Source organism: Muscardinus avellanarius, assembly GCF_963383645.1.
Source record: "Muscardinus avellanarius genome assembly, chromosome: 3".
Classification (NCBI taxonomy): Eukaryota; Metazoa; Chordata; class Mammalia; order Rodentia; family Gliridae; genus Muscardinus; species Muscardinus avellanarius.
In genome coordinates this window covers 8,923,975-8,992,738 of record NC_137788.1, presented here as the reverse complement: position 1 = coordinate 8,992,738, position 68,764 = coordinate 8,923,975, and the positions used below count along the sequence as shown (strand labels likewise).

General features: G+C 56.7%; 4 protein-coding genes across 6 annotated transcripts; 2 read left to right on the top strand and 2 right to left on the bottom strand.

Annotated features, from left to right (window-relative positions):
* Positions 1-17,973: 17,973 nt before the first annotated feature.
* MAD2L2 (mitotic arrest deficient 2 like 2) lies at positions 17,974-21,981 on the top strand (the record flags this gene model as incomplete). Its single annotated transcript, XM_080690723.1, has 8 exons — positions 17,974-18,013; positions 18,092-18,210; positions 19,466-19,537; positions 19,944-20,044; positions 20,919-21,013; positions 21,188-21,261; positions 21,644-21,736; positions 21,940-21,981. The coding sequence occupies 8 exons, from the start codon at positions 17,974-17,976 to the stop codon at positions 21,979-21,981; spliced, it is 636 nt and encodes a 211-aa protein (XP_080546849.1).
* A 557-nt stretch (positions 21,982-22,538) lies between these two features.
* LOC308259945 (F-box only protein 6-like) lies at positions 22,539-27,460 on the bottom strand (the record flags this gene model as incomplete). Its single annotated transcript, XM_080691285.1, has 5 exons — positions 27,192-27,460; positions 24,255-24,381; positions 23,779-23,874; positions 22,861-22,996; positions 22,539-22,775 (listed from the first exon to the last, which is right to left on the bottom strand). The coding sequence occupies exons 1-5, from the start codon at positions 27,454-27,456 to the stop codon at positions 22,539-22,541; spliced, it is 861 nt and encodes a 286-aa protein (XP_080547411.1). The 5' UTR covers positions 27,457-27,460.
* A 6,267-nt stretch (positions 27,461-33,727) lies between these two features.
* Positions 33,728-37,829, bottom strand: LOC308259445 (F-box only protein 44; the record flags this gene model as incomplete). Of its 3 annotated transcripts, none has more annotated exons than XM_080690458.1 (5): positions 33,728-33,903; positions 35,332-35,467; positions 35,574-35,669; positions 35,827-35,924; positions 37,550-37,814. In XM_080690458.1, 5 exons carry the CDS (start codon positions 37,812-37,814, stop codon positions 33,728-33,730), a joined length of 771 nt encoding a protein of 256 aa, XP_080546584.1. The 3 variants fall into 3 exon arrangements, with proteins under 3 accessions (XP_080546584.1, XP_080546585.1, XP_080546586.1); XM_080690460.1 differs by having other exon boundaries at positions 33,760-33,903; positions 35,798-35,924; positions 37,550-37,829; XM_080690459.1 differs by lacking the exon at positions 35,574-35,669.
* Positions 37,830-39,202: 1,373 nt separating this feature from the next.
* FBXO2 (F-box protein 2) lies at positions 39,203-44,386 on the top strand (the record flags this gene model as incomplete). Its single annotated transcript, XM_080691284.1, has 9 exons — positions 39,203-39,382; positions 39,947-40,043; positions 40,716-40,789; positions 41,230-41,305; positions 42,691-43,161; positions 43,421-43,550; positions 43,646-43,741; positions 44,022-44,163; positions 44,252-44,386. The coding sequence occupies 9 exons, from the start codon at positions 39,203-39,205 to the stop codon at positions 44,384-44,386; spliced, it is 1,401 nt and encodes a 466-aa protein (XP_080547410.1).
* Positions 44,387-68,764: the final 24,378 nt, after the last annotated feature.

Genomic DNA, 68,764 nt, shown 5'->3' with positions numbered 1-68,764 from the left:
TATAAATTACATTATTTTATATCCTTGAAAACAGCCTCTCCCCCACATCTCACGAATATGTTTTTAAAGTCAGGAGTATTGTAAGGGGGATGTCGTGAGGTGGGCATACTGACGGCTGCACAGAACTTATGCAGGACAGGCGGAAGAGTGTAAGTTGTTTTCATTTATTTAATTTTTTAAAATTTATTTTGGTGGTGGATACTGGGGATGGAACCCAGGGGCATTCGACCTCCGAGCTACATCCCCTGCCCTATTTTTTATTCTTTTAAATTTCAAACAGGGTCTCACTAAGTTGAGGAGGGCCTCACTAAGTAGATGAGGCTGGCCATGAACCGCGATCCTCCAGTCTCAGCCTCCCGAATGCTGGGATTACAAGTATGCGCCCCCACACCCGGCTGTTTTTATTTTATTTATTTATTTGTTTGTTTGTTTTGCAGTACTACTGGGGATTGAACTCAGGGGCTTTCTACTTCCGAGCTACACCCCAGCCTTATTTTTTTATTCTTTATTTTGAAACAGGGTCTCACTAAGTTGCGGAGGGCCTCACCAAGCAGCTGAGGCTGGCCGCCAACCTGTGATCCTCTTGTCTCAGCCTCTCGAGTACTGGGATTACAAGTGCGTGTCGCCACGCCCGGCTGAAGAGCATGAGTCGGAACGGATATAAGGCTTAGAGTTGTGTCAACATAAACAAGAGGATGCTTTGACTCAGTGAAAGGCAGCTACGTGGCTCCTAAGATCGCACTTAGCCGTTTCCCATACAGTACTGGGATTATGGGTTAAATTTCACTTGGGAAAAGTTTTACGCAGCTCAAACACGTTTCCTGGTGGAAGGGAGGGGAGGGGACCCTGGACCTTGGGTTAGACAATCTCAACGGCCCTGTCTGCCAGGGAGCCTGGGAATCCGTCATCCGTGGTGACAAGGCTCCTCCATCTGTCTGTCCAACTGCCAGCCCCCTATGGGGAGGGTTGGCAGATCATGTGTCCCAGGATGGGGGTGAGCCGGGGGGGGCACACGTTGAGCCAGCGTGGGCTCAGAAGACATGAGTGTGAATATTAATACAAACCACAACATGGCCATCGCGACAACCCGCCGTGGGCCAGCCTCCCCCCCCCCCCCGCCCTGCACTGGCCCCTGGGGAGCCCCGCCTTGCTCTGTTGTCCACGGCCCTTGGGCACAGAAAACTTTTACCAACTTGGCTGCCGCGACGGGCATCCCGAGACCTGCATAAGGCCTCTTTTTTGTTATTGTTTTGGTTTTGTTTCTGGTACTGGCGATTGAGCCCAGGGGCATTCTATCTCTCAGCTAGACCCTTAGCACTATTTTATTTTATTTCATTTACTTTAATTTTTTGCAGTACTGGGGATGGAACCCAGGGGCATTCTACCTCCAAGCTATACTCCCAGCCCTATTTATTTATTTATTTATTTATTATTATTATTATTATTTATTTATTTATTTATTTTGGTGGTACTGGGGTTCCTGGAAACCCTTCTACCTCTGGGCTACACTCCCAGACACCTATTTTTTTTATATTTTTATTTGGAAACAGGGCTTCTTAAGTCAGCGAGGCTAGCTTCGAACCTGCGTGATCCTCCTCTCTCTGCCTCCCAAGCCCGGGGATTACAAGCGTGCGCCACCACTCCCGGCTATTTTTTATTTTGAAACACGGTCTCACTGAGTTGCAAAGGGCCTCACTAAGTAGCTGAGGCTGTCCGTGAACTGTGATCCTCCTGTCACAGCCTCCCAATTGCTGGGATTAAAAGCATACACTACAACTCCCGGCTTGTTTTTTTATTCTTTATTTTGAAACAAGCGCTCACTAAGTTACAGAGGGCCTCACTAAGTAGCTAAGGCTGTCCGTGAACCTGCAATCCTCCTGTCTCAGCCTCCCAAGTACCAGAATTACAAGCGTGCCACCACACACGGTTCCTATTTTATTTTTTATTTTTTTGTGGTACTGGGGATGGAACCCAGGGGCATCCTACCTCTGAGCTACACCCACCAGCCCTATTTTTTATTATTTATCTTGAAACAGGGTCTCACTGATTTGCAAAGGGCGTCACTAAGTAGCTGAGGCTGTCCGCGAACCGCGATCCTCCTGTCTCAGCCTCCCAAGTCCTGGTATCACAAGCGTGCGCCGCCATGCACAGTTCCTATTTTATTTTATTATTTATCATTATTATTAATTTTTTTGGTGCTACTGGGTGGAACCCAAAGGCTTTCTACCCCTAGGCTATACTCTCAGACCTATTTTATATTTTATTTGGAAACAAGGTCTCACTAAGTTGCTGAGAGCCTCACTAAGTAGCTGAGGCTGGCTTCGAACCCGTGCGATCCTCCTGTCTCAGCCTCCCAAGCGTGGGGATTACAAGCGTGCGCCACCATGCCGGGCACCTATTTTATTTATTTATTTATTTATTTATTTATTTATTTATTTATTTTTTGTGGTACTGGGGATGGAACCCAGGGGCATTCTACCTCTGAGATACACTACCATCCCTATTTTTTTTTTTTTTTTTGGTGGTGCTGGGGTTCCTGGAAGCCCTTCTACCTCCGGGCTACACTCCCAGACCTATTTTAACATTTTTTATTTGGAAACAGGGTCTCCTAAGCCGCGCGCGCGGCTGGCTTCGAACCTGCGCGATCCTCCTGTCTCTGCCTCCCAAGCGCGGGGATTACAAGTGTGCGCCACCACGCCCGGCTACCATCCCTATTTTTTATTACTTATTTTGAAACCGGGTCTCACTGAGTTGCAGAGGGCCTCACTATATAGTAGCTGAGTCTGTCCGCGAACCGCAATCCTCCTTCTCAGCCTTCCAAATGCTGGGATTACAAGCATGCGCCACCACGCTCGGCTTCCTATTTTATTTTTTATTTTCTCACAGGGTCTCACTAAGTTGTGGAAGGCCTCACTAAGTAGCTGAGGCTGGCTGTGAACCTAGATCCTCCTGTCTCAGCTTCCCAAGTACTGAGATTACAGGCGTGGGCCACCACATGTGGCTCCTGTTTTATTTCTTATTTTCTAACATGGTCTTGCTAAGTTGCAGAGGGCCTGGCTATGTTACATAGCTGAGCCTGCCCTCAAACCTCTCAAGTACTCGGATTACAGGTATGTGCCACCACGCCCTGCTGGTACGGGGTCTGTTTAGGGGAGCCCGCCATCTTTCAGGGACTCCTTAGAAAAGAATACAGGTTGGTGGGGATGGGGCTGGACAGGGAAGGGTCCTAATTCTGCCTGCTCCCCGGCGACAGTTCCAGTGCTGAAATACCCCTCCTGGTGGAAACACTCGAATCTTCCTCTGCTCTTAAGAAATTTGCAGGCAGCCACACTTTGCTGGATCTGGGCAGGAAGGGACCTCTAAGAAATAATCCGATTAGATCTTGTTCTGAGAGCAGGTTCTAATTGGATATACTTTCCCAATATCTATTGCCCAGCTAGGGAAAAACGTCAAACTCATCCCAACATCCCACCTCCCTTTGGGCTCTCTAGGAGGCTAGAGATTCCGGTGATGAGCTCACCCTGCTCTTGGGAAATTTGTCTGGGGTTTCTAGACCCCGCAGGCCATAGCTGAGCACCCCACAACTTTCCCTACAGGGTCCTGGGACTGAGGGCTGGGTTGCGTCCTCAGATCAGCCTCAGCCAGGCAAGAGGGGCCTCTGTGCTGTGTAAGCCGGTCAAGAATCTTGCCACCAGCCAGGCGTGGTGGCGCACACCTGTGATCCCAGGACTTGGGAGGCGGAGACAGGAGGATGGCGGGTTTGTGGCCAGCCTCGGCTACTGAGGGAGACCCTGTTTCCAAATCAGAAATAAAACAGGGCTGGGGGTGTAGCTCATATCAGGTCAGCACACCGGCCTTCTTCTGCCTAGCCCACGATTTCCACTAAAATATTCTCTACCGTCTTACACTCCCAGCCTGGGATGTGGGAGGGGGCCTGAGGGAGGCAGAGGTCATGTCCCAGACCCAGGACGCGGGGTACTCAGGGTAGATTTTGTTAGATGCGAGGAATCATCTCTGATTTTGTGTTTCCACACTTCTGTGGAGATCCTAAGACTGCATTTATTTATTTATTATTTATTTATTTAGTGTGGTATTGGGGATGGAAATCAGGGGCCTTCTACCTCTGGACTACACCCCTGACCTATTTTATTTTGTTTGGAAACAGGGTCTCACTAAGTTGCTGAGAGCCTCACGAAGTTGCTGAAACTGGCTTCGAACCTGCGCGATCCTCCTGCCTCAGCCTCCCAAGGACTGGGATTACGAGCGCGGCCCTCAAGTTCCACTTTCTCATAAGAAAGGGACTCCCAGCTCCCCCTGGGGACAGGGCCAGGGTCCCAAGGGAGGGAGCCTGTTTCTTGCCTGCCGTGGCCGTGGCCGGCTTACGGGAGCACACAGCCCCGGCCCTCTGTGATAGGTGGAATCCAGCGTGTGGTTTGGGGGATTCTGAGACTGAGTGGGGCGCAGCTCTGGGGTCTAGAGGGCGCTCCTAGTCTGAGCAGGACGAGGCAGCCCGTGCCTGAGGAAGCCTCCAGTCGAATGGGGAGGCACAGTGCCAACCTCAGGGCGTCCCCGGTCTGACAGAGCCTCTGGCCTTGGGAACCTCTCAGAAAATGGAGCTTGTAAGCTGCTATCACAGGACATATCCCTGCTGTGGTGTCCCACTAGCAGGGAGACACAGTCTCAGCTGAGAGGCCCCAGGTCCGAGGAGAGGGAGAGGAACAAGTGTCACTTAAACCCGTGAAGCTGAGCCGTGGGTAAACCCGGCTGGGCACAGTGGAAGACGCTGTGTGTCTTGGGCAAGTCTCTTTGAAAGGTTGAACGCAGGTCTCAGTTCCTGCTGGCCCACAGGTACTTGCCATCCTCACCTTCTAAGTCACTGGGGGAGGGGGCAGCCCCAGCCCCTGTGGGCCTCGTGGTACTTTTAGGAGTAAGAGGATAAGGTAAATATGGAGTGGGACACACAGCAAGGGTTTGATAAACAGCGGCTGCCGCTCCTCTGGGAAGGGGAAAGAGAGGGAGTAAGCTGGCCAGGGATGGGGCGGGGTGGGGGCTGGGAGGTTCCTGGAAGCAATTGTGCCTGAGTGCGGGCGACAGGCAGGCGCAGGTGGCCTGGTCCTCTGTCCTCGGTAGGGTGATCGATGGCCGGGCACTACAGGCTTGGGCCAGTCTGGAGGGGACTATTGTCTTGGCAAAAGAGGTTTAGCTTCCCTGCAGGGGCGGCTCCATCTGCTTTTATTATCCCCAAGGCATCCTTGGGACCCTGCCCACCCCCCACCAAGGCCTCACACCTCAGAAAACCAGTATGGGAGTGCTGGGGACTCCCCAGAGGCCTCACTGGCCCAGAGGCTTCCAGCTGTGCGCCCCCTCCCCCAGGGTTAGCTCCAGCTGGTCTACAGGTAGCCGCCCCTCCCCCACCTCCTTTCTAAGCAATTTCTTAGGTAAAGGGCGAGGGAGCAAACCCCAGCCTCCTTACTCCTCAAACTTCATTCTGGTGGGTGCCTGGATAGCTGAACGACATTTGCCATTTGGCCAGAGCTGGGACTTAATCAATGATCAAAACACCTGCTGGGGGGTCTGGCAGAGGTGGCTGGTGTAGGATGCTGGAGTCGGACCAGTTCCCCCTCCAGGCGTGGCTCCTGGCTCCCGTGCTTAAGAGTCCCGGTGACCCTGGGCAAGCCCAGTAACCTCTCCGGGTTTCAGGTCCCCGTCTGAACAATGAATGCGTTCATTTGGGTATCGGTCATTAGACATCTCCCATTAGGAGCAATACTGAATGTAGTCCTCTGAAGTGGATCGTATCTTCTGTGTAGTAAGAGCCAAAAAATGGCTAAGGGGAGAGGGCAGAACGAAGGCGTGGGGGACGAGCCAAGGTCACACAGGAGCAGAGCTCAGATCCGGCTCGTCTGACCTTGATCGCTCCTGAAACCGTTCAGCAACCGAGCCCAGAGTAGCTGTGACCCGCAGGTACTGGTGATGTGTGCATGGGTCTAACCCAGAGCCTGGCACAGAGAGGACCCTAAAACCACAGGTCCTACAGGCAGCCCATCCCACCTGTCTGGAGTCCAGCGGGAGCCCCGTTTGCATAGCCCCTCCATCCCCCCCACCAGGATGCGATGTGTACTGTGGGCAATGCCAGGTACTGAGGTGTGGGGGGCCACCAAAGCTGGGGTAAAGGAATGCAGCATTCAGCCAGCATCCCTTGCTCTCCCTGGGGAGGGCCTGCTGTCCCCCTGTACAAGAGGGTCCCCAGCCCCAGCGATCGGACAAGCAGAGAACGCAAGAGGGAGACAGGTCCCAGCCCAATGGACCAGAATGGGGACGCTCCTCTGACCGGCCCCCGGGGAGCACGCCGGTCCTCCTCGGGAGGGAGCCTCCGCTCCTTCTAAGCGTCGGAGTCAGGGATGCGCATCCCTGGCCAGAGACCAGGGACAGCCCTCTCTCCAGGTCAAACAGCCGGGCGACCCGCTGGGACGCAAACCCGGGCACTATGGTGAGCTACTGCCCCCTGAGTCTCATTCTTCTCTCGATCATCAGGCCCAGAGAGCATCATCGTCTTCCAGAATCTGCACAGTCCCAGAACAAAAAAGATTTTTCGATAGCTTGCTCCCCACAGCCTGCCCAGCCAGAGAGAGTCCTTTGCTTCTGGCCCAGCCAGGAGGACCCAGGGAGGAGCTGTGGCTGGCGATTTGTTACTCTTGCCCTGACCAAGGATGCTATCCAGTGTGTACAGGGCACCGACTGTGTGCCAGGCACTGGGACCACACGGGAGAAGACTCTGTCCCCACCCAGGGAAGAGCAGACAGCTCCCAGAGACGGATCCAGGAAACGGGATGCGAAGTGAGAGGCAGGCCAGGGGTACAGCTGGGCCAGTAGTGGTTTCTGCAGCTAATTTAGTGGTCACAGGGAGCCATGAGGGGGTCCGGGGCATGGAGAGGAGGTGGACTGGTGGGGCAGGAGGGCAGAGGGGGTGCCGCAGTTTGCATGTGGGTGAGGGGCGCAGAGGTCTGCTTCGTGAGCTCCTTTGGGGTGCGGGGGCTGCCCAGGCTTTCCTGAGCAAGGCTGCGGCCTGACAAGGCAGAGGGCAGAGAGGCCCAGGGTCGCCAAAGCTGGGTCTGGGTGCCAGGCAAGATGCTGAGCAGGAGTCTGAATGGAGTGCGTGGACGCGTGCGCGGGTGGGTTTCCCTAGCCCTATTCTCGCTTCTCCAAAAGGAAAAGCTCCCTTTGCTACCCCGGCTGAGGCTGAAACAAAAAACTCAGGGCAGCCTGGAATCTGCCAGGAGGGAGAGAGTTCTCTCTGGCCCCAGACCTCCTGCAATGGACCATTTTCCCACATCACCGCTGGACTCCTGGGTGGGGCATCACCTGTTCTGACCACAGGGATGCTGGCTCAGGGGTCTGAGGGATTACCCCGCAGGTCCAGGATGCAGCAAGACAATTCCACCCCTCCCCACCCCCAGGAAAGGAAGTGGTCCCTGAGCTAGCAGAATCATGGACGGCCGAGTGCACTCCCAGCTGCTGGGAACCCCCGGGGCAGCCAAGCAAACTTCGTTTAGAAAGAAGAGAGTCCTTTGATGCTGATTTTTGAACTCTGATTTTAGGATAAGTACGGAGGACAGAGACAAGAAAGGGTGCTGCTGAGTTCAGGGTTTCTCCGAAGAGTCTCGAAATTTGTGATCGCTGATCGGAGCCTGGTCTCTGCCCCACCCAGGCACTGTCGCTGCCTTCTCCCCTCCCCCACGGCACCATGTGGGTGCCCGCAGGCTTTTCTCAGCTTTGCACACGACCCCATAGATAGGCCCTATTATCCCCCCCCCTCCCCGCTTTATGATGGGGACACTGAGGCCCAGAGGGAGAGAGAGAGACATTCCTTTGTCCAAGATCACTCCCAGAACTCCTGACTGCCAAATCCCACAGGGGTGGAACTGGTGGTCCTGAACCAGTTCCAGACCCCTTGGTGGTGCCAGGCTGGGAGGCGGGCAGCCAGCGCAGAGGACTTGGTGGGTAAGAGCGACCACCCAGGGAGGCGAAGGCACGGGCACCCAGCGCAGGTGGGACGGGAAGACTTAGCCCCAGGTGCGCCTCCGGGGGCTAGCTGGCAGTGGGCAGGTGGCGCCACCCGGCCAGCCCGGAGGAGGCGGCCCCGCGCCGTCGGGGTTACTAGGGCGCAGCACTGGCGGGGTAGGAGGGCTCGGGGACCCCCAAGCAAGGCTGAGGCGGACTCGCTCAGCGCCGGGGCCACGCACCCCAGTTCCCCAGGCGGCACTCCTACCAGCTCTGCCCGAGCTTGGGAGTTTTTCGAGCTCTCATCCCAAGGCACTGGTGGGGTCCCGAGCCCAGAGGTGCCACAGAGCATCCAGAGATGCAGAGACAGAGAGACAAAGAGACGCTGGGTCCCAGAGGGAGGACCCGCGCCGAAGGGGCGGCGGGCGAGACCCCGGCCCGAGAGGGCGGCGAGGGCCCGCGAAGCAGCGTGCGGGCGCGCAGAGGTGGGTCCGGGGCAGGAGTGAGCGCGGGGCGCGGGCGCGGGCCGAGGGCAGGGGCGGCGGGTCCGGGCGGAGGGGGAGCAGCCCACCTTTGTCCCTCCGCCCCAGGCGCCGGGGAGGCGGGGCCGGGCGGGGCCGAGCCTTACCTGTCCAGCCGGCCGGAGGGCCGAGCGCCTGCGGGAGCCGAGCGCAGCCCCGGCCGAGCCGCGGAGCCGAGAGGTGGCGGCGGGCTGCGGGCGGGCGCCCGGCGAGCGGGCTGCCGGGGGCGGGGCGGGGGAGGGGAGGGGAGGGGAGGGGAGGGGAGGAGGGAGGGAGGGGAGAGGGGGAGGGCCGCCGCCCCCCGGCCGGGCACCGCGCGCTCCCGCGGCGCGCCCTCGCAGCTGGCCGGGCTCCCGGGCGCCCTCCCCGAGGCCTGGCCGCCGCCGCCCGGCGCGGGGCGGACAAAGGCGCAGACAAAGGCGGCGGCCGCGGGCGTGCGGGCCGCTCCTCCGGTGCGTAGCAGCCGCCGGGCGGCGGGGCGCGGGGCGCATTGGGGCGGGGGGCCCTGCGCACCCCCAACAATAGCCGGAGGCCGCGCGGGGCCGGCGGGGACCCCAGAAGGATGATTCCGCCCCGGCTGTCCAATGGGACGGAAGAAATGCCCGCGGCGGGACGCGGGGCGGCCGGGCCTGGGTACCGGCGGAAAGTGCGCGGCGCGGGGCGCGGGGGAGCCGCCCCCCAGGTGGGCGCGCGGGGTCCACGGCGCACCTGCGGCTCCAGCCCGCCCGCGGGGTAGGAGAGGAGAGACACCCCAGCACACACGCGCACACACACACGTGCACACACACACGCGCGCACACGCGCACACACACGTGCACACACGCGCGCACACACACGTGCACACACGCGCACGCACACATGCACACACGCACGCACGCGCACACGCGCGCACAGACACACGCACGTGCACACACGCGCGCACACACGCGCGCACACACATGCACACACGCGCGTGCACACACACGCATGCACACGCGCACACACATGCACACACGCGCACGCACACACGCGCACACACGTGCACACACACGCGCGCGCGCACACGCATGCACACGCGCACGCACACATGCACACACGCACGCACACATGCACACACGCGCGCACAGACACGCACGTGCACACACACACGCACACACTCTGCCTTGCTCGACCCAAGCGGGACAAAGCCCCCGGCCCATCCCTCACGGCGCGGGCTCGAGCCCCGACGGCCCGGGAGTCGGGGATGCTGGCGGACGGTCCTGCGGCCCCAGAACTCACACTCGGGTCAGGGGCCGCCGGCACCGCCGGGGTCAGCGCCCTGGGGCGCCCGGGCGCGTGGAAACCGGAGGTGTGGGCGCCCAGAGCTCCCCGGACGCTTCCTCTTTCTTTCTTTCTTTCTTTCTTTCTTTCTTTCTTTCTTTCTTTCTTTCTTTCTTTCTTTCTTTCTTTCTTTCTTTCTTTTTTGGTGGTACTGGGGTTCCTGGAAGCCCTTCTACCTCCGGGATACACTCCCAGACCTATTTTTTAACTTTTTTATTTGGAAACAGGGTCTCTTAAGCCAGTGCAGGTGTCTCCGAACCTGGGCCATCCTCCTGTCTCCGCCTCCCAAGCGCGGGGATGACAAGCGTGCCCACCACGCCCGGCGGACGCTTCCATCTCTGATTTCTTCTTTCTCCAGCGTGATCAGTAACTACTTAGAGGTTTAAGAGGTTTGAGAGCACCGCTCCGCCTGGTCCCGGAGAGTTGCCCGACTGGCCTGAGCTCCGCATTTCCCCAACTCTGAAGGTTCAGGATCTAGGGTAGTGTTGTGCAGAGAAGACAAGGCCAGAGAAAGGAACTGCCATTGTAATACGGCCAGAGTGAGACTGGGCTATGGATTCGCCGGAGGATTTGAATCGCCCTTTCCAAGCCAGGCGGTGGCGCAGGCTTGTAATCCCAGTACTTGGGAGGCTGAGACAGGAGGATGGCAGGTTCTCGGCCAGCCTCAGCTACTTAGTGAGGCCCTCTGCAACTTAGTGAGACCCTGTTTCAAGATAAAGAATAAAAAATAGGGCTGAGGGGTGTGGCTCAGAGGTAGAATGCCCCTGAGTTCTATCCCCAGTTCTGCCAAAAAAAAAAAAAATCACTCATTCCATAAACACCAATTGAACACCTACTATGTGTTGGCGACTCCAGGTGCCCTAGTAAACAACAGAGACAAGAATTCTTGCTCTTTGGAGCTTAAGTTCTAGTGAAGGAGACAGAAGGTAACACCTAAATGTAAGTAGTAATTAGTCCTGTGAAGGAAACGCACTTGTGTGTGTGCGTGTGTGCGTGTGTGTGCGTGCATGCACGCGCGTGTGTGTGGTGCTGGGGAAGGAACCCAGGGGCATTCTACCTCCAAGCTACATCTCCTATTTTGTTTGTTTGTTTGTTTGTTTGTTTATTTATTTAGGTGGTACTGGAGGCGGAATCCAGGGGCTTTTCTACCTCCGGGCTATACTCCCAGACCTATTTTATATTTTATTTGGAAACAGGGTCTCACTAAGCTGCTGAGAGCCTCACTAACTAAGTAGCTGGCTTCGAACCTGTGCGATCCTCCTGTCTCAGGCTCCCAAGTGCTGAGATTACAGGCGTGTGCCACCACACCTGGCTGTAAAGAAAACGCATCCAGAGAGACAGCAGGAAGTCCTGGGAAGGGGTGCTTGTCAAGAGAGGACTCTTTGGTGAGGCAGGGTTAGTTTTGTTTCTGTTTTGCAGAAAAAATGGTGGTATGAGTCATGTAGCTGTGGGGAGAAGAATGATAGAGCTAACGGAAGCGCCTGTGCAAAGGTCCTGAGGCGGGAGTGTGCTTGGTCTGTTTGAGGGAGGAACAGAGGACCATCAGTTCCAAGAGCTGGCAAAGGATCACACGAGCCTGCAAAGACCACAGCCAGGGCTTTGGCCTTCCAGTGTGAATTACGGGGTTTTGTGACTCTGTATTCTGCGTAGAGTGATACGGTGAGAAATGGTGCATGTTAGGAGAAGCCTAGACTCCTGTCGCTTCCACGTTATGGTGACTTTAGGCCTCAGGTTCCCCATCTGTAAGCTGGAGTGATTGATTGGCCAAAGTGGATCTAAAGATCCATCAGGTGATGAGAGGAGAAACAAGATGTGGTGTGTTTTATTCTTTTATTATTATTCTTTTATTTATTTATTATTTATTTATGGTGGTACTGGGGTTCCCGGAAACCCTTCTACCTCTGGGCTACACACCCAGACCTATTTTTTTTTTTTTTTTTTTTTGCGGGTCTGGGGATGGAACCCAGGGGCATTTGACCTCAAAGCTACACCCCCTGCCCTACTTTTTATTCTTTATTTTGAAACAGGGTCTCACTGAGTTGCAGAGGGCCTCACTAAGTAGCTGAGGCTGTCCGCGAACCACGATCCTCTGGCCTCAGCCTCCCGAATGCTGGGATTACAAGCGTGTGCCACCAGACCCATTTTTATTTTTTTATTTGGAAACAAGTCTCTTAAGCCAGAGAGGCTGGCTTTGAACCTGTCAGATCCTCCCATCTCTGCCTCCCTAGCTCGGGGATTACAAGCGTGCGCCACCAAGCCCGGCTTTATTCTTTTATTTTGAAACAGGGTCTCACTGAGTTGCAAAGGGCCTCACTAAGTAGCAGCGGCTGGCCATGAACCTGTGATCCTCCTGCCTCAGCCTCCCAAGTACTGGGATCCCAAGCCTGTACCATCACGCCCGGTTCGAAGTTTTTTTTTTTAAAAAGTAGCAGTTGTGTTGGCAGCGAGGTCTTTGGGGTCCAGAATGGCTTCAGAGGATTCAGAAGCTCTGGAAACTGTGGAGGTCACTTAGTGTCCCTGGGAGTTTATTTCTCTGGGCAGAGGTCAGAGTCTAAGGAGAGGTGAGGATCGCCAAGGTCCCCTGACCCCTGACTGGGGAAGGGTCAGCGATCCTGGAGGTCAGCAGAGCCCCAGGAGGGAATGATGTGTGTGGGCTTCAGCCTGGCTGAAGTGCTGGAAGCTTCTCACGGGCCGTGGGTCTGCAGTCAGCTGCGGACCCCAGGATCTGGGGCGATGGTGAAGGCCCCACCTCATGGCAGAAGGTCAGGGGAGGGAGGAGAGGAGCTGTCTGGCCCCCACTTCCTTCCTCTCTAGGTCTCCTGCTCTGAGGTGCGAGTGCCTCCTCCCTAGGCCATGTGGGGCTGCCCCTTGCCTTGGGAGCTGGACATGGGGAAGGGGCTACAGCTCAGGAGGGTTTTTGGGATTCTGTAAAGCCTGCTGGCTTGTCCAGGGTTGTTGCTTTGGGCTTTGGCAGTGTATGGGGATCTAAAGATCACAGTCATAAAGGCCATTTGTTGACTATTTACATGCTAGGTGTTAGATGCTGTATGTTTTCATAAAGACACGCTTGTAATCCCCGCTCTTGGGAGGCGGAGACAAGAGGATCGTGCGGGTTCGAAGCCAGCCGTGCTGGCTTAAGAGACCCTGTTTCGGGGCGTGGTGGCACACGCTTGTAATCCCCGCGCTTGGGAGGCAGAGACAGGAGGATCGCGCAGATTCGAAGCCAGCCGCGCGCGTTGGCTTAGGAGACCCTGTTTCCAAATAAAAATGTAAAAAAATAGGTCTGGGAGTGTAGCCCGGAGATAGAAGGGCTTCCAGGAACCCCAGTACCACCAAAAAAAAAAAAAAAAAGAGAGACCCTGTTTCCAAATAAAATATAAAATGGGTCTGGGAGTGTAGCCCGGAGGTAGAAGGGTTCCGTCCCAGTACCACCACCAAAAAAAAAAAAAAAGAGTCTCATTTAAAAAAAGACTGGACCCATCACCCCATTTTTCAGATGTGAGAAACTGAGGTTCAAAGACAGAAGGAACTTCGAGCTGATTAAGAGGCAGTGCTAGGGAGAGACAAAGGCCTGTTGGATCTGGGGTCACCAGGTCTGGGGGGCACCGGGAGGAACATTCCATGGCCCTCTCTTCTTGTGTGGAAACAGCTCCTCTCTCCGGAGCGCCGCCTACAGGCCGGATACGGAAGTAAGAAGTCCTGGTTTATCCAGACCCAGCTGGGACTCAGACCAGGCTAATGGCTCAGAGCCGGGTGGTCAGCATTCTGAGCCCTGTCTTCCTTCAGTCCCTCATTTAACTCACACTGACTGAGCGCCCGAGTTTGGCCAGGTACTGGGTGAGATGTTAAACTGAAAGAATGTATGTGGGTCAGGCATAACGTCCCACAACTGTAATCCCAGCACTTGGGAGGCTGAGACAGGTTATTGTTTTTGTTTTTGTGGGGTTTTTTTTTGCAGTACTGGGGATGGAACCCAGGGTCATTCTACCTCCAAGCTACACCCCCAGCCCTATTTTTTGTTCCTTATTTTGAAACAGGGTCTCACTAAGTTGCAGAGGGCCTCACTAAGTAGTAGCTGAGGCTGGCTGCGAACCTGTGTGATCCTCCTGTCTCAGCCTCCCAAATGCTGGGATTACAAGCATGTGCTATCATGCCTGGCTCAAGATCTTGTTTTAAAATTATAAAATTAAGCTGGGTGTGGTGACATACACCTGTAATCTCATTACTTGGGAGGCTGAGACTGGAGGATCGCAGGTTCAAGGCCAGTCTTGGCAACTTAGCGAAACCCTCAGAAACTTAATAAGACCTTGTTTCAACAATAAAAATAAAAATGGTGAAGGTGTAATTCAAAGACAGGTGAATTGAGTTCGATCCCCAGTAACACACACACACACACACACACACACACACACACACACACAGAAAGATAAGTAAAAAGGGCTGGGAGTATAGCTTCAAGGTAGAATGCTCCTGGTCTCCCTCTATCCCCAGTACCCCCAAATTAAAGTTAAAAAAAATATATATATATATATAATAAAAGGCCTGGGCCAGGCATGGTGGTGCACACTTGTAATTCCAGCATTTGGGAGGCTGAGAGAGGCGGATTGCAGTTCACAGACAGCCTCAGCTACTTAGTGAGGCCCTTTGCAACTCAGTGAGACCCTGTTTCTAAATAAAGAATAAAAAATAGGGCTAGGCCTGTAGCTTGGAGGTAGAATGCTCCTGGGTTTCATCCCCAGTACCGCAAAAAAAAAAAAAAAAAAAAAAAAGAAAGAAAGAAAGAAAAAAGAAAAAAGAAAAAAGGTTTGGAGTGTAACTCAGAGGTAAGATGCCCCTGGATTTAATTTCCAATACAAAAAAAGAAAAAAGAAAGAAAGAAAAAGAAAAAAAAGAGAGAATGGATGAGGTCAGGCCAGTTGGACCGCGCTCCACCCCCCACATCCGGTATCAGTGGGCTTATCACCAGGATCCGTATGGCTCAGACCCTCCGTCTGCCCCCTTCCTCTGTCCCCGTGTGTTTGGGCCCTGGGGTCCTTAGGCAGGTGGGACAGAGGATTCTCCATCCTGTGATCGGCCTGAAGGGCTGGGAGGGAGCCTGGGAAGAACCCTAGGGGCCTCCACTGCTGGTTTTACCCCGTTCGCTCGTGGCGTGTGGGTTCGGCACACCCAGGACTCCTCTGTCACCTGCGCAGGCCTTGGTCTCTTCTGGTCTCTTCGGGGCCGGCAGCTCCACTTCTGTTTCCACGGACGTGTCTCTTGGGAGTGCATTTCCCCTCTGTCCCCACTGCAGGCCCGAGGGACCTGCTCCAGTCGGCAAATAAGCTCTCTCTCCTCCTTATCATCCATCCTCGCCTCCCAGCCACCCTCCTGCGTGTCGCCAGTCCAGCGCAAAACACGCAAATACATTTGAAAAACAGTTTCCCGGCAGACGGGCATTCCAAATGTAATAAATTAAGGCCCTAATATAATCTGGGTCCTGCGCCATCCATCAGGCTGATGAGATTAAGATGGGAACAGCCAGATGGCCACAGAAGCCCAGGCGAGTTCCCCTGGTGGCCCCAGGCTGGCTTGGCCCTCTGCCCTTGCTCCCACCCCGCCCCCCAGGAATTGTCCCTCTAAGATTGTCATGGCCTGTCATGAATGGAGAAGATACCTGGGCAGCTCCCAGAACCAGCAAGGAAGGACCCTCACGCTCCCCAAGTAACGAAACATTTACGACACTAACATATTAAAGAGCCCGGGTCTGCCAGCCGCTGAGCCACGAGGCTGGCTCTGCGTGGAAATGGCCCTCTTTCGCATGGCACAGTGTGGGCAGGATCCCCCAGTGCTCTAAGTAGGGCCGCTGAGTCCAGAATGTGCCGCCGAGTGCATCGATTCCGGAAACAAAGCCGTTCTTTCCTTTGGGTTAAACATCGAGATTTTACAAAATGCAGACAAATGATGGTAGCAATTTCCCACACTTTCTTGGGCATCCAGGCCCCTGGGGAGCTTGTTAAAGGGCCAGTGCCCTGCTGTGTGCCCTGATCTGGGAGGTGAGGGTGGTAGACAGACAGCTTTAGGTTTAATAGGTTCCCTGGAGGGGGGAGGGTAGGCTGACACAGAGGGTAGGTAGGGCAGCATTTTGAGAGATGCTGGGCCTGTCATTTCTGGCTTAATCGGCCAGGTGACTTAATCCCCTCTCTAGAAGTGTGTATAATGCAGTTGGTTGGAGGCATGGGGGGGGAGGGAAGGGGTTCTCTAGTAATGAGCTGTCTCCGTCACATTCCTGGCCAGGTCTGTGTACAGATGGCGGGGACTCTTCACCAGCTCTGGCACCCCTGGAGGTCAGAGACAAAGTCCTCCTGGGTCCTGCCCCTGGCGTCGCCCATAACTCCACAGCCCGTTCTCTGACCTTAGGCTTCCCGTGTGAACACCAGGGGGGCTGTAAATTAGCTAGTGTCCTACAGTGTCTGAACACCTTCCTGTTCCAGCTGGCCACTTGGCTGAAGGGGGCGCATCTCGGCGCCTGTTGACCATCTACAAAGGGCGGTTGTAAGGCAGATACTTCGATTCTAGGGTGAATGAAAAATTAGGGAAATCAGAGTTTTGGCATATACTAAGTGTTCCGTTCAGGGCAGCAATTATTTTAATATTACGATTATGCCTCAGGGGCCTACCCACTCCTCCAGACGGAGTGCCTGCCCCTGGGGAACCTCAGAGCTGTAACGAGCAATGGCAGGCGTGGCAGGCGGCGCCGCCGCGCGTCTTTGCCCCCAGCTGTGTGACAGACAGGTTTCTTTTCACCCCTCTGGGCCTCTTTTGGCTCGTGTGCAGAAAAGGGACAATCGTAGCAACCGCCGCAGTTCTTCGGAGGGTGCAGTGAGAGGACGCAGGGCGCACACTCACCGCAGCACCCACACTGGGCTGGAGAGCTGGGAAGGCTGGCTGTTACTACAGTGGGGACATCTGAATCCCTTGGGCGGCCCAGCCGGGCTGCACTGAGGACAGGGGCGGGGCGTCACGGATATACCCCTGTTCCTCCCTTGTCCCGCCCCCAAGCCGTTCTCTCGCTTTCGGTTGGGCAGCAGACCCCGGAGCTTGCAGCAGATGTCACTGTCCTTTTTCTTTTTTTTGGGGGGGGGAGGGGGGTCCGGGGATGAAACCCAGGGGCATTTGACCTCCGAGCTACACCTCCTGCCCTATTTTGTGTGTATGTGTGTGTGTGTGTGTGTGTGTGTGTGTGTGTGTGTATATATATATATACAGGTCTCACTAATTTGCAAAGGGCCTCACTAAGTAGCTGAGGCTGTCCGCGAACCGTGATCCTCTGGTCTCAGCCTCTCGAATGCTGGGATCCGATGGCCTCCTTCCAGTGCCGCCTAAAGCGAGACGCGCCTTGGAGGGGAATATACGTAGCGATCCGTGGCGGCTTTTGCAGCGCCCGCCTGAGGCCGCAGGGAGGGCTGCGCTCACTTCCCGGGTCTTAAGATGCCCTCGGCCCAGACCGGGCCACGCCCCTCCGGCGCCGAAGCCACGCCCCCATGCCCAGGCCGGGCCACGCCCTTCAGGCGCCGAAAGCCACGCCCCTAGACCACGCCCCTAGCCCGGATCCGCCCAGCGAGGCTCTGATTGGGCAGCGCGGGGAGTGGGTGTGGCCAACGGCGGCGCTAGGGCCCGCCGGAGCGCCGCAGACGTCACCCGGCGGCGCCGAGGCCGCGGGCTGAGCGGGAGGCGCGAGTGGCCGGCCGGCGACTCCAGGCGCCGGAGCCCGGACCGAGTCGGGGCGAGAACCGAGGCCGCAGCCGGCACCGGTAGCGGGGCAGGGGGCGGGGCTCCGCGGGGCGGGGCCCGGCGGGCGGGGGCGGGGCTTCGTTTTGTCTGGCTCCGCTTTCCGCGTGTCGGGCTTTCTGCCCCCGGCCCTGCGCTCCACCTGTTTTCTTCTGCGTCCGCCAACCTTGCCCTTTTTTCCCGGGCACTGCTCTGGTCTTTATCGCCCCCCACCCAGCGGGGCGAGGGTCGTGGGCGGCCAGCGGGCAGAGGCTGACCCGGGCGAAGGGGGTGTCCTGCCCCAGCTTCCCGCCCCCGGGGGTCAGGGGGCTCGGGGGAGACGCACCCCGCGGCTCTTGGTTCTTTGGAAATACCTTCTCACCGTCTCCCGCAGGTAGCGGGGAGGATGACCACGCTCACGCGGCAGGACCTCAACTTCGGCCAAGGTAGGGGGCTGCCCGCGGTGGGGGCGGAGCTCGGGGCCGCAGGGCTTCCCGAGACCACCGGTCGTGTCCCCTTCACAGTGGTGGCCGACGTGCTCTGCGAGTTCCTGGAGGTGGCGGTGCATCTAATCCTCTACGTGCGTGAGGTCTACCCCGTGGGCATCTTCCAGAAGCGCAAGAAGTACAATGTGCCGGTCCAGGTGAGCCCCCCCTCCCCCGTCTCCGGGCTACACCCCCAACCTTCCTTTAATTTTTTTTTTTTTTTTTTTTTTTTTTTTTTTTTTTTTTTTTTGCTGAGGCTGGCCCGGAGCCTGCCATCCTCCTGTCTCAGCCTTCCAAGTACTGAGATTACAGGCATGTACCATCATGTCTAGTTCCTAGTGCTTAACTTTTGAATTGTGGTTAAATTTCTGGACCCTGTCTCTGGAAAAATGGCCCATGTCCATAAATAAAGCTTTTTGCACAATTTTAGAGACTTTTTCAGACCGACTTTTCAGGCTGAAAATGTGATCCTACATTAGGGGACACACACACACACACACACACACACACACACACACATTTTTGTAATGCTGGGGATTGAACTCAGGAAAATACTACCTCCGAGCTACATCCTGAAGCTTATTTTATTTTTTATTTGGAAATAGGATCTGGCTGAGTTATTGAGAGCTTTGCTAAATTGCTGAGACTGGCTCCAACTTGAAATTCTGTCTCAGCCTCGCACGTCCTGGGATTACAGGCATGTGCCACTGTAGTGTGTGTGTGTGTGTGTGTGTGTGTGTGTGACTTGGGAGTGAACCCAGGACATTCTACCTTCAGAGCTACACCCCAGCCCTATTTTTAAAAATTATTATTTATTTCTTTTTCTTTTTCTTTTTTTGTGGTATTGGGGAGGGAACCCAGGGGCCTTCTACCTCTGAGCTACACCCCTAGCCTTATTTTATATTCTTTATTTTGAAACAGGGTCTCACTGAGTTGCAGAGGGCCTCACTAAGTAGTAGCTGAGGCTGGCCACAAACCCAGATCCTCCTGTCTCAGCCTCCCGAATGCTGGGATTACAAGTGTGTGCCACCATGCCTAGCTATTCTTTATTTTTGAAATATGGTCTTGCTAAGTTGCGGAGGGCCTCCTGAGTAGCTGAGGCTGGCGTGAACCTGTGATCCTCCTGTCTCAGCCTCCCAAATGCTGGGATTACAGATGTGTGCCACCACGACTAGCTGTAATGGTATATTTAATGCTAGTGTTGAGACTTAATTCTTGTCTTTGAATTCTCTTCACCTTGGATAAATTGGCAGCTCTTAGCCCCATGATAGGAGGTCAGGTCTATCGGGCTGGGAGCCCTTGGGAGCCGCTGGGCTTCTACCCAAAGGCCAACAGTGGTGTTGGTGGTAAGGGGTGTTAGTGGGATCCCCATCTGAGCCTCGGGCCTCAACAGCTGCGTGGGGTTGTATGCAGATGTCCTGCCATCCGGAGCTGAATCAGTACATCCAGGACACGCTGCACTGCGTCAAGCCCCTCCTGGAGAAGGTGAGGGTGCCAGGCCCTTCCACCCCTCACCCCCAACCTGTTCCTTCATGCTTATGGGCCCATCTCTGGAATGGGGTGACGCTGAGATTATGTGGGGTCCTGATACCTAGAAACCTTTGACTCCAGAGACCACCCCCAGCCAGTTGGTGACGCGCCCCAGGGCATGTGGGCCACACCTGGGGAGCCCCGTGGTGGGCCTGGGAGTCTGGGTTAGTGGGGCTGGGTGCCAAGTTCTCCCCATGTTTGCGGCACCCGGGTAGTACAGCACCTCTCCTCCCAGCCTGTCCTAGCGCCAACTGAGCTTCTCAAACCCACTTTCTGGGCTCTCAGTCTGCCTGGGGCAGGCAGCTGAGGAGGGCGGGGCTGGCCCTCTCCTACCTGCCCTGGGGAATTCCTGTCCTTGCAGAATGATGTGGAGAAGGTGGTGGTGGTGATTTTGGATAAAGAGCACCGCCCGGTGGAGAAGTTTGTCTTTGAGATCACTCAGCCCCCGCTTCTGTCCATCAGGTGAGCTGCTGTCCCTGTGTCCACTGGCTGGCCAGCTGCCTTCAGCAGTAACCCCTGTCTGTCCTTAAGGCAGCCCCCGACCACCTTGGTAAAGGCCTGAGGGGAGTCGGGCCTAGTAGCACATACCTGTAACCCAGTTACTTGGGCGGCTGAGACAGGGAGGATTGCAGGTTCTCCACAACTTTGTGAGACTCCCAGTAACTTGGTGAGACCGTTTCATGGCCAGCCTCTGCTACTTAGTGAGGCCTTCCCCAGCTTAGTGAGACCCTTTTTCACAAAAGAATAAAAAATAGGGCTGAAGGCGTAACTTGGAGGTAGGATGCCCCTGTTTCAATCCCCAGCACTGCAAAATAATAAAATAAGGCTGGGGGTGTAGCTCAGAGGTGGAATGCTCCTGGGTTCACTCCCCAGTACACACAGTAAATAAATAAAGGCAGGCCAGGGTGGGGGTGGGGGGAGGCAAGAGGTGCCATTAGTGGCCCAGATGTGGCCACTTGTCTATGAGGAGACATGGTTACCCTCCCATGTCACACATGGGAAATCCTAGCATTGGTGAATGCCTGCTGCTTTATGGGGGAAGCTTCCCCGGTGGTAGAGCCCAGGACAAGGGTCTAGTCCGTAGTGAACTGGCACTGGGCTGTGGCAAACCCAGGAGCTGGCCAGCTGTGTGCTTTCTGTGGTGAGGCACCAACCCCCCCCCCCTAGCTGTATGGCCTCCGGCAGCCCTTTCCCCACTGGCTAGTGTCCTGGTAGGCCATGAAGAGGAAATCCGGGTTCCCCTGGCTGGCTGGCTGCACAGGTCCTGTGCCCTATCCCCCTGGGTGCCTGGGCCAGGGCTCTGGGCCTCAGCTGGATGCAACCTCCTTGTTCCCAGCTCAGACTCCCTGCTGTCTCATGTGGAGCAGCTGCTCCGAGCCTTCATCCTGAAGATCAGCGTGTGCGACGCCGTCCTGGACCACAACCCCCCAGGTGCGCGCACCCCTGGGCGTCCTCAGTTCCGGTCTTCAGAGCCCCTGGGCCCACCTCCTCCGCAGCTTCCCTGGTGGACTCCACCTGGCCTCGAGGCTGCCTTTTCCTGGCTGGGCTCCCACTGCACTGGGTGGACAGGGAGCGGCCTGGCCTTGACCACTCTCGCCCCTGCAGGCTGCACCTTCACGGTCCTGGTGCACACGAGGGAAGCCGCCACTCGCAACATGGAGAAGATCCAGGTCATCAAGGTGCGTGGGCTGGGGGTGCGGGGCGCAGCCGGGGCTCTGAAAACACGCTGTGCGGTTCTGGGTGGCCGAGGGGGCTGCTCGTGGCAGTGCCAGGCACCCGGCAGGTTCTCCTGTCTGAGCTGCACGGCCACCTGGCCACCACTCCACTGGGGCCCCAGAGCCGAGAGGAGCCCTGACGGAGCCCCTGCCTTCACTGAAGTGGGCCTCTCAGTTTCCGATTTGATGCTCAGAGTTTGTAAATCCCTGGTGGGGGGGCCTGGGAATCTTCATTGCTAACGGCTCCCTCGGGATTGCGAGGACCCCAACTCTGGAGGGGAGGGGCGCCAAGTGAAGGCGGGCCAGGGTGCAGCCCCCCAAACTCCCGCTGTGGCCCCCTTCCTAGGACTTTCCCTGGATCCTGGCGGACGAGCAGGATGTCCACATGCACGACCCCCGGCTGATACCCCTGAAAACCATGACATCGGACATTCTAAAGGTGAGCCGCGGGGGAAGGCTTTATTTAAGGTACGCTGAGGAGGCAAGGTGCGGGCCGGCTGGCCGAGGGGCAGGCAGGCCTGGTGTGAGGCCCCGCCCTCCCCAGTCCACCTCTGGCAGGGCTCTGCCTGCCCAGGCTCGGGAGCGCTGTGGAGTAGGCACCGGTGGTCCATCTCAGCAGCGCCGTCTGTCTCTTTCTATTAGATGCAGCTCTATGTGGAAGAACGCGCTCATAAGAGCAGCTGACGGTGCCCCCCCTCGGATGCCGCAGCCATCAGACTGGGCCCCAGCGGGGACACACTGCAGGGCCACCCTGACTCTAAGTGCTCTTACTGCCTCTGTGTACGGACACCCGCCTCCGGCCTGGCCGCCTCTGAAGGATGAGGGATGCCGGGACTTATATTTCTCAGCCTCCTGCGGTCTGGCTGCCGTCACTGTCTGTCTCAAATGCTGTGCTGTGAGTTAGTCCAATAAAGGGGCCCCACGGGCTGCCTGGGCCGTCACTGGCCAGGGCGGGAGGGACAGGGGCAGCAGGGGGGCCTGGGCGAGGGGCTGCTTCTCCGACACCCTCCCACACGCCTGTAAGCCCAACCCCAGGCTGGTTTTGCTGAAAAATTTATTACAAGATCCCAGAGCTAGGTGACAGTGTCAAGCTGGTAGGTCTGTCCAAGGTTGGACTGGGGACGGAGCTCCTGGAGCAGCCTCGCTCGGCTGCCTGCCGCCGCTCCACTCTTGCCTGGAGGAACTCTGGCTGGCGCGGGCAGAGGGTGGATGGACGGATGGCTGCAGAGGATGGCCGGGCATCAGCGCCTGTGGAGAGGGATCCGGGTGGGGTGCGGCGAGGCGTCCTGCCCCGGCGGTGGCCTCTCGGGCAGAGCCGCGGCGGAGGCTGGCCTTCTGGTTGACCTGGGGCTGATGACGATGCTGCTGTTGGTAACGCGGGGCCCGTACCAGCCGGCCCAGTACTGGGTGTCCTTGCCCCCGTGCTGGAAGAGGATGTGGCGCACCCCCGGAGGGTAGTCGGAGAAGGTGTGAGAGACCTGGGGAGACGAGCAAGTGATCACAGCGCTGGATGGGGCTGACCGGCGGGGGTGGGCTCCGCAGGAGGTGGGGAGGAGGCCTCACCTCCGTCCACGCGGCATCGCTCCACTGCTCGAAGGTGACGGGTGGGGGCTCGAAGGAGGCCAGGACGATGTAGTCTGCCGAGGTCAGCTGTACTCGGATGTGGTAGGTGCTGCCGCAGTCCCTTCTGGGTGCGCACCTGCGGAGGTAGGGTTGAGCGCGTGACCCCGAGCCTGAGGCTGCCCTTGCCCTGGCTCCTTCCTGCCCACTGCCGTGCCCATGCGGCCCGCCGGCCTCAGCACCCCCATCTGCCCTGCCCCTGGGCGAGCGGCCCGCCCACATGGGGCTCAGGTACTCTGTCTAGATAAGGGGCTACCTGCTGAGTTTCTACCGCAGATCTGACCTGAGAAAACAAAACAGGCCTCTGTAGAGACCAGTCCCCGGTCCAGGCCTGTCTCCTGTGCTTCAGAGTGGCTGGGACAGTCAGGTGAGGCTGGCACGCAGCTCACGCCTGCTCAGCTCAGCACCCCTCAGGCACTGGCCCTTTGCCCTCAGAATGGAGCTGCCTTGCTCTGACAGTTCTGTGCAAAGCAGGAGCTCAGGAAAAGGTGGGGACCCGAGTGCAGCCTAGCACCAGAGATGAGAGTGTGCTCGAGGCTCGGGACCCACCCCCAGCATCCAAAGTATTAATCCAAAGAGTTGTGAGGTGGCAGAGGGGGGAGGCCAGGGGAGGCCCCTGGGTAGGAAGGCGTGGGAGTCTCCCGGAAGTGGAGGGCTGGGGTCCTGTGTTGCTCCCGGACCTTAGTTGCGTGGCAGGGGGCCAGGAAGTGCTGCTGGGCGGGCAGGTGGAGCCAGGCCTGCGTGGTCTAGGGCCAGCTGGGCAGTGAGGGCACTTGCTATGGATTCTCTGACCCTGTGACCTTGGCAGGAGGTGGGGAGAAAAGGAGCAGGATGTGGGGGCACAGGCACGGCCCTACTCACCAGTCCTTGACGGTGATGTCAGGCCGGTAGGTGTCCAGTAGCTCCTCCCAGTAGCCCTCGGCCTTCAGGTCCACCAGCTGAGACTTGAGGCACATGCTGGGAAGCAGAGGGCGAGGCCTTGGCTCCAGGTGCGCCCAGGCGGTGGGGCCTGGCCACCATCGGGCGGGCCCTCTCCTGCCCTCCCCAGCCCCACCCGCGTGCAGAACCGGGATTCATGTGGGCTGCCTGGCCCTCTACGTGTCTGTCCAGAGCCCCTCATCCCGGGGCCCTCTGTAGCTCCTTTGTAGCCTGGGGCCACTTGGAAATGCCTGACGCCTACTTCCCAGTGGGCTTCTGGTGGCCGGAAACTGATGTCCCCGCTGCCACCAAGTTCGCTGGCTCCAGGAAGCCGCGGACTGTGTGTCCGAGACCCGCCTCCCTCGCGTTTCTAGGGGCCCTCACCAAGGCCCGACCTTTGGCAAGGTCCAGTGTCTTACCTGTAGGACGTGACAAAGTACTTCTTGACTTGGGGGTCAGGAAAGTTCTCGCCGTGCGCTCCAGGGAGGCTCTCCACCCTCCACTCGTCCCCCCCGTTGGTGTCGATGTGCCACGACCGCATGTCCTCTAGGAGAAACGAGAGGAGCTGAAGTCCCCGTAAGCTGAGTGCGGTCCTTCCCGGCCCAGGGAGGATGGGTAGCTAGCGTCCTCTCAGGAGGCAGGGCTTCCTGCACTCAGCTTGCTGGGGCAGAGGACGCCCCAAGGGTCGCTCAGCTTGCTCCTCCTCAGGGGCACTGTGCAGCCAGGGTTAGCACCCCAACTACAAGGCCCCCCTCTTCCAACACATCCCCATCTGTCCCCTCCTTATCGGCTCTGACCTGGGACTCCCTCCTTGCCTTCCACTCAGCCCCAAACTGGCTTGGCTCCAAAGGCACCATCAGAAATTCTGAACCAGACCTTTCCTGCTCCATGTTGCCCCAGGGCTCCAACACCCAAGCTTCAGGTTCTGTTTTGTTTTAGTACTGGGGACTGAAGCCAGGGGCATTCGCCATCTGAGCTATACTCCCACCATCTGAGCTATACTTCCGTCCTTTTTATTTTGAAACAGGTTCTCGCTAGGTTGCTAAGGCTGGCCTTGAAGCCGAGATCTTCCTGCCCTGACCTCCCATCTGCTGAGATTACAGGTGTGCACTGCTACTCCAGGCTCAAGTTTCAAGTCTTTTTTTTTTTTTTTTTTTTTTTGGTGTGTGTAGTACTGGGGATGGAACCCAGGGGCATACGACCTCCAAGCTACACCCCCTGCCCTATTTTGTATTCTTTATTTTTTTACTTTTATTTTTTTGTATGTGGTACTGGGGATGAGACCCAGGGCATTCTACCTCTGAGCTACACCCCCAGTCCTATTTTTTATTCTTTATTTGGAAACAGGGTCTCACTGAGTTGCAGAGGGTCTAATTAGTAGCTGAGGCTGGCCACGAACCCGGATCCTCCTGTCTCAGCCTCCCAAATGCTGGGATGACAAGTGTGAGCCACCACGCCCGGCTCTGTATTTTTTATTTTGAAACAGGGTCTCACTAAGTTGTGGAGGGTCTCACTAAGTAGCTGAAGCTATCCGTGAACTGTGACCCTCTGGTCTCAGCCTCCCAAATGCTGGGATTACAAGCGCGCGCCACCATGCCCGGCTAAGTTTCAGGTCTTGAAAAATTCAGTTACGAAGGGGCAGTGATGGCACTGATCCTGAGTGCTGACATGAGTTCCTCTGTGAATGCCCGTCTCCCATGGGGTCCAGGAGGGAGAAGACCCCCCAGCCACTCTGCACCCATGATTTGAGGCGCCGAGAGAACTGACTTGGGGTGGTCCAGACATAGTGGGACATTGTTCCCATGATTCCGATGATCTGGGTTTATAGTGAGGGGGTGTCTGGGCTGGTGGCTGCTGGAAAGGGGAGTTGGGCCGAGCAGGTCAGAGCGTCTCCCCTTCGGGCTGATCTTAGACCTTGCAAGGCAGTAGTGCTCCCCTGCCCAGGCTGACCACAAGAGACACGGGAGCCCTTCCAAATGACCTGCTTGCCCCTCCGCTGACGCTGCGCCTGCTCCCCAGTGTTCTGGGGCCTCCCCAGTGGAGTCAGGCTTCACTGCAGAACCCCGGGGACCGGGATGGTGCCGAGCTAGGCCAGGGAGACGGGAGCGAGCCGGCTGACCCCACAGGCCACGGCTGTGGGCTGGCTCCGAGGCTTCTGAACAGAAACTGGGGCAGGTGGGGAGATTAGGTGTCTGTGGCTGGGCGTTGTCTGCGAGGCCTGAGCCTTCATTGGCAGGACCCGGCTGCTCTAGATCTCTGGGCAAGTCGCTCATCTTGGGGCCCGAGCACCCCGTCGAGCAAACGGGGCTACCCTAACTGGGTCACTCCCAGGGTCCTAGCAAGGACGAAGGGTTCTTAAGAGCCCAGACTGGGCCTCTTCCTCGCTGCGGTCACCTGCCAGAGCACGAGCACGTGCTCTGTGTGTGCTGAATGAACGAAAGAGAAAAAATCCCTCCAGGAAGAGGAGTAGTAGAGAGAAGGGGCCTCAGACTACGGGCGGGTCACCACTAAATCCTCACGTTAGCCAGGTATGCGGCGCGTGCCTCTAATCCCAGTACTTGCAAGGCTGACAGAGGAGGATCCCAGGGCTGAGGCCAGTGTGTGGTAACTCAGCAAGACCCTGTCTCAAAATAAAAAATAAGCTCCGGGCGTGGTGGCGCACACTTGTGATCCCAGCATTCGGGAGGCTGAGAGAGGAGGATCGTGGTTCACAGACAGCCTCAGCTACTTAGCGAGGCCCTTTGCAACTCAGTGAGATCCTGTTTCGAAATAAAGAATAAAAAATAGGGCTAGGGGTGTAGCTCGGAGGTAGGATGCCCCTGGGTTCCATTCCCAGTACTAAAAAATTAAAAAATAAAAAGGGCTGGGACGTAGCTCAGCAGTAGAGTGCCGGGTTCACTCCCCAGTGCCACGCGCACACCCTTCCTTCCTTATCTGCGCGGTGGGGGTGAGGGGTCGTTCTGTCGCTCGGATGAGTGCCCGACATGGGTGAGGCCCTTGATAATGTCAGGCAGCTTGGACAGAGCTAAGGGGACAGGTGGGTCTGCAGCGTGTTCGTTCACAAAAGTTTGCCAAGCAGCTGCCAAGAAAAGGCATCACTGTGGACCCGACAGAGTAACGCAGGATCCATTCAGACCCTGGACTGTGAAGTCTGCAGCAGAGGGGAAGGACAATAAGTAAGGTAGCTGGAGCCCAGAAAAATCAGCACGCGGCAGCGTACGGCCCAGGTGATGGCCGGGGGGTGGGGGGCACTGTTTAGATGGGGAGGGTGGCTCTGAACTGAGACCCGCAGGAGAGGAGGAACCAGGAAGAAGGACCCAGGGCCGAGGCGGCCCTGCCAGCTCCACCCCACCCACCTTCCGCACACGGGTTCCGCAGGAGGTTCCTGCGGAGGCTGCACAGGAAGTAGAAGATCTTCCAGTCGGCCACGGGCTGGTCCCAGTCCTCCGTGATGAAGCCCTCGCGCAGGCACTTCCGCTTCCAGAGGCTCACCAGGTCGATGAGGTCCCTCCAGAGGCTGCACACGGGCCGGCAGCGCAGCAGCAGCTGGCGGGCGGGCACGTGCGTGAACAGCTCCAGCAGGATGTTCTCCGGCAGCTCGTTGATGCTGACCATGGCCATGGCGGTGGGCGGCGCACAGCCTGCGGGGGACAGTGGAGGCCATCCTCAGAACCCAGGGACTGGCTCTTTGACTCCTGTTTCCTCTTTTGTGAAAAAGAGGAGTGAGGGAGCATCCCTGGGGGTCCCTCCGTGACACAGGCGTCCCATGCTACACATGTTTGGAAGGGTGTAATAAAGTCTTAGCCAGGCATGGTGGCACACGCTTGTAATCCCAGTACTTGGAAGGCTGAGACAGGAGGATCCCAAGTTAGACGACAGCCTTGGCAAGGTAGTGAAATTCTCACAACCTAGTGAGACCCTGTTTCAAAACAAAAAATAAAGCTGGGCGGGTTGGCGCACACCTGTAATCCCAGTGCTTGAGAGCCTGAGACAGGAGGATCACGGGTTTGCTACCAACCTCAGTAACTTCCTGAGGCCCTCCACAACTTAGCAAGATCTTATTTCAGAGATGAAAAGAAGCCGGGTGTGGTGGCGCAGGCTTGTAATCCCAATACTTGGGAGGCTTTGCACACAGGAGGATCAATAGGTTTGAAGCCAGCCTCAGCTACTTAGGCTCTCAGAAGCTTAGTGAGACCCTGTTTCCAAATAATAAAATATAAGATAGGTCTGGGAGTGCAGCCTGGAGGTAGAAAGCCCCTGGGTTCCATCCCCAGTACCAAAAAAAATTAAAAAAAAAAAAGGTCAGAAGTGGTGGCACACACTTGTAATCCTAGCATTCGAGAGGCAGAGACCAGAGGATCACAACTCGTGGACAGCCTTAGCTGTCCTTCACAACTCAGTGAGACCCTGTCTCAAAAAATAAAAATGCTAGTGCCGGGCATGGTGGCGCACGCTTGTAATCCCCGCGCTTGGGAGGCGGAGGCAGGAGGATCGCGCAGGTTTGAAGCCAGCCTTGCTGGATTAAGAGACCCTGTTTCCAAATAAATATATTTAAAAAAATAGGTCTGGGAGTGTAGCTCAGAGGTAGAAGGGTTTCCAGGAACCCCAGTACCACCAAAAACAAAAAAACTAAAAAATAGGGCTGGGGGTGTAGCTTAGAAGTACAATGCCCCTGGGTTCCATCCCCAGTACCACACAGATAGATAGATAAATAAATAAATAAATAGGGCTGGGGTGTAGCTTAGAAGTACAATGCCCCTGGGTTCCATCCCCAGTACCACACAAATAAATAAATAAATAAATAAATAAATAAATAAATAAATAAATAGGGCTGCGCCGGGCGTGGTGGCGCAAGCTTGTAATCCCCGCGCTTGGGAGGCGGAGACAGGAGGATCGCGCTGGTTCGAAGCCAGCCTCTCTGGCTTAAGAGACTCTTGTTTCCATATAAAAATGTTAAAAAAAATAGGTCTGGGAGTGTAGCCCGTGGGAGTGTATCCCGGAGGTAGAAGGGCTTCCAGGAACCCCAGTACCACCAAAAAATAATAATAATAATAAAAAAATAAATAAATAAATAGGGCTGGGGCTGTAGCTCAGAGGTAGAATGTTCCTGGATTCAATCCCCAGTAACCCCCCCCCAAAAAAAAAAAGTCTTTAGGGACAGTCCCAGATGCAGCCACATAAAACTGCCAAGCCCAGCTACTTGGGAGACTGAGGCAAGCCGATGGCTCTGAGCTCAGGAGTTTAAGGAAAACCTGGTCCACACAGCAAGACTAAAAACAAACAGGAAAGGTCTTTAGGGACAAAATGTTAAAGTCCCTCCCCTCATTAAAAGGTAATTGCTTTTTTTTTTTTTTTTTTTTTTAGTACTATGGTGTTGAACCCAGGGGCATTCTACCTCTGGGCTATACCCCAGCTGTTTTATTTTTGGCCCTGGGGATTGAATCTAGAGGCATTCTACCTCCAAGCTATACCCCCTGCCTGAATTTTTATTTCTTTATTTGGAAATAAAGAAATAAAATTTCTCAGAGTCTTGCTACACCGCGAGGCTGGCTCTGAACCCGCGATCCTCCTGAGGTCAGCTTCCCAAGTACTGGGATTACAAGCCTGTGCCACCACACCCGGTTTATTTATTTTGAAATAGGGTGCTAATTGCTTAATTTTTAAGCCAGTTGGCTAGGTGACCTCTAAGATTGTTATTTGTTTGTTCCGTGAGGGTTTCTGTGGCCGTTCTGTAAACGCCGCGGATTCTCTGCCAGAATATAAAATCTGGTTTACACCCCCAGACTCATTCATGTTTGTTCTGGGCCTCAGCTGTGGAACCACCTCCGGCCCCCAAGCTGGGCGCCCTGGCCTGGCCTGGCGGCGGGGGCTGCCTGGGGTGTCCGCAGGCCGAGTGAAGACCAGTTGCTCAGGCTGTCCCCATTCCCAAGGCCACAGGCATTTGTCCCGTGGGTGGGGACAGGCCGGCCAGGCTTTTCTCTAGCACCCTGCTGGGAAGGGCCTTATCTGCTTACACCTGGGGGAAAGAATGTTCTTCACTCTCGGGGCAGGGAGCTTGCTGGCCTCCAGGGATTTTCCATGGAATGAAGGCCAAATAGGTTCCCCTTCTAGGGAACAGGAAGCTCGGTGGGTCAAACTGGCTCCTGGCCAGGGAAGGGCATTTTAGCACTGCAGAGGAAAAGACTATCAGCAGGTAAATAAGATGCCTAAGCCTGGTGAAAAGTGCTCAGATGGGGCACATCCGTGCCACTACCAGTGTGGCCAGGTCTTCCAGCTGTTAAGTTTAAAAATAGGAACTCAAGCCAGGCACAAGGGTGCAAGCCTATAATCCCCGTACTTGGGAGGATGAGACAGGAGAATTGCAGGTTAGAGGCCAGCATTCAGTATAGCTAGGCCGTAATTTTTTAAGATAAAAGAGAGGGCTAGGGGATGTAGCTCAAAGGTAGAAAGCCCCTAGGCTTAATCCCCAGTACCTAAAAAAAAAAAAAAAAGTCTGCTGAGCCTGGAGGCAGGGGCAGGAAGGTCGTGAATTGTAGGCCAGCCTGGGCACTTTACTGAGACTTGTCTCAAAAAACACAAAGGGCTGGAGCAGGAGCAGGCTGGGGTGCAACCGCTGTACCGGGGGAGGGGCTGGGGTGTGGGGGAATCTGCGCATTCAGCTGCTGACGACTAGTAGGGTGTGGGAGTCCACGCCTATAATCCCAGTACCGGGGAGACTGAGGGTCACAAGTTCAGGGCCAGCCTCAGCATCTTATTCAGACCCTCAACAACTTAGTGAGACCCTGTTTCCAAATAATAAAATAAAGCTTGGCAGGAGGCGAAGCCCTGAAGTAGAATGCTCCTGGGTTCAACGCTCCAGTTCCAGCCCCAAGCAGCACCGCTGGGCTCGGCTCGCGGTCTCGGGGAGCCGGTTCCCACCGCGGCGTCCACGGCCGGCCCTGGCTTTTGTGGGGGGGGCGCCCGAGGGCGGCGGCCAGCGAGCTGGCGACCCCCGGCCTCGCCCCGACCCCGGCTCCGGCCCCTCCGGGGGACGCCCAGCTCCGGCCTGAGCCCCAGCCCGGGACGCCCAGCTCCGGCAGGGGGCGGGCTCCGCGCCGCGGCCCCGGCCAGGTCCTTGGGCCCGGTGGCCGCCGCGCCCCCCGCCCCGCGCCCTCCCGCGCGCCGCCCCCGGCCCGCTGGGCCGCGACCTGGGCGGGGGCCGAGCCCCGCTGGCAGCACCGACGGCCCGGCCTGCGCCCCGCCCGTCCGTCCGTCCGTCCGCCCGCGTCACGCGCCGCGCACGCCCCGCCCCGAGCCGGGCCCCGCCGCGAGCCCGCCCCGCCCCTCCTCGGGCCCCGCCCCGCCCCTCCTCGGGCCACGCCCCGCCCCCTCCTCGGGCCACGCCCCCCGCCGCCGCTTCAGCCCCGTCGCGCGGCCGCCCCGCCCCTCCTCGGGCCACGCCCCCTCCTCGGGCCCCGCCCCCGCCGCCGCTTCAGCCCCGTCGCGCGGCCGCCGGCACCACCCCTTCCCGCTTCCTCCTCCGCAAGTGAGGCCCTGCCGGGAACCGCTGCCCATCCCGCTCCCGCCGGGGTCACGGGCCACGCCTCAGGCCTCAGTTTCCCTGTTTCCCGGCAGAGCGAGGTAGAGCCGGTTCTCCACCCCAAACTCAGGGGCCTCTCCCTGCAGGGGCAGAGCCGACTGTGGGTGTGAGCTGTGCTGTCCCAGGCCTTGGTTGACTCACAAAAATTCTCTTGGAAACACACACACACACACACACACACACACACACACACACACCATATATATATATATATATATACACACACACACACATACATACATATATACACATATATATACACACACATGTATATATTATATATACTATAAAAACATAATTTATGGAGCTGGGTGGTGGTGCACGCTTGTAATCCCAGTACTTGGTACCTGAGATGGGAGAAGGTCCAGCCTCAGCTGCTTAGTGGGGCCCTCTCCAACTTAGTGAGGCCCTGTTTCAAAATAAAGTATAAAATAGGTCTGGGAGTATAGCCCTGAAGTAGAAAAGCCTCCAGGTTCCACCTCTAGTATCACCAAAATAAATAAATAAATAAAATTTAAAAATAGGGCTGGATGTAGCTCGGGTATGTATATATACTATATAATACATATATATCCTTTCTGGGGCCAAAATTTTTCTTTTCTCCCACAGAGATTTGCCCCGCACCTATGTCAACCAGCAAAGGCTGTGTAGGCCCCACAGTGCACAGGGAGTGTGCCCCATCAGGCAGGCTGGTGCCAGCCGGGGCTGGAGCTTCTGTATGGAATGACACCTTTCCAGTTTGCTGCCAGGCTGGTGGGTGGCAGTCCCCACCCACTTTGGCCAGATGGTTATGTAGCTCACTGTTGAGATAATTTAATAATAATAATTACTATTATTATATTATTATTACTGGCAGTACTGGGGATGGGGCATTCTACCTCAGAATTATACCCCCTGCCCTATTTTTTTTTTTTTTTTGAAACAGGGTCTCACTGAGTTTGCGCAGGGCCTAAGTAGAGGCTGGCCGTGAGCCGCGATCCTCCTGTCTCAGCCTCCCGAATGCTGGGATTACAAGCGTGCGCCATCACACTCAGCAGATAATAAAATCTAACAAGTATGTATGGTGTACCTCCTGTGTGCCACGCACCACTCTCAAAGCTTCAGCCTCAACCCCTGTCACTAAAGCTCTTCACTGAGCGACGGCAGGAAGCCCTGTTGGGTGGCACCATCCACCTAGCAGTGGGCTGAGGGTTGCCCAGAGAAACCCAGAGCCCTGGGCCAGCCTTGCAGATGGGCCTGGGAGGGGGCTGGCTGATGGGGGCGCAGCTCATCTTGGGGTCTGCCCTGTGTCTTGGGTACTGTCTGGCTCCTGAACCCTTTCTTCCTTGGCCAGAAGCCACCGCACTGCTCCCCTGAGGTCCACATAGGCGGCCGGCTACGCCTTTCCCTCCAGAAGCCACAGGACACGGTTGGGCCAGGAACACCTTTTATTTGCCGCATGCAAGTGGCACAGTCGGAAGGACACTGCTGCCCTCCAGCAGGAGGGGGGGGGCGGAAGCCTGGTCAGGTGGGCAGGACACTCCTGGGATGGGGTCTTAAGGGGGCAGGAATCCTCTCCAAGCCATAGGGGGGCCTGGCCAGGGCTGGGAGGTGGTCAGGCGGTCGGTCCTTAAAGTCTCCCTGACCTACTCATCCCGGGCTCACACACCCTAGTTTGCAGAATCAGGGCCTGATCCTATCCCCTGCCCATCCTGGGTCACCTGTGCAGGACTTCCTGAGTCCTCTGGGGAGCCTTGCCCCCACCTGGTATCCATGTGGCCCCAGGGGTGATGAGGACAGTCCACCACCTCCCCCCGGGCCAGTCTGTCCACCTCAGGCCAGAGCCGGGCCCCTGGGCCACGTCTTGTGGGCAGGCAGGTGAAGCAAGAGGGTTTAGGGGCAGCAGGACCGGGCAGAGGATGGACGGGCAGAACCCTCCTGCTACTTCTCGGGTCGGTCACCTGCTGCCGTCTGCACTGTCAACCTGTCCTTGCTCTAAGGACCCCCAAAGAACACAGGGAGAAAGGTCATGGGGGAGGCAGAGGCGCAGACCTGGGTGGGCAATGGAGCTTGGAGACTCGCTCTCCAAGAAGCCCAGGGGCCACCCTGCCCCTCCTGAACCTCGTCTCTTGGAGGGGACCAGGCAGCCATCCCCTGCGGTCACTGTAGCTGGGACTCCCTAAGAGCCGGCCTTCAGCCCTCATGTGCGGGCGTCCCACCCCACAGGATCCAGAGCAGGAGGCGACAGGGGCTCGGACGCACTAGAGATCTGGGGACACCTGGCTTCCACCTCCCCTCCCCCAGCCCGGCCCTTCTCTCACAGCGGTTTACCCGTCAGGGTTCAGCAGATGGGGGCTCGGGGGGCGTCAGGGCAGCGGGGGCCCGATGGTGATACTGCTGTTGGTGACCCTCGGGCCGTACCAGCCGGCCCAGTAGTGAGTGTCCACGCCGCCGTGCTGAAACCAGATGTAGCGGACGCCGGGCGGGTAGTTGGAGAAGGTGTGAGAGACCTGGGCAGGCAGGGAGAGGGGAGAGGTCCAGGGCGCCGACCCAATGGCGGCACGGGGCCGTGTTCGTTCCGGCTCTGGTTTTGGAAAGACCATCTCCCGCTCTGCACCTCAGATTCCTCATTTATAAAATGGAGCAAAACCTGCCCAGTCCACACAACAGGATAATCTTGGGGCTCAAAGGAGCTGAATCTACCAGCTGCCAAAGCAAGTCCAATGTGGTTATCCCCCAGCCCGTGTGGCTACTTAGTCAAATGAATTAAACATTCAGTACTAAGGGTTCAGCAGTTCCTGTGGATACTGTTGGCTACCGTACTGGCCAGCGCAGACACAGACAATTTCTTTTTTTTTTCAGTGCTGGGGATTGAACCCATGGGCATTCTACCTCTAAGCTCCACCCTCAGCCCTTTTTTTTTAATTCTTAATTTTATTTATTTATTTATGTATTTATTTTTGCGGTACTGGGGATGGAACCCAGAGTCATTCTATCTCTGAGCTACACCCCAGCCCTATTTCTTTATTCTTTATTTTGAAACAGGGTCTCACTGAGTTGCAAAGGGCCTAAGTAGCTGAGGCTGTCCGCGAACCTGCGATCATCCTGCCTCAGCCTCCCGAGTACTGGGATTACAAGCCTGGGCCACCACGCCCTGCTTGTAACAGTGAGTCTTTCTTTTGGTAGAAGTGGAGATTGAACTCTGGGGCATTCTACCTCCAAGCTACTCCCCCAGCCCTTTCGTTTATGTATTTGTTTATTTGTACTGGGGATGGAACCCAGGGGCATTCTATCTCTGAGCTACACCTCGGCCCTATTTTTTATTCTTTATTTTCAAACAGGGTCTCACTGAGTTGCAACGGACCTTACCAAGTAGCAGAGGCTGGCCGTGAACCTGCGATCATCCTGTCTCAGCCTCCCGAGTACTGGGATTACAAGCCTGGGCCACCACGCCCGGTTTATTTATTTTTGAAATAAATAACTTGCTAAATCGCTGGAATGTCCTGGAAACTTTGAGCTTGAGCCCCCATCTCAGCCTCCCAGTACTGGATTACAGGTGCAAGCTTGCCTTTTCCTTTCCTCTTTCTTTCCCTCCTCTCCTTCCTCTCTCTCTCTCTTTCTTTCTTCCTTTCTCTTTCTCCTTCCTTCCTTCCTCCCTCCCTTCTTTTCTCTCTCTCATTCTCCCTCCATCCCTCCATCCCTCCTCTTTTTTCCTTCCTTCCCTCAGAGCTGGGTGTGGAGCGCAGGCCTCACACTCGCCGGGCACGTGATCTGAGAGCCACACCCCCAGCTCACACTTCTAGAGCATTCTCTGGTCCTGGCTTCTTTCCAACTTGTAGGAGTTCCAGGGCTGTTAAGGCTTCAGGGAAGCGAGTGAGGCTCAGAGCAGGGGTTTGGGGGGCCCTCCTGCTGAGCCTCGGCGGGGGGGGGGCACGCACCTCCCTCCACCTGGCATCGCTCTTCCTCTGGATGGTGGCCGGGTCTGGCTGGAAGGTGCCCAGGGGTGCGTGCGCGGACGACAGGAGCTGAACGCACAGCTGGTACTTGGAGCCGCAGTCGGGCCTGGCGGCGAACCTGCAGGCGGAAGGAGGGCCCGTTAGGGACGGCCGAGGGGGGCAGGGCAGGGCAGGGCGGGCGCCTGAGTGGCAGGCCCCCCCAGACCCTCGCCCCGGGCACTCACCAGTCCTTGACCTCGATGTCCGGCCGGGTGGTGTCCATCAGTTCCTCCCAATACCCTTCGGCCTTGAGGTCCACCACCTGGGACTTGAGGCAGGTGCTGGGGCGGGGGGCTGGGGCTCACCACTGGGGCACTGGGGGGCTACGATGGCACCTCCCCAGGGCGGGAGACACCCCAGGGCAAAGTGACTCAGCTCTCCCCCCACCCCGAGACCCCCCGGATCTTACTAATAAGAAGTCACGAAGTATTTCTTGACCTGGTCACTGGGGAACTCCTTCCTCTGGTCTCTAGAGAGGTCCTCCACCTTCCACTCGTCCCCTCCGTTCACGTCCAGGCTCCAGAACTCAAATCCCTCTGGGGGGAAGCAGCGGTCGCCATGAGGGGTGGCCCGGCGGCGGCGGTCACCTTCCCCCAAGTCCCCCTCCCGCCCACTCTTCTCTCTGTCCCAGCAGCTGCCCACCCCCATGCCGTGGGGCACCGGGGATGAGCAGTGACCACGTCAAGTGCTCCGGCGTCCCAGGCATCAGCAAATGATTTCCACTGAGAGCCCGGGACAAAAGGCAACACAAGCCGGGCGTGGTGGCGCACGCTGTGATCCCAGCATTCGGGAGGCTGAGACAGGAGGATCGCGGTTCACGGACGGCCTCAGCGACTTGGTGAGGCCCTCTGCAACTCAGTGAGACCCTTTTTCAGAATAAAGAATAAAAAATTGGGCAGGGGGTGTAGCTCGGAGGTAGAATGTCCCTGGGTTCCAATCTCAGTACAGGAAAAAATAAAAAATAAAAATAAAGGAACAGAAACAACCTGACCCAAGCCTCCTTACCAGTGCTGGCTTGTGGGACCTTAGACAAATTACTTTCTGTTTCTGAGCTTTGATCTCTGTAAACCAGAGTCAAGAACGGGCTGGGAATCCTTTCCTGAACAGTGCCACAGAGTTTTCCAGAGTTTCGTTTTTTGTGGGCCGCATACTGTCTCTCTCACGTAGTTATTTTTGTTTCTTGTTTATTATTCTTTTTAATTTTTTAATTTTTTATTTTTTGCACTCCTAGGGATAGAACCCGGGGCATTCTACCTCTGAGCTAAACCTCCAGCCCTATTTTTTATCCTTTATTTTGAAATAGGGCCTAAGTCGCGGAGGGCCTCACTAAGCAGCTGAGGCTGGCCGAGAACCTGCGATCCTCCTGTCTCAGCCTCCCAAGTATTGGGATTACAAGTGTGCGCCACCAAGCCTGGCTTTGTTGATACCTATTTTATTTTATTTTTGTGGCATTGGGGATGGAACCCAGGGGCTTTCTACCTCCAGGCTATATTCCCAGATCTATTTTACATTTTATTTGGAACTCAGGATCTCACTGAATTGCTGGGAGCCTCACTAAGTAGCTGAGGCTGGCTTCGAACCTGTGCGATCCTCCCGTCTCAGCCTCCCGAGCGCTGGGATTACAAGCGTGCACCACCACGCCCGGCTTTTATTTTTTTATTCTTTATTTTGAAACAGGGTCTCACTGAGTTGCAAAGGACCTCACTAAGTAGCTGAGGCTGTCCGAGAACCCAAATCCTCCTGTCTTACGATCTAACACGATCCTCCTGTCTCAGCATCCCGAATGCTGGGATTATAAGCGTGTGCCATCACAGCCGGCTCCTATTCTAGTTCTTATTTTGAGACAGAGTCTTGCTAAGTTACCAAGGCTGGCCTCAACCTTGGTCCTCCTACTTTGGCCCCTGCAGCTGGGATTACAGGTGTGCACCACTGCGTCGTCCAGCTTGAGAAATAACTAAGAACAGAATAAGAAACACCACCGGTGGCCTCAGTCTGTTCTTCTGAAAAGCGGGTGCACGACCAGCATCTATTGCTAAAGAATTATCCTATCATCTACTGTGAAACCAGCCAGGGCTCCCGGCTCATAGTAAGTCCTCAATAAACACTAGCCGGGGTCATGGCAATGTGTGTCGGGGGCCGGCAGACCCCTTCTGCACCCCACCTTCGGCACACGGGTTGTGCAGGAGGTTCCTGTGGAGGCTGCGCAGGAAGTAGAAGATCTTCCAGTCGGCCACGGGCTGGTCCCAGTCCTCCGTGATGAAGCCCTCGCGCAGGCACTTCCGCTTCCAGAGGCTCACCAGGTCGATGAGGTCCCTCCAGAGGCTGCACACGGGCCGGCAGCGCAGCAGCAGCTGGCGGGCGGGCACGTGCGTGAACAGCTCCAGCAGGATGTGCTCGGGCAGCTCGTTGATGTTCCCCACAGCCATGGCGGTGGCTTCCAGACACCCCTGGGGTTATCGGAAAGAGACACTACGGGCCCTGCCCTCTCCCCCAAACCTGTTATTTGCAGTAGGGGCGGAAATGGTGGAGGCTCCTGTCCCAGCGAGGGGAGTCACAACTGTGGTCCCCTCCTCCAACGGGGCTGGGAGTGGTACCTCCCTCCAGGGGTAAGGGGGCAGTCCAAGAAGCAGGGCGTATACAGCAGGTGCTCAATAGAAGGCGACATCCCCCCCCCACCATACACAGCAGGTGCTCAATAGAAGGCGACATCCCCCCCACCGGCCCCTAAGGACAGCCTCTAGGGAGGCTGAGGAGGCCCCAAAGGTTGAAGGAGCAGCCCAAGGTCACACAGACAGGGACCGAGGGGAAGGAGCCCGGGCCTGGCTGATTCCAGGGCCGGCCTTTTGCAGTAGGCCCGGCTATAGAGAAGAAAGAAATCACACCGCACGGCCACCCAGGGCGCCCCGACTGTCCCTGTCTTCATCTGGGGGGGGGGGGAGCCCTCCCACCTCCCCGGGCTGGGGATAGTCACCACTGTCTCTCTGGGAGGTCCAAAGACTCCATGATTTAAGATCACAGAGAAAGGGACCTGTCTGGCTGAGATGGGAGGGAGGGAGGCGACTCGCAGGGCCCTCCCGATCTCCCCGCCCCCACCCCGTGGCTGGGCTCCAGCTCCAGCCCCCCCACCCCGGGGGTGTGCCTGCGGCTTCCCAAGCCCCCGCCGGGATTCTAAAATGTCCCCCGCAGTCGGGACCCCCTTGCGCAGCAATGGCGACCCCAGCCCGGGTCCCCCACCGCGCCGCCGCGGCTCGAGACTGCAGCCTGGGCCTAGTGGGCGCCAGGCCCCTTGGGGTGCGCGGGGGCCCCGAGCCGGGCGCGCACCCTCCCCGGGCACCTGCGCTCGCAGCTGGGCGATCGGCCGGGCTCGGGCTGCAGCCTGGGCCTGCGGGCGCCGGCGGGGGGGGGGGGGAGAGCCCCGCTGCGCCGCCCCGCCCCCCCGCGCCCCCCCCGCGCTCCCCCCCATCGCGGCGTCGGAAAACTACCAGGGGGGGGGATGGAAGGCGCCCCTGCGCCCACCTCCGCCGGGTCGTGCGCCCCGCACCCTCCCCGGGTCTGGACCCGCCTTGCCCCTCCCCCCGCAGCCACCCTGGCGAGCCGGAGACACCCCGAATCGGCCCCCAGCCCCAATTAGCAAGCCGCCTCTGACCTCTGCGGGCCTCGGGTGCGCGGGGAGCCGGGCCGTGGGCGGCGCGGGCGGGGCGGGGCGGGCGCGGGGCCTTTAAGAGGCGCCGCCGCGGGACTCGCAGCCCGCAGTGCTCCGGCTCCTCCTCCTCCTCCTCGCTCCCTCCTCCTCTCCAGACCGCGCTCCGCAGCGATGGACGGAGACAGTGACCCAGGTAGCCGCCGGCCGGCCCCGCGCGCCCCGCGGGGAGGGGAGCCGGGCTGGCGGCCGGCGCCCAAGGAGGGTCCTAAAGAGCGCGGGGCGCGCAAACTTTCACGCGCGCGGAGCCCTTGGGACATCGCGGAGGAGTGGAGGCTCCTGGCCAGCGTCTGGGTCTGGGGAGAGGAGGAGGACCAGGGGACCCCCACCCTCGAATGCCTCCCAGCGTCCTGAGGGTCTGTGGGGCGGGGGGGGGGGGCTGCAAGCCTGCTTCTTCCAACTTCTTCCCCTTGAGCTACTTGAGTCCCACCCCCATCTCCGTGGCTTTCTGGGAGCCTCCGGCCTTTCCCCCCATCCTGGGCATCTTCCTGGGCTCCTTCCAATGGAGTCTGAGTGGCAAGATGCCCAGCGGGGACCGACCAGCGGCGAGGAAGCATACTGGGGCCCCTCTTGGCGGGTGGGCAGGGCCCTCTGACTGTCCTGTCATCTTTTCTGGTACCATTGACCCCCCCCCCCATCCCTAGACTCCCGGCTGGGCCTGCTGAGTCAGGGTGGAGCAGGACCTGCCTGCAGTTTGCCTCCTCCAGGCCCAGCCAGGGTGGGCATGGCTTGGGGGAGGCTGCGGGAGGCTGCTGCACAGCCCCCACCCCTGAAACCCCAGCTCCTGCAGGTCTCCAATCTCTAGCCCTATGCCACACCCTTCCAGGGGCCCCAGAATGGGCTCCTGGTTTTTCCCAGGGCCCGGCTATTCCCTGGACTCCAGGGCCCAATCTAGGTGAGCGAATCAGCCTTGCAGGCGGCTTCCAGGGACCAGATAACTTTCGGAGGCAACAATGTGAGGAGTTATGTGTGTTCGAGAGTGGGGGTGCAGGGCTGTAACCGGACCTGGGGCCTCAGTGCCAGGCCTGGGGGCCAGGAGAGGGGACTGGGCAAGGTGCACCTTTCTCGGGGAGGCATCAGGTGTCCACTGGGGCCAGGGCAGGGCGGGGAGGGGTGGGTGGAGAGGTGAGGACACTGGGCCCGGCTCCCCAGAGAGCTGTGGGCAGAGGATGGCCCGGGCGTTCTCCTCTCTGCAGTGTGCTCCGGAAGAAGCCACTGAGCTGTCCGGCCCTCAGCCTCCTCTTTGCCAAAAAGCGGGAGGTAAAACCCATACATAATCAAAACATGGCCTCCGAAAGGGAAAGCGCGGTGTTTAGTAAGATTCGCTCAGATTTACTGTGGACTCACTGGGTCTCATCATCGGAGAAAGAGGTCAGCTCCAGCCAAGGGCCTGACTGTGTGCAAGTGTGGGGAAAGGAGAGGCTCAGGGCTGGAGGTCCTGGTGACCTCAAACGTGGGTCTAGACTTCTGTCCCATCCTCCCGTGTCAGGTCTGTTTCCACGCCACCGTGGCTCTCCAGCGCCCAGCCTGCAGGGGCTCCCCATCCTGAGAGTGGCTGTCCTCCTGGCGAGGAGTGGTCCCCCGTCACCCGGTGTGGCCTGTCTCCTCCCCACCTCTCCTCCTCCAGGGATACGGGGCGCTCCTATCTGCTTACTGAAGGCTTCTGCGGCCCAGCGGAGGCGGGCTGGGATCCAGGAGATGGTCCAGCCCGGCGCTGCTGACCAGTCCATGATGCCCTCATCCCTTCTTCTCAGGGGATTTGAACATTTTTTTTGTGGTACTGGGTTTAAATCCAGAAGAGTTCTACCTCTAAGCCACACCCCCACCCCATTTTTATTTTCTAGTTTTTAGTTTGAAACCGGGTCTCAAACTAGGTTGCTGAGCCTCTCAGCTGTCAAGACAGTCCTTGAACCTGTGATCCTCCTGTACTGGGATTACAAGTGTGCGCCACCACACCCTGCGGATAGTCCCCATTTTATTGATAAGGAAACCGAGGGCAGGGGTGGGAAAAGAAGGGGCGGAGAAGCCCTCCATTCCGGGGGCACCCAGTATACCATCTGGCTGCTAGACCCACCAGTTCTGATCCTCGAGTCACACGCCGCGGCTGTCTGGGGACAGCGCCTGCACTCCGCTTCTCCCAGTCTTCAGGGACTCGGAGCCCCCACCCTAAGGCTTTTGCCAGAGGCAGTTCACATCTGAGCCTGGGCGTTTTCATGGGTAAAATCCATATCATAACGTGTCTCCTAGTTCAACAAATGGCAATGTTGAGACTGTGGTGGTCAAAGGTGGCTCGGAGCCAGGCGCGGTGACGCAGGCCTATAATCCCAGTACTGAACCGGGGCTGGAGACCAGCCTCAGCAGTTCAGCAAGTCCCTCAGTAACCTGGGGAGCCCCGGTTTCAAAACAACAAAACAATAAAGAGGCCGGGGTATAGCTTAGAGGCAAAAGGCCCCTGGATTCAATTCCCAGTACAAAAAAAAAAAAAAAGTGTCTCTGGAGCCCGGCTGGGTTCGCATGCAGGCTCCGGGCGCTTATTAGCATGGGACCCGGAGCCTCACAGTTCTCTTTTCATTATAATAGAAACAGCCATTGGCATAACACTAAAGAGATTCTGTGACCATTTCTTGAATAATTGAGATCTGCAAACCGTGCCTAAGTAAGTGCCGATAAACCAGCACCCTCGGGGTCAGCGGGAGGCTTCTGGAAGCCAGGCCAGGGCAGCAGTGCTTCCCAGACCCCGAGCTGGCCCTGATGAGGTCAGTCTGTTGTGGAGAAAGGTGTTCATCAAATGAGAATAGCCAAGGACTCCAGCTAGGAACCCCTGGTATCAGGCTGTAAAAGGCTTGCTGAGAAGTCCTGGAGGGCTTCCAGGAGGTGACCGGAACAGGGGCTTCGGAGGGTGCCCAGGAAGATGAAAGGGGTTGCTGTATGAAGTGCCCAGACGATGCCAGAGTGGCTGGCATAAAAAACCACAGGATGGTGGCCGTCCTCCTTCAGGAATGGCGTTTATTTATTTATCTATTTATTTTTTGCGGTACTAGGGATGGAACCTAGGGGCATTCTACCTCCGAGCTATACCCCCCCCCAGCCCCAGTTTTTAGTATTTATTTATTTATTTATTTATTTATTTATTTATTGCGGGTCTGGGGATGGAACCCAGGGGCATTTGACCTCCAAGCTACACCCCCCTGACCTAATTTTTATTCTTTATTTTGAAACAGAGTCTCACTGAGTTGAGGAGGACCTCACTAAGTAGTAGCTGAGGCTGTCTGCAAACCGAGATCCTCGTTTCTCAGCCTCCCGAATGCTGGGATTTATAAGCGTGAGCCACCATGCTCGGCTCTAGTCTTTTTATTTTTGAAACAGGGTCTCACTGAGTTGCAAAAGGCCTCACTAAGTAGCTGAGGCTGTCTGCGAACCTCGATCCTCCGGTCTCAGCCTCCCAAATGCTGGGATTACAAGCGTGCACCACTGTGCCCGGCTCAAGGGCAGATGAAGCCCTTCTTCGTTCCAAGGCGGCTCTCCGTAGCTCTGCCCTCTTGGACCTCCTCCCCGCGCCTCCCGGTCACAGACTCTCTGACCCCCGGCTGTGGTTGTCCCAGGATGGGTCAGGGGCGCGGAAGAGGACATCCTGGGGGCGAGGGTCACAGCGCCCCCTTCTCCCTTGCTTGCAGAGTGTGCGTGCCAGCGGGAGGAGGCGAGCCCCGAGCCGCCGTGCTGCGGGGAGGCGAGCTCGGAGGACGAGCGGGAGGAGCGGCCGGAGGGAGCGGAGGCCCCGGGTGAGGGCGCGGCGGCGGCGCACCTGCAGGAGCTGCCCGAGCCGCTGCTGCGGCGCGTGCTGGCCGAGCTGCCGGCCGCCGAGCTGGTGCACGGCTGCCGCCAGGTGTGCCAGCGCTGGAAGGAGATGGTGGACGGCGCCCCGCTGTGGCTGCTCAAGTGTCAGCAGGAGGGGCTGGTGCCGGAGGACAGGGAGTCCTCCGTGTCCAGCGAGGACGAGGACCGCGACCACTGGCAGCAGTTCTACTTCCTGTGCAAGAAGAGACGGAACCTGCTGCGCAACCCGTGCGGGGAAGGTGAGGGCCCAGGGCGGCCCCGGGCCCGCAGAGCAGCCCCAGCAAGCCTCGACGGCGCGCCCAGCCACCGGCCGCCTCGGGTCCACCGCAGCGAGCTGGGGCGGGACAGGCGCTGGGGACAGTCCTCCCCGGAGGGCCAGTCGCCCTGTGCCCAGCATCCCCACCCCGGCCCCGTGAAAGCATCACGCCCCCTCCCCTCCCACTTCCTGCGGCAGCCTGGGCGGCCCGGGTGACCAGGGGGGCTGGGGTGTCCCCGCAGAGGACTTGGAGGGCTGGTGCGACGTGGAGCACGGCGGAGACGGCTGGAGGGTGGAGGAGCTGCCGGAGGAGGACAGACGCGCGCAGTTCCCCGCCGACAGCGTCAAGAAGTACTTCGCCTCCTCCTTTGAGTAAGGAGCGGCGGGGGGGGGGGGGGGCAGGGGACGGAGGGGGAGGGGACGGAGGGGCAAGGGAGGGCCGCGCCGTCCTAACTCGGTCCTCCCAGGTGGTGCCGCAAAGCGCAGGTCGTCGACCTGGTGGCCGAGGGCTACTGGGAGGAGCTGCTGGACACCACCCAGCCGACCATCATGGCGAAGGACTGGTGAGAGGCGGAGGGGCCGGCCGAGGGGGGCAGCGGGCTGGGACCCAGCTCTAGGGTTGTGGCCACGGGGGTCTGCACGGGTGGCTGGCAGACCTGGGGTTCAGTCCTCGAGTCTACATCTCGGGCCAGTCCTTTTCTGTCTGGCCTCTGCTTCCTTGCCTGCGAAGTGGGGGTCACTGCTAGCACACTGACCCGACAGGGATGCTGGGGGGAGGGCGGGAAAGAGAAGCCGGGCGCCCGGCGGGCCCCAGCGGCGCTCACAGGCGCCCCCCCCCTGCAGGTACTCGGGCCGCACCGACGCCGGCTGCCTGTACGAGCTCACGGTGAAGCTGCTGTCGGAGCACGAGGACGTGCTGGCCGAGTTCAACAGCGGGCAGGTGGCGGTGGCCCAGGACAGTGACCAGGGCGGCGGCTGGAACGAGGTAGGGGCGGGGCCAGCGGAAGCCACGCCCACCGTCCGGGTGGTCTTGAGCCGGTGGACCCCGAGGCTGACTCCTGCCCACTCCCCAGATCACGCACGCCTTCACCGACTACGGCCCCGGAGTCCGTTTCGTGCGCTTCGAGCACGGGGGCCAGGACTCCGTCTACTGGAAGGGCTGGTTCGGGGCCCGGGTGACCAACAGCAGCGTGTGGGTGGAGCCCTGAGTGTCCCCCAGCCGCCCTGGACCGGCAGAGGCCGGCGTGGGCAGGCCTTAACTTAGTCCGCAGCACCCTCGCCCAGTCGCGCCCCCTGGGCACCTGCCGCGCCCCGCCCCCTGCTCCCAGCCCCGCCCCCACCCGGGGGAGGGGGCTTCGTTGGTTTTGGTTTGCTTCTGCTGCCGCCTCTAGAATGTCAGACCCCAGGGGGCGTGGGCCCGCTGCTGAATCCCCCACCTCCGCCCCGCACCCAGCCCCGTGCCTGCGGAAAAGTGGGCAAAAATAAATATTATTTGTCCAAGATTCTTTGCTGTCTCCCGAGGGCCCCTGGCCTGGCTTGGAAAAATACTTGGTGGGGCTCCAGCTGCCCCGGTTTCCAGGGCCCTTGGGCTGGTACTGAGCCAGGCCGGCCTGGGCAGGACAAAGGCTGGGATTGTGTAGCTGGGGGCGGGGGGCACTGGGCCTGGCGCCACACTGACACCCAAGCTGCCCAGAGGCCTGGCCGGCATGGGGCGTCCTCCAGGCCCCTCCCCGCAGGTCCTCATCTGGGCTTTGCCTTCCCGTTTGGAAGGCAGGATGGTGGTGACAGCCACACTGGGCCTAGGGTCCCCGTCCTTCATATCCCCTTCCTGCTGTCCACCTGCTGCAGCGTGGGACTGGACCGGGGTCGGTACCTCTGGTCTCATGGGTCATCTTGCAAGCCCTGCGGGGAGACTGGCCCCAGCTCCAGTGTGGGGGAGGGAGGCGGAAGGGTGCACCAGGCTGTCTCTTTCTGGTCTCCCCAGTGGCTCTCAAATGCAGGTCCTTCAGCCCCGCATGGTGGTGCACCCTTGTGATCCCAGCATTCGGGAGGCTGAGACAGGAGGATCGCAGTTCGTGGACAGCCTCAGCTACTTAGTGAGGCCGTTTGCAACTCATTGAGACCCTGTTTCAGAACAAAGAATAAAAAATAGGGTTGGGGGTGTAGCTTGGAGGTAGAAGGCCCCTGGGTTCCATCCCCAATACCTCAGAAGGAAAGAGAAAGAAAGAAAGAAAGAAAGAAAGAAAGAAAGAAAGAAAAAAATGCAGTCTCTTCCCCAAACTCTCAGCAGCTTGGGGTGGAGTGGAAGATGCTAGAACTTCAGTCCAATAAACCATCATGGCCCCCCAGCTCTGCACGGACACCAAGCTGCCGGGCCGCCTGCTGGTCAGGAGGGGTGGCAGGGCTCCAGCTGGCCCCTGCCGCTGTTCACAGGCTCGTCCCTCCTTCCTTCTTTCCTTCCTCCCTTCATTCACTCACTCACAGTTCTGGAGCCCCAGCAGGCCCTGTCCAGGGCCCTGAAGTCAAGACATTGTGTCCTAGGGAGACTCAGCAGCCTGGCCTTGGAGTGGGTGGGTCCTGGGGACCCCGGGTCTAAAGCTGGGGGTCTCTGCTGTGGGGCAGCCTGAGCCTGACCGGGAGACAAAGCCTAGATCTCAGGGAACCCCAGTCCAAAGGTGGAGGTGTGGCCTCTGCTCAGCGGGAACCTGCCAGCTTTTCTGGGGGAGCTCCTGTTTGGGGGGAGCCACAGTCCACACCAGCCTCGAGTTGCCAGTGCCAGCTGCCTGGCCTGGGGTCCCCGAGCAACATGGATGGATGAAGGAGGAAGCGTCCCCTCTGCTCCTGTGTTTAGATAAACAAGAGGCCTGGCGTGGTGGTACACGCTGCCCATAATCCCGGTTTTTGGGAGGCCAAGCCTGGAGAGGATTATAGGTTGGAGGCCAGCCTCAGCAATTTAGCAAGACCCCCATTTCAAAATAAAAAATCTAGCCGGGCATGGTGGTGCACGCTTGTACTCCCAGCATTTGGAAGGCTGATACAGGAGGATCGCGGTTCAAGGACAGCCTCAGCTACTTGGTGAGGCCCTCGGCAACTCAGTGAGACCCTGTTTCAAAAAAAGGAATAAAAAATAGGTCTGGGGTGTAGCTCAGGGTAGAGTGCCTCTGGGATCCATCCCCAGTACCACACACACACACACACACACACACACACACACACATCTAATGGCCTGGGGGTGTAGCTTGGGGACAGACCACCCAGGGTTCAATCCTCAGCACAAAAAAGTTAATGAAATGAAGCAGGTTAGGCAGCGCTTTGTGGGGGAGCGAGGGTGGACACGGGCAGTCAGCTGGGGTGAGGAGGGAGAGGACCCGAGCCTGCACTGGGGTACGGGAGGGGCCGGACCGAGGCAAGTGGTGGTCATGAGTCCAGGAGTCCTGGGTGGGTGCCTTCGAGATCTGGATGTGGGGACAGGAACGGGGAGGCGCTGCAGGTCGGGGAGCTCCTGGAGTTTGAGGTCCCCGCGGGGCATGCAGGAGAGAGGATCGGGGCTCTGGCTGGGGACACAGGTGTAGGAGTTTGGTAAGTGGCCAGCGACATTAGCAAGGGGCCCGAGGAGGACAGGAGCGAGTGTGGCGGAGCCGGGGAAGCTCTGGGTCACTACAGAAGGACGAGCGGGCGGGAAGGGGCGGCCAGGGGGCGAGTCCCGCAAGGCCACCTGCACCCTGATCTTAGAGAAAGGAGCGGAAGCCCAGAGCCTGGATTCTCCGCCCCCCACTGCTAATATGGCACCAACAGAAGAGACCCGAGGGGCTGGGAAATGGGGCGCTGTAGACCTTCTGCCCCTGAGTGTCTGTCTCCGGAGGGACAATTGGATCTGCCGTGGAACGGGTGATTTCGTTCCTAGCTGTCTATGGAGCCGTGCGGGGGTCGGTGCTGCGGGAGGGGAACGTGCTCCGCTCACAGATGCCCGGGGCACTGCCCCCGCCGCCCTGCCCGTCCAGTCAGAGATGGGGACACGAGACAGAGGGCAAGTGAGCACTGTGAAGCACACAGCAGATCTGGTGCTGGTAGCCTGGCAGCTGAACCCGCTCCAGACAGGTGCAGTGGTGTGTGCCTGGGAGGCGGAGGCAGGAGGATCACAGGGTGAAGGCCAGCCTCAGCAGTGTAGTGAGGCATGTTGTTCTTCCTTCCTTCCTTCTACTGGAGATTGAACCTAGGGGCATTCTATCTCTAAGATACACCCCCGGCCCTTTTTATTCTTTATTTTTTAAATTATTGTTTTGATAATAGAGATTCTACCTCCAAGCTACACCCTCAGCTCATTTCCTTCCTTCCTTCCTTCCTTCCTTCCTTCCTTCCTTCCTTCCTCCTTCTCTTTCTTTCTTTCTTTCTTTCTTTCTTTCTTTCTTTCTTTCTTTCTTCCTTCTTTCTTGTGGTGCTAGGGACGGAACCCAGGGGCTTTCTACCTTTAGGCTACACTCCCAGATCTATTTTATATTTTATTTGGAAACAGGGTCTCACTAAGCTGCTAAGAGCCCCCCTAAGTAGCTGAGGCTGGCTTCAAACCTGTGCCATCCTCCTGTCTCCGCCTCCCAAGCGCGGGGATTACAAGCGTGCGCCACCACGCCCGGCTCCATTTTATTTCTTATTTGGAAACAGGGTCTCACTAGGTTGCTGGGAGCCTTGCTAAGTTGCTGAGGCTGGCCTCAAATCTGCACTCCAGCCGGGCGTGGTGGTGCACGCTTGTAATCCCCGCGCTTGGGAGGCGGAGACAGGAGGATCGCGCTGGTTCGGAGCCAGCCTCACTGGCTTAAGAGACGCTGTTTCCAAATAAAAAAATGTAAAATAGGTCTGGGAGTGTAGCCCGGGGGGTAGAAGGGCTTCTAGGAACCCCATACCACACACACACACACACACACACACACACATCTGCAATCCTCCTGTCTCAGCCTCCCAAGTTCTAAGATTACAAGTGTACACCACCACACGTGCTGAGACCCTGTTTCAAAATAAAAGATAAAAAGGGCCAGAGGTGTAGCTCAGAGGTAGAATGTCTGTGGATTCAATCCCCAGTATTAAACAAAAGCAAGGCAAAATACTACTAAAACCCAGCACTCAGTCTACACAGGAGGCACTGCGCTGAGACCTCTATGTAGAGAGATTTATCACAATAACCTTGTGAAGTGGTAACTACTACTATTTCCATTTTTTTTCCCGACTAAGAAAGTTGAAACTGAGGTCAAGCACCTTGCCGGGGGCCTCCCAGCTGCTCAGCGGTGGCTGCTTGGCCTCGTATTGCTGGAGAATTATCAAGCAAGCAGTCATGGCGGGAGAGAGATGGGTCACCTGGCCGGGAGGCCCCTGTTGACTGGTTTCACTGAATGCTGCGAGGAAGCAGGTGTACAGATTCCGGGGAAGAGCGCTCACTGCAGGGACAGCCAGCCAAAGCCCTGGGGTGGGAAGGAGCTTATTTCCAGATGAGGAAGGCAGCGGGCTTGGCTGTGAGCAAGCGGGGAGGGGCTGTGACTTGCAGGCGGTCTCCCAGGGCCTCCTGCGGCCATGCCCGTGGCCACCGCAGCCAGGAAAGTATTCTCGGAGGATGCAGGGCGCCCGCTCCGGCGCTCAGCTCGTCTGATCTGCTCAGCCGCCCTCTGTGGTAGACGCAGATACTTCCATGTCATAGATGAAAGAGACGGTGTTCAAGATGCGGGCCCTTGCCCGGGCCGTCTGCTGGGTGGGGAGAGGAAGCTGGATCTCCAGCTCAGGTCTGAACCAGGCCGCAGGGGCCCAGGATCAGGGCGGAGGCCGGGCGTCCCCAGGTCGCCAGGGGCAGAGAGATGGAAGTCCAGGGCCCTGGCTTCCAGGGCTTCTGTGCTTGACCTCACCCCAGGCAGGAGGAGGGATGCTGGGGGTTTCTGGGCCATTTTTCTTTGGGGAGGGGCATCTGGGGATGGAATCCAGGGGCATTTGACCCTCGAGCTACACCACCTGCCCTATTTTTTATTCTTTATTTTGAAACAGGGTCTCGCTGAGTTGCGGAGGGCCTAAGTAGCTGAGGCTGTCAGCGAACTGTGATCTTCCGGTCTCAGCCTCCCAAATGCTGGGATTACAAGCGTGTGCCACCACACTGCACTTTCTGGGCCATTTTGATTAGGGAGTAGGAGAGGTAAAATAAATTCCCTCTCCTGCTCGCCTGCCTGCCTGCCTGCGGTACTGGGGATTGAACCCTGGTTAATTCTACCTCTGACCTACACCCCCAGTCCTACTATTTATTTATTTATTTATTTATTTATTTATTTATTTATTTTTCGGTATTGTGGATGGAACCCAGGGACAGTCTACCTCCAAGCTACACTCCCAACCCAATATTTTATTTTTTATTTTATTTTATTTTTATTTATTTTATTATTATTATTATTATTATTATTATTATTTGTGGTACTGGGGTTCCTGGAAGCCCTTCTACCTCTGGGCTACACTCCCAGACCTATTTTTACATTTTTATTTGGAAACAGGGTCTCTTAAGCCAGCGCGCGCGGCTGGCTTCGAACCTGCGCGATCCTCCTGTCTCTGCCTCCCGAGCGCGGGGATGACAAGCGTGCGCCACCACGCCCGGCTCTATTTATTTATTTTAGATACTGGGGATGGAACCCGGGGGACTTTTATCTCTGAGCTACACCCCAGCCCTATTTTTTAGTTTTTTTTATTTTTGAACTCCTTTTTTTTTTTGCAGTACTGGGGATAGAACCCAGGGGCATTCTACCTCTGAGCTACACCCCCAGCTCTATTTTTTTATTCTTTATTTTGAAACAGGGTCTCACTGAATTGCAGAGGGCCTCACTAAGTACCCGAGGCTGTCTGCGAACCGCGATCCTCCTGTCTCAGCCTCCCAAATGCTGGGATGACAAGTGTGGGCCACCACACCAGGCGTGTCTTTTTATTTTTGAAACAGAGTCTCACTTTTTTTTTTTTTTTGTAGTACTGGGGATGGAACCCAGAGGCTTTCTACTTCCGGGCTACACTCCCAGACCTATTTTATATTTTATTTGAAAACAAGGTCTCACTGAGTTGCTGAGAGCCTCACTAAGTAGCTGAGGCTGGCTTTGAACCTGCGCGATCCTCCTGTCTCAGCCTCCCAAGCGCTGAGATTACAAACATGCGCGACCACACCTGGCTCAGTTTTTATTTTTGAAATGGGGTCTCACTTAGAGTTGCAAAGGGCCTCACTAAGTAGCTGAGGCTGCCTGCGAACCGCGAGCCTCCGGTCTCAGTTTCCCAAGTACTGGGATTACAAATGTGGGCCACCCTACCTGGCTACTCTTTATTCTAAAACAGGGTCTTGCCCATTGCTAAGGGTTTCTCTGAGTTGCTGAGGCTGGCCTCAAACCTATGATCCTTCTGTCTCAGCCTCCCAAATACTAGGAATATAGGTCCTACCATGCCCAGCTATCTATCTATCTATCTATCTATCTACCTTTCTTTCTTTCTTCTTTCTTTTTTGTGGGTCTGGGGATGGAACCCAGGGGCATTTGACCTCTGAGATACACCCCATGCCCTATTTGTTTTTTATTCTTTATTTTGAAACAGGGTCCCTTAAGTTGCGGAGGGCCTCACTAAGTAGCTGAGGCTGCCTGCGAACCGCGAGCCTCCGGTCTCAGCCTCCCGAATGCTGGGATTACAAGCGCGCACCACCACACCCAGCTCCAGATATATTTCTTGATATATACATCTATTTAACAATGTCGTCATGGAAAAGTTTCTCCCCGCTCCCCTTTCTGATTCATTTGCCCCTGAGGCTGGGTTTTTGTGACCAGCAGGTTCAGCTGTGGACAAGGAAAGGAAGAGGCAGTTTCGAGAGTCACCACCAGATGGCAGCATCGCCACGGCAGTCTCAGCCTGGGCTTCGCCTGGTTGGGCAGAGGAAGGGGCCTCGGGGTCCCGATTTGAATCCAAATCCTCATCTCACTCCATCGCTTGTTTGGGGCTGAGTCTAGATTCCCAGAGGGTGGATCTTAGGGGCTTTAGAAGCTCCTAAAAAACTTTAGTAGACTGGATTTTCTGAGGTCTGAATTCTATGGGTTCAGGAAGGGCTGGTGGCCTTTGGGGGTCCTGCCTCGGGCTTAGACCCCCCCCCCCTCTGGACTCCCCATCTCAGCAAAGCCCCGGGCCTCCCCAGAGCCCCGCTCGCCCACACTGAACACAGAACGCCCAGGCAGAGGCGGTCCTGGGCTCCCGGTGAGTAATGACTTTGCAATTTTTCCCCCTTAAATTAAACCTAATCTTGTGTTGACTCTGCTGAACCAGGAGAATAATGAAGAAGATTAAGATGAGATGGTATTCATTCTCCTCCAACAAAAGCCAATTAATTGTCAGCAGGATTGCCGCGAGCGCTATCAGCTGCGCAGACACGGAGGGCCGGGCTGGGGGCGCTTCTAAGGTGCTTTAGCCAGGGCCTGCTGGGTGCAGCAGGAAGGACTTCAGTCAGAAGAAATCAGGAAGAACTGCCTGGGTGGGGAAGGGGGCTGGAGCTGGGGAGGGGGCTGTGAAGAGCATAGAGACCACACAGGTGGTGCTAGTAGTCCCAGAGGGGGTTTCACGGGGCCCGGATCCCTGCAACGAGGAGCCAGCATTTGCTTCCTGAGGTCCTGGGCCACCTGCCCGTGACCAGGGAACACACCCCTGCCTTTCTGGGGTCACCTTTGATAAATTTCCTTCCTCTATCAGGAATCAGGCAGGCCGGCTGGTCCGGGGTCAGGGGCGTGGATTTGCAAACAGGAGTGCTTGGGTTTTACCTGGCTTTGCCCCTGGTCCTCACCCGTGGAGCCAGGACCTGCTGTTCCCAGAGGGGCCAAGGAGGCTGGGTTGCGAGGACCAGACAGCCGCTGGGCCGCAGCTGGTGAGAGGCAGGGGGACACCGAGACCCTTCCCCCAGCCGCCCGGCTGCCGCCTCCTGGGCTCCCTGCCGCAGCCCTCCTTGGAGGCTGAACTTCCATTCCAGTTTGAGGCCGCTCTCGGTGGCGGTCCTGCAAGCCGCAGAGCTGGCTGGACGCCCCCGAAGCTCGCGCCCTCCCCGCATCACAGCCTCTCAGGCGTGGACGCGTTTCATACCCACGTGGCGGAGAGCGCGAGGGTCGCCGAGGGCCGTCTGTGGCCCCCGTAAGTCCCTGTTTCAAACTCCCCCACACCTCGGGAGTAAAGGCTCCCGCGAGGCTTGCGCAGCCCTTTGTAGCTCTCACTGACTCACTCGCTCCCATCCGCCTTCATTTCCTCGGATCCGGAAGGCTTTGTTATTTTCCGGAGCGGAGCAGAAGTATCCCCGACGTCCAATATTATAGTCCATAAAATGTCACAGCTGCGTGCTGGCTGTGGGTAACGTGCGGTTTTATTGACTCCTCTGAGCGTACCCGGATGCTGTCGTTATCCCCGTTTTAGAGGCTGAGTTGAAATTAGGGCTCAGAGGCGGACAGCTGCGACTGGGGCCACACAGCGAGGGCCTTGCAAACCGAGAATCGGCCTCCTGCCCGGCGCCTCTGCCCACCAAGGGGCTGCGGGGAATGGCCCTCAGGGAGCCGCCTCCCAGGGAGCCACCTGTCCTGGGGAGGGCGGGTGGGGCGCTTGGTGGGAGGTCAGTTGGGGCTGGTAGGGTTTTCTGTCGTGGCTTCAGGGATAGATCTGTGGTTCATATGTGAACGCATTTATTCAAGCATTTATTTTTATTTTTATTTTTATTTTTTTTTGCAGGTCTGGGGATGGAACCCAGGGGCATTTGACCTCCGGGCTATACCCCCTGCCCTATTTTTATTCTTTATTTTGAAACCGGGTCTCACTGAGTTGCAGAGGGTCAAGCATTTATTTATTGGGCGCCAGACACCTTGTGCTTACATACTTTATTGGGCGCCAGACACCTTGTTATGCCTACATATCAAAGGCGGAGACAGACGGGCTCCCAGTTCTGGCCTCGCTAGCGGTGTGACCTGAGCCTCACCACTCGACCAATTGATACTTCGGTTTCCTCATCTGAGAAATGGGGACAATTATAGTGCCCCCCCCCCTCCGAGGCTTGAGAGGGATTAGTATCCAGAGATACTTAGATCAGAAGCTGCACATAAGCGGGGCGTGGTGGCGCACGCTTGTCATCCTAGTACTTGGGAGGCTGAGACAGGAGGATCATAGGTTCGCGGCCAGCCTCAGCTACTTAGTGAGGCCCTCTGCAACTCAGTGAGACCCTGTTGCAAAACAAAGAATAAAAAATAGGGCTGGGGGTGTGGCTCGGAAGTAGAATGGCCCTGGGTTCCATCCCCAGTACTGCTATAAATAAATAAATAAATAAATAAATAAATAAATGCTGGTCGTGGTGGCGCACACTTGTAATCCCAGCATTTGGGAGGCTGAGACAGGAGGGCGGTGGTTCAAGGACAGCTTCAGCTACTTAGCAGGCCCTTTGCAACTCAGTGAGACTTTGTTTCAAAATAAAAGAATAAAAAATAGGGCAGGGGATGCAGCTCAGAGGTAGCATGCCCCTGGGCTCCATCCCCAGTACCAATAAATAAATAAATAAATAAATAAATAAATAAATAAATCTGCACACAGAAAGGTCTGTGGCGGGCATTGTGCTGCATTTGGGAGCCTGCAGGAGGGAACCTCCAACCTGGCCTTGGTCAGGGAGGGCTTCCTGGAGGCGGCGGCAGCAGGAGGGCGATCTCTTTCCCGGCCAGCCCGAGCTTTCCCAGAGAAAGCTTCGACAACACCCAGCCTCTTTCTTGGGGCAACTTGTCCTCATTTATCCACCGGCCAGACTCTGGGGTAGTATCTAGATTTGAACAGAAATCTCTGTTCCCAGGGACCGTGATTGACGAGGCAAGAGGAGGGGGCCCGAGTCTTTTTCTGGGCAGGAAAACAGCCTCCCAGGCATGGCGGGGCGTGGGGCAGGTTGTCCAGAGACCCTTGAAGCCGCAGAGACAAAGGTATCTTTGCAGCTAAAAGGAAAGAAAAAGACCTGGGGAAGACAGAGAAGGAAGCAGGGAAAGTGATTTTCTCGGCTGGCGTTTCCAGGGGAATTAAATCTTGTTTTTCGTCAGCACCGAGTGGAATAATCCAATATATTAAGTCAGAAGCCCCCCTCCTATTTATTGCTGTGACTTTGACCTAACAGTCTCGGGTCTGCATTTGAAATCAGAGCTTCCCGGGGAGGGAGAAGGAGGGACGCGCCGGCCCCCTGGATCAATTACTCTCTTCGCCAACACCGGGAAAATGAATTATTCCCTGAAAAGCAGCCTCCTCACCCGATGGATTCTGCACTGCGGAGCTGGCGGAGTTCTACCAAATTGAATTTGGTCTTCGCGAGACATTTAAAGCCAGGTGGAGTGTGGGCTTGGTGGGGGTGTCTGGCGGCCAGACGGGGCAGCCCAGGCTCTCGGTGCCCTGGGTGTGGGGTAGCCAGTGTACCTGCCTTGGGGTTCCCCGGCACTCTGGGCGGGGGAGATATTTTGGACCCAGCCTGAGGCTCAGAGAGGTGGGGTAGCTTATCTGAGGCCACACAGTGAGCTGGTAACTATGGCAACCAGTTACCTTTCTGTGTCTGTCCTCTGGGTCCTGCTGAAAATGCCCCAGCAATCTCCCACCCTCTCAGGGAGCCCCAGGATGAACAGGGCGGGATTGGGGGCTTTCCATCCCGGAGCACTGGTTCTGCCCGTCCCTAGCTGTGTGACCTGGGGCTGGTAGCTTAACCTCTCTGGGCCCAGTTTTCTGACCCAGAAAATAATGAGGTTAAATTGCATTCCTTGGGCTGGTGGCAGCTCTGTCAGCTACAAACACCAGACACGCAACTCAGAGTGGTTTAATAAAACAAAAGTGGAGGTCCGTCCAGCGGAGAGCACAGTTGGACCCAGGGGCTCCGCCGGGTGTATAGGTGCCTGGCGCAGGGCCAGCAGGCGGCCGGCAGGTCCCTGTCGGCTCTGCCCACTTCTAATTTCCACCGAGGGTGACGAGCGTCTTCATGGGTAGAAGAGGGGGCGCCGGGGACCCCTGGGCCTCGCTGCTTCCGGACTACAGGCTTTCCAGGGCTAAGGAGCGGGGAGGGTGGGCGCCGTCTGGTCCGCAGAGGCCAGAGGAGATCGGCTCAGTGAGGTGGGGTGATGGGGACCGGGCTGTCCGCAGCTGGGCAGAGCTGGCTGGTCCACCCCGGGAGACGCTGCTCCGCGGCCCGGCCTGTCCCGACTCCCCCAGGTGGGAGACACCCAGAGGCGACGGCGACCTTGCCAAGCTCTATGCGGAACCCAGGGACATTTGAACTCTGAGCTACACCCCTGCCCTATTTTTATTTTTATTTTTGGTGGTACTGGGATTCCTGGAAGCCCTTCTACCTCCAGGCTACGCTCCCAGACCTATTTTATATCTTTTATTTGGAAACAGGGTCTCTTACGCCAGCGCGGCTGACTTTGAACCTGCGCCATCCTCCTGTCTCTACCTCCCAAGCACGAGGATTACAAGCGTGCGCCGCCACGCCCGGCCCTGCCCTATTTTTTATTCTTTATTTTGAAACACTCTCATTAAGTTGTGGAGGGCCTCACTAAGTAGCTGAGGCTGTCCGTGAACCGCAGTCCTCCTGAGGACGGACCCTTTTACTGCCTCTCAGACACTGGGGGGGCCTCCAGAAGGGGGGGCTATTTCTGTTCTATCTGGGTGAGAACAATGAAGTGGGTGGAGGGGCCGATCAGAAGAGGCAGAGGAGGGGGCGAGGCTGTGGCTGTGGCCAGTCAGTGGGCGCGTGGGGGACGCCCTCCCAAATGGAAGGCTTCCCTCCAACCACGTCCTCCTGGCCGGGCGTGGTGGCCACGCTTGAAATCCCAGCACTTGGGAGGCGGAGACCGGAGGATCACGGTTCAAGGACAGCCTCAGCTACTTAGTGAAGCCCTTTGCAATTCAGTGAGACCCCCGTCTCAAAATAAAGAATAAAAAATAGGGCTCTGTGGCCCCCATCCTGGCTCTCCCTGCCCACCCCAGCAGGAGGAGGGGTGTGGGCAACAGGAGACCTCACCGGAGCACCCCACGCCTGGTGCAGGAGGAAGCTGGGGCGGGAGGAAGTTGGAAGTGCTCTGCCTCCAGGAAGCCTCTCTAGATTTCCCCCAGTAGCCAGCCCTGGCAGGGAGATACCGAAGCTGTGGGTACGAGAGTGCAGGGGACCAGGCTTCCAATCTGGTTGCTGGCTGGGCAACCTGTAATCCCCGCGCTTGGGAGGCTGAGACAGGAGGATCGCGCAGGTTCGAAGCCAGCCTCAGCTACTTAGTGAGGCTCTCAGCAACTTAGTGAGACCCTGTTTCCAAATAAAATATAAAATAGGTCTGAGTGTATAGCCCGGAGGTAGAAAGCTCCTGGGTTCCAGCCTCAGTACCGCACACAGAAAAATTCTCCTAAACAGACAAACATACCTACCTCAGAGGGTTCCATTTATTTGTGTTAAGCTTTGGACATACCCAGCTGTTTGCTAACGACTCTGGTGTTGATCTGGTTTTGGGGTGGGCAGGCGGGGGTCACATCCCCTCTGGGTTCAGCATTAGAGTGATGAGGGTCTGCCATCAAAGAGCCGTGGCCTGGGGCACAGAGGGCAGAGGCTCAAGTCAAAAACCCTGGAGAGGGCCGCGTGGTGGCGCACGCCTGTCATCCTGCACCTGGGAGGCGGAGACAGGAGGGTGGCAGGTTCAAGGCCAGCCTTGGAATCGAGCCAGACCTTGTCTCAGAATAAAAAATAAGCTGGGGGGTGTGGCTCGGAGGTAGAGGAGCGTCCCTCGGTTCAAACCCAGTACAAAATAAAATAAGATAAAATAAAATAAAATAACAAGGCTTGAAAGGACAGTGTGGGGGTGGAAGTGGCTGGGGGTGTGCTTTATTTTTTATTTTTGGTGGTACTGGGGTTCCTGGAAGCCCTTCTACCTCCGGGCTACACTCCCAGACCTATTTTATATCTTTTATTTGGAAACAGGGTCTCTTAAGCCAGCACGGCTGACTTCGAACCTGCGTGATTCTCCTGTCTCTGCCTCCCAAGCGCAGGGATTACAAGCGTGCGCCACCACGCCCGGCTGGTTGCTTTAGCCTTACCTGAAGACAGGTGCACCTGGTCTTGAAACACTCTTAAAAGCTGTTTTTAATTGCTGTGGTATGTGTGTGTGTGTGTGTGTGTGTGTGTGTGTGTGTGTTTCTGGGGGCTGAATCTAAGGACATTCTACCTCCAAGCTGCACCCTAGCCTTTTTAATATTCACATTTTAATTTTAATTTTTTGAGGTATTGGGGGTGAAACCCAGGGGCATTCTACCTCCGAGATACACCCCCAGCCCTATTTTTTCATTCTTTATTTTGAAACAGGGCCTCACTAAGTTGCAGAGGGCCTCACTAAATAGCGGATACTGGCCACAAACCTGTGATCCTCCTGTCTCAGCCTCCCAAGTACTGGGATTACAAGTGTGCGCCACCATGCCCAGCTTAATTTTTATTTTGAAACAGGGTTTCACTGAGGGTCTTGCTAAGTTGCTGAGGCTGGCCTCGAACCTGCAATCCTTTTGCCTCAGCCTCCCAGGCACTAGGGTTACAAGCGGGCATCACTGTACCTGGTGAGAAAGTATTTTATTATCTATAAATGTCCTGTGCAGAAGTTACTCGACTCACGCCGGGCGTGGTGGCGCACGCTTGTAATCCCCGCGCTTGGGAGGCAGAGACAGGAGGATCGCACAGGTTCGAAGCCAGCCGCGCTGGCTTAAGAGACCCTGTTTCCACATAAAAATATAAAATAGGTCTGGGAGTGTAGCCCGGAGGTAGAAGGGCTTCCAGGAACCCCAGTACCACCAAAAAAAAAAAAAAAAAAGTTACTCGACTCACAAGTTTCTTACCTGGAGGCCCCTTTAAGCGTGCCCTGAACCCATAGACACGGAGAAAATGTCTTCTCCAGATTCTGGGATGTAGCCTCATGCCCACATCCACACCCCCAATTTCTGACATCTCTGGGAGGACAGCCCCCAGCCTATAGCATCAAGATGGCCCGGAGCTTGAGGCCAGCCTCACGTGCTGGGCACGTTGCTGGTTTTCTCTGGACCTTTGCTGCTCAGACTGTAACATGGGGGGTGAGAATCATGACCTTCTCCCCTCAGCCCTAAGTCCACCCAGGCAGAAGTTGGTCTGAAGGTGCAGAACACGCAAATACACACTAAGTGGTCACCCGTGGCTTTTCCAAAGCCAGCTCCCCTTCAAATACCGGAACCCAGCACACACTGTGGCCAGAGCTTCACACCCTGCGCAGACCCAAAAGGAGAGCAGGGATCAGCTCGGGACAACCAAAGTCTCAGAAAAACCCTGCAAGAAGCTGGGCATGGTGGGCCAAGACTAGAATCTCGGAACTTGGGAGGCCGAGACAGGAGGATTGCAGGTTTGAGGCCAGCTTCGGCAACTTAGCAAGTCACTCAGCAACCTAGGGGGACCCTGTTTCAAATCAGAAAGGGCTGGGGGTGTAGCTTGGAGATAGACTGTCCCTGGGTTCAATTCCCAGCCTACAAAACAAACAAACAGGCTGGAGACAGAGCTCAGAGGTAGAATGTTCCTGGGTTCAATCCCCAGTAATCTTCCGAACACTCACCCCCTCTAAGAACCCAGCAGCCGCGCTTTGTCTTAGCTGAAGTGGGTGAGGGCGTTCCTGGCTAGTGTGGGCAGGAGGGTGGGAACCCATCTTCGTTTCCTCTGTCCCCCATCTTGGGCCTTTGTCACTCTGGGATATGGGGAGGGGGAGCCTTAGGCTGCCCCGAGCATCCATCTGAAGAGGGCTGCGGCTCTGAGCGAGCTGACCAGGCTCTGAGGAGTGGAGGACAGAGACCAGGAAGGCTGCGCGTCAGCACCACGGACAGCGGCCTCCGTCCCGCCAGGGCAGGAGATGGGAGCCCTGCAAAGGGACAGGCCTAGGCCGGGCGTGGTGGGCGCGCGCTGGTCATCCCAGCACTCGGGAGGCTGAGACGGGAGGATCGCGCTTGGCAGACAGCCTCAGCTACTTAGCGAGGCCCTCTGCAACTCAGTGAGACCCGGTTTCAAACTAAAAGATTAAAAATAGGGCTGGGGGTGTAGTTTGGAGGTCGAATGCTCCTGGGTTTCATCCCCAGCACTGAAAACAAAACTAAACAAAACAAAAACAACCCCCCCCCAATCCACAAATGGACAGGTATTGCTTCCCTGTCCTCAGGGAAGGGGAGGGGCGGCTCACGGATTATTAACGTTTATATCAGCTGGTACCAGTGCCAGACATTCATACGGTGCTCCGTCTCGGCCTCGTCTTTGTTCTCATCTTACGATTGGGAGAACCAAGGATCAGCAAGGTGAAATAGCTGGCCCCAGGGCCCGCGACAGTTAGCGGTAGGGCACGGACTGCTGTCCACGTTGGCCTGGCTCAGCATCTCCGTCCGTCTGTCCTTCCTTCCTTCCTTCCTTCCTTGGGTTGATCCCTGGGGCATTCTATCAAGGAGCTATGCCCCCAGCACTGTTTTATTTTTTTATTTTTATTTTCAATTTTTTTTGAGGATCTGGGGATGGAACCCAGAGGCATTTGATCTTCGAGCTACACCCCCGCCCTATTTTATATTCTTTATTTTTATTTTTATATTTTTTGGTGGTACTTGGGCTCCTGGAAACCCTTCTACCTCTGGGCTACACTCCCAGACACCTAATTTTTATATTTTTATTTGGAAACAGGGTCTCTTAAGCCAGCGAGGCTGGCTTCGAACCTGCGCGATCCTCCTGTCTCTGCCTCCCAAGCGCGGGGATTACGAGCGTGCGCCACCACACCCGGACTTATTCTTTATTTTGAAACGGGGTCTCACTGAGTTGCAGAGGGCCTCACTAAGTAGCTGAGGCTGTCCGCGAACTGTGATCCTCCAGTCTTAGTCTTAGTCTCCCGAATGCTGGGATTACAATCATGTGCCACCACGCCTGGCTTTATTTTTTGTTTTGAAACAGGCTTTTGTTAAGTTGCTGAAGCCAGCCTCAAAACTGTGACCCTCCTGTCTCTGCCTCCTAAATCCTGGGATTACAGGCATGAGCGACCATGCCCGGTGATCTCTGTTTTTATAATCAGATGGGAGTTGCAGGCTTTGCACCCTGTGGCGGTGGAGACCCCAAAGTCTCTGCTGGCACCTGAGACCCAAGGGCAGGACTGTGGCCTGCGAGCGCCTCCGGTCATGCCGTAGGATGTGATTCTTTCCAGGAGGCTGGTGAATCCCTCCGGGAGCCAGAAGACGGGAGCTGGTGTCGCAGCCTGCAGACCTCCAGGTTCCAGGCTCCTGGAAGGAGACCTAGAACTCACTGCTTCTCTCTCCCCCCTCTCTCCTCTGTCTCTCTCCTCTCCACTTAGAGAACCAACCAGAACTGATAGCTAAATTAAACCTGCTGAGAGTGCCTGTTTAATTGAAAATGCCATCTGTAATTTAAATGTCAGAACCGGAATGGTTATTACGGCCGCCTTGAAGACTGGGGCTCATTTCACAGTTTCAAAACAGACCAGGGAAAGCAGCAAATGGACCGTGGCCTGCGGCCTCGTGGAGCGATTAATAATAGCTCTGGCGCCCACAGAGGGACGGTTCCTGGGAGCTGGGAGCTTGGCTGGGGCTCCAGGACTCGGCCTGCACCCTGCTCAGGACAGCCTCCCAGAGCGCAAGGCTGGTCGCCTCTCTCTTCCGGGTCCCTTAGGCTCCTCCGGGGTGAAAGCCCAATCTCTTAGCTCGGCATTCAAGGCCTCTGGAAGGCAAGCCCCTGCCTTCCGGTGCAGCTTCAGCTCCTGACGCTGCCTGCCCTAGGCATCCTGAGAGCCCAGGCCTTGGCACAGGCAACTCCCTTGCCTGGAAAGGCATTGCTTTTCTTACTTGCGTTCAACACTGGGGACTGAGCCCAGGGCCGCTTTACCCCTGGGCCACACCCCAGTCCTATTTTATTTATTTAATTTTTTTTTGAAGTATTGGGGATGGAACCCAGGGACATTCTACCTCTAAACTATACCCCCAGCCCTATTTTTTATCCTTTATTTTGAAACAGGGTCTCACTGAGTTGCAGAGGGCCTCACTAAGTAGCTGAGGCTGTCCACAGACCACGATTCTCCTGTCTCAGCCTCCCGAATGCTGGGATTATAAGCGTATGCTACCTCCAGAGAAGCATATGTGTTAGACAACACAGCCAGGTTTGGAGCTAGGGTGTGGTTGCGGAAGGTGGATTATTAAGGGCTCGGCTCTATTTATTTTTTAAAACAGGGTCAGCCAGGTGTGGCAGCACATGCTTGTGATCCCTCTACTTGGGAGGCTGAGACAGGACGATTGCAGGTTTGCAGGTTCGTGGCCAGCCTCAGCTACTTAGTGAGGCCCTCTGCAACTCAGTGAGACCCTGTTTCAAAATAAAGAATTAAAAGTAGGGCTGGGGATGTAGCTTGGAGGTAGAATACCCTGGGTACAATCCCCAGTACCACCAAACACACACACACACACACACACACACACACACACACACACACACACGGTCATGGTCTCTAAGTGGCCTCATGTTGGCCTTAACCCTGTCAGTCTCCTGTCTCAGCCTCCCAGCCATTGATTTTCTTTCTATCACTTATTAGTAATGACTCATCCCTGGTGTCAGCACCTCCAGGAGCCATCGCCAAGTGCCCTTTGGTCCCCCCAAAGCACGGACCCAGGACAGATAGTCTTATTCAGCTTTTTTTCTTTTTTTTGGTGGTACTGGGGGTGGAACCCAGGGGCTTTTCTACCTCCCGGGCTACACTCCCAGACCTATTTTCTATTTTATTTGGAAACAGGATCTCACTGAGTTGCTGAGAGCCTCACTAAGTAGCTGAGGCTGGCTTCGAACCCGTGTGATCCTCCTGTGTCGGCCTCCCAAGTGCGGGGATTACAAGCGTGCGCCACCACGCCCGGCTCTTATTCAGCTTTTTATGGCTGTGGCCCAACAAGCAACTTAGAGGGAGAAAAGTTTATTTGGGGCTCAGGGTTTCAGAGGTCAGTCCAGGAGCGGCCGCTCCAAGTGAGGAACCACGGTGGCCCCATGGTGGCTGCGTATCAGGGCTTGGTGGAGAAGGTGATGTAGCTCTCACCCCATGGCGGCCAGGGAGGAGAGGGAGAGAGAGAGAGAGAAAGAGAAGAAGAGAAGGGAAGAGAAGGAGAGGATGGGAACAGATCCAGTCCCCAAGGCCATGCTCTTAATAATCCACCTTCCCCAACCACACCCTGGCCGTGTTGTCTAACACATAAGCTTTTCTGGGGGACATTTTTTTTTTCAGTACTGGGGATGTGTTGGGGCCCACTCGGCAGGACCGAGGTGGCACCCAGGCTTGTTGCCAGCGTGGACTCAAGATGGCGCCTGGGCTTGCAGCCAAGTCACGAGGCTCACGAGGCTGGCGGTGCCCTGAGCCTGCGCAGTGAGCCCTATCAGGCGCCTTACGGATAATTAGTGATGCAACGCCTCGTGCTACCACCTGCCCGCCCAGGAGAAGGTTAAAAAGCGCGCATGCCCTAGCGGGAAAGAGGAGAAGGAGAAGAGGGTTGGTGGACAGGAAGAGCAGTTCCTTGGCGGACTGCTCCGGGCTCCGAGCTGGGACGGACATGTTCACAAAGCCACCATTGTGACCGGTGTGTGCTGCAGCAGAGACGTAGAGTGCCACGGAGGAGGGTTGGTGGAGTGATGAGGGAGAAGATAGAAGACTGATGTTGTTTTTACCTGAGAGGGCGTTGAGAGAGCATTAAAGAGGAACGGGAACTGTATAAGAACCTGGGGTAATAAAACTGCTTGAGGAAGATCGTGTAAGAGTCGTCACTGCGTGCGACAAATGGTGGCCCGTACGGGGAACTTCGCTTTGATCAGAACCTCGGCAGTCCCGGGCAGCCGGCTGGTAAGTACTCCTTTGACTCCGAAAAGGGAGGAGGAGGCTCCATTAAGGAGGATATTTTTTAGTGTTTTCCCCGATCAAAGGGGGCTCCATTAAGGAGGATATTTTCCCCGATCAAAGGGGGCTCCATTAAGGAGGATATTTAGTAAATAAGGCTCGCGGATAAGCGAGGCTCGCGGAAAAGCGAGGGACAGCGCTGTATTTTCCCCGATCAAAGGGGGCTCCATTAAGGAGGATATTTTTTAGTGTAAGCAAGTTATTTCCCCGATCAAAGGGGGCTCCATTAAGGAGGATATTTTCCCCGATCAAAGGGGGCTCCATTAAGGAGGATATTTAGTAAATAAGGCTCGCAGATAAGCGAGGCTCGCGGAAAAGCGAGGGACAGCGCTGTATTTTCCCCGATCAAAGGGGGCTCCATTAAGGAGGATATTTTTTAGTGTAAGCAAGTTAGAGAATCGGGCTGGTCCTGATTCGACTCCCTCTCCTAATCCGCCACCATAGATGGAAGACACCTGAGGTTAGTTGGAAAAGGCGCCTAATGTGTAAAGGATAGGTCAGAAGATTAGTTCCTAACGTAAGAGTTGTAAACTGCTGCTCGGTACCGTAGAGATGAGTTGTTTTCTTTAAGATCTTTGGGGAACTATTTCTACTTTCCCTCTTCCTTTACCTTGGTTAATGATAGTTTAGGTTGTTTTATTGATACCTGTTTTCTGACTTTCTGCTATGCTTCTATGCACCCTTGGAGACTTTGGAATTTCTGCTCTTATTGCTGTAATTGTGGCCTCTGTGGCCGTGGCAGTTATTGCAGCCACTATGAATGCTCTATCCTCACATGTGGCTGCTGGCATGGCTCAGCAAGCTCAATTATCTGGACTATATGTATAACGTATGTGCAGTATCAGAATTTCTCCCATGCAGGCAATTTGTTTCGTCAATTAAGCAAGATGCTTCTAGGAACTTGGAGCCGTGAATTTGAACACACCATGATTGAGCTATGAGCATCCATCGCTGCAATTAATTCTACCCGCGTGGAAGTCGCCGCAGTGCAACAATGAATGGACTTAATACACGGAACATTGGGTTTTTTAAAAGACTGGGGTGGCATGGCGTTCTGGGCATTCTTGCTGGTGGTAGCATGATGTTTCATGGTTGGATATATCAGGCGAACTCGACAACGCACACTGCAACAACAGCGCATATTGGTGCAAGCTCTGGCAGCCCTAGAAGCTGGCTTATCTCCCCATGTATGGCTCAGTATGCTGGATCGGTAGTCAGTGACGGGTAAGATCGTCCCCGGGACCTTTCAACCTAAGACAGGGAAACAATCATGCTATTGTTCTCCCAATGACGGGTAAGAATGGTCCTTGAGGGTCGGCAACCTAAGACAGGCACGATCCCGAGCCTTATTTTAATAAAACAAAAAGGGAGATATGTTGGGGCCCACTCGGCAGGACCGAGGTGGCACCCAGGCTTGTTGCCAGCGTGGACTCAAGATGGCGCCTGGGCTTGCAGCCAAGTCACGAGGCTCACGAGGCTGGCGGTGCCCTGAGCCTGCGCAGTGAGCCCTATCAGGCGCCTTACGGATAATTAGTGACGCAACGCCTCGTGCTACCACCTGCCCGCCCAGGAGAAGGTTAAAAAGCGCGCATGCCCTAGCGGGAAAGAGGAGAAGGAGAAGAGGGTTGGTGGACAGGAAGAGCAGTTCCTTGGCGGACTGCTCCGGGCTCCGAGCTGGGACGGACATGTTCACAAAGCCACCATTGTGACCGGTGTGTGCTGCAGCAGAGACGTAGAGTGCCACGGAGGAGGGTTGGTGGAGTGATGAGGGAGAAGATAGAAGACTGATGTTGTTTTTACCTGAGAGGGCGTTGAGAGAGCATTAAAGAGGAACAGGAACTGTATAAGAACCTGGGGTAATAAAACTGCTTGAGGAAGATCGTGTAAGAGTCGTCACTGCGCACGACAGGGATGGAACCCAGGGGCATTCTACCTGTGAGCTACACCTCTATCCCTATTTTTTATTTTTGTGTGTGTGGTACTGGGGTTCCTGGAAACCCTTCTACCTCTGGGCTACGCTCCCAGACCTATTTTATATTTTTATTTGGAAACAGGGTCTCTTAAGCCAGCAAGGCTGGCTTCGAACCTACGTGATCCTCCTGTCTCCGCCGCCCAAGTGTGCAGGGATTACAAGCGTGCGCCACCACTCCCGGCTTATTTTTTATTTTGAAACAGGGTCTCACTGAGTTGCAAAGGGCCTCACTAAGTAGTAGCTGAGGCTGGCCGTGAACCATAATCCTCCTGTCTCATCCTCCCAAACACTGGGATTACAAGTGTGCACCACCACACCCGGCTTGGGGGACACTTTAAGTCCAAACCTGAGCCGGGCGTGGTGGCACACGATTGTAATCCCAGCATTCGGGAGGCTGAGACAGGAGGATTGCAGTTTGCAGCCAGCCTCGGCTACTACTACTCAGTGAGGCCCCTTGCGACTCAGTGAGACCCTGCTTCAAAATAAAGAATAAAAAAATAGGACTGGGGGTGTAGCTTGGAGGTAGAATGCCCCTGGGTTCCATCTCCAGTACTGCAAATAAATACATCCAAACTCGAGCACCAGTCAAACGCTGCCTCCCTGGTCCCGCGGTCTCCGCACTGACTTCTCCGGGGGCATGCTGCTCCCCCGTCTTGCAGATGGCAATGGCGCCCTGTCCTTCTGCACACCCCAACGCCCTGCCCTGGGCGGCCCTGAGAGCTTTCACCGAGCACCTTCTCGTCAAGCACTGTTATTAGTCCCGTCTGAGAGAGGGAAACTGAGGCACAGAGAACGACTTGTCCCAAGCTGCACAGGGACCAGTGGCAGAGCTGGCATCGGGACGGAGGCGGTCTCCTCCAGAGGCCAGGCTCCTAACCCCTCTGCTATGGTCCCTTACGTAGGGCCCTTGGTTGAGAGGCTATTTGTTCATTCGCAGGGGCTCCCTCTTCCGGTGCACCTGGGGAGGAATCGCAAGACAGAACAACTGGTAAGTTAAGCCAGTTTCCAGGTGAGCCTTCTGCTCCTGGGGGGCCTGGTGGTCCCTCCTTGCGTGGCGGGAGGTTTTCAAGAGGGTCCTAACCCAGGTGTGTCATGCCCGTAAGTGCAGCTACTAGGGAGGCCGAGGCAGGAGAAGGGCAAATTCGAGGCCAGCTTGGGCAACTTGGTGAGATCCTGTTTTGGAATAAAAAATAAAAAGGGCCGGGGGGTGGAGCTTAGCGGTAGGATGCCCCCGGGTTCAATCTGGGGAATGGAAAAAAAAAAAAGGAGGCGTCCCAAGGTCTCCAGAGACTCAAGGGGGCCCTGGTCCCCTCTCCTGCCTCTCTCTGGACAGCTCTCTCTTCTGTCGGTAAGCCCCCAACTGGGCGCAGGAGACCGACTCTGCCTGCTACCCAGGGCGGCGGGACCCTGGGCAGGCGTCTCACCTCGCAGATAACCTTCATCTCTGAACGGGTAACGCCCGAGTGGAGCATCACGCGATATCGCCGAGGGGCGGTGCTTAGAGGAAGCCGGTAGCAGAGGCTGGAGGTCTGATCACTCCAACCATTCCTTCCTGCCTGCCTTCTCAGCCCAGGTCCAGGGGTAGGGGATGGTGGATTCCTGGGCCTCCAAATTCCACCTTGGGGCATTTTTTATTTTTTTGTGGTACTGAGGATGGCACCCAGGGCCATTCTACCTCTGAGCTACACCCCCAGCCCTATTTTTTATTCTTTATTTTGAAACAGGGTCTCACTGAGTTGCAAAGGGCCTCACAAAGTAGCTGAGGCTGTCCGTGAACCGCGATCCTCCTGTCTCAGCCTCCCGAATGCTGGGATGACAAGCGCGCGCCACCACGCCTGGCTTTGGGGGGCGTTTTATAGTAGGAAGCCGCCCAGACCTGGTTCTGTCCTGTGCCTGCACCACATCTGTCCTCATCTGCCCCAGCTCCCTGTTCTGTCCGCACCGGCCCTTCTCGGCGTCCTGACTTCTTTTCTCTGGGGTTGCCCTGGGCCCGTTTACTCTCTCAGCCCAGAGGAAAACAGAGATTCTCGCTCCTAATGAGGTGGGTTCCCAGCTCCCCAGGTCTTCCCTTCTTGCGTGTTCTTGACTCGTTAGAGGAAATCGTCTATCGATTTGGTATTGATTTGCATAATTCAGCTATAATTAGGAGAGTGATTTGCGGGGGCGGCGGGCAGCGGGGCTGGCCCAGCGGTGCCCTGCTGAGCTTGGAGGGAGTCCGGAGCTGGGACTTGGCTACCAAGTTGGCGGCTCCTGGTCCTCCGCAGAGGCCTGTAGACACGGGTCCCCAGGACTTCTAGTCTCCATGAGGTTTCTAGGCAACAGGAAAGCCTTCTCGCCCCCACGGTGTCTCCTTGCCTGCCCCGGCATCTGGAATTCTGGGCATGAGCTATCCTGCGGGGCCTGCTGGGATGTAGAGAGACATTGTACTGGCCCGGGGGGCAGGGGGCACAGGGGTCCCCGTGAGCACGATGCCCGGCATCTGGAGCGGATATATCAGGATAATGCAGGAGAAATGGGGGGGAGAGAAAGCAGTGCTCAAAGCAAGAGACTGGACGTTGTCGTGGCCCCGTGAATTATACAGCTGCCGCGATGGCGCGGCGACGTGTCCTTGGAAAGACCGGGAACGTACGGAGCAGAGGAGACTGGCGCGCGCCCCGCGCCTGCCCGGTTCTGTGGCCTTCGCTTCTTTGCCTTTATTTATTCATCGCGTCGTTCAACAAATATTTATTGAAGGGCTATTATGTGCCAAATAGGAAAGAAGTCTGTGCTAAAGTTGGGGAAACGGATGCGATCTTTTATCATTATTACGGAATTCGGTTCCTACCTGCCGCAGCCTGCGGGAGGGAACTGGGTCTGGGGTTTGATAGCCGAGGAGGGGCGCCTGCAGGCTCTGGGGAGATGCTTCTGTCCCGGGAAGGTTCTCCATAGTCTCGGGGCTGGGGACATTACCGTCCACGGTGGCCATGCTGGGGATGGGGTGGGGGCACCCCCAGTCAGGTGAGCTTCACGGGAAGAGAATAGATTGGCAGGGGTTCCTCCCTGCACCCACCCTGCCCCCATGCACCCCTAACCCGCTCGCCGGGCTCCCGCGGCATGGCCGTCGCCGGAAGCCACATCCAGTTTCCCCGGGGAGCGATCTCCCGGGCACTGATGTACTTGTCGGCTGTCACTGTGGCGCTGAATTTATAATAAAGCTTCTTTCTGCAGAAGGGCCGTCAGGCTGAGCAGGAAGGCCAGGGCGGGTGATATTTATTTCCCGGGCATCTGCTGCCGTGAATCACAGGCCTGTCTGTAGCTCCTCTAACGTGGCACCGCGGGCCCCAGGATGACTTCCCCGTGTCCCCGGGGGCCGCCGGCCTGGCCATCCATTCACGCAGGCCAGTGGCTGGGGCTGCCTGTCAGGGGCTGTGGGTGCAGAGGGGGTGCTTGCAGGCTGGGATCTGAGGGGGAGGAGCCACGGCGCTGTATCTGGACTCTGATTCATTCATTCATTCATTCTTTCATTCATTTGGTAAGCATTCATTGGACACCTGCCGCTTCCTGCTGTGTCCTGGGCTGGGGCCTGGGCCAGTGCGCAGCCTCGGGCCTGTCCTCGGGAGCTTAGGTAGGGTCCCTGCCCCTGTTCCAGCCTTCTGCCACTGCCAGGCAGG